Genomic DNA, 70,678 nt, shown 5'->3' on the forward strand with positions numbered 1-70,678 from the left:
GAGGTGATGAGAAAGTTCTCCACAGAGAGAGTTGCTAGCCACTGGAATGTGCTGCCCAGGGAGGTGGTGGAGTCACCATCCCTGGAGGTGTTCAAGAGGGGACTGGATGCGACACTTGAAGCCATGGTTTAGTTAGTCCTGAGGTATTGGGTGATAGGTTGGACTTGATGACCCTTGAGGTCTTTTCCAACCTTATTCATCTAGCCCAACCCCTCCCTGGTAGAGCAGGTTCACCTGGAGCAAGTTACAGAGGAACATGTACAAAAGGGTCTTGAAAGTCTCCAGAGAAGGAGACTCCACAACCTCTCAGAGAAGGCTGGTCCAGTGCTCCAGCAACCTCAAAGGAAAGAATGTTTTCCTTATGTTCAAGTGAAACCTCCTGTGTTCCAGCTTGTACCCACTGCCCCTTGTCCTATCACTGGACACCACTGAAAAAAGACTGGCCCCAGGCTCCTGGTATCCACACTTCAAGTGTTTATAAGCGTTGGTAAGATTCCCCCTCTCAGTCTTCTCTTCTTTAAGCTAAAAAGACTCATGTCCCTCAGCCTTTCTTCAAAAGAGAGATCTTCTAGTCACCTAAACATCTTCATAGCCCTCTGCTGTACCTTCTTAAGCAGTTCACTGTCCTTCAACCAGAGAGCCCAGAAACTGGACTGAGGACTCCAAATGAAGCCTCACCAGAGCAAGAGTAGAGGGGGAGGAGAACCTCCTTTGAGTGGTAGCTGTCAGCTGCCAGTTTGTACTTTTGATAATTTGATTAAACACAGGTCCACTTTTTCTTAGTGTAGGTGTAATCCTTCAGACTGAACCTATCACAGCCTCTGGTTGATGTGCAGCTCTTTTATCTAGGGCAGCCAGAAGCACTGCCCAAGAGTGTGACAGCTGCTTGATAGTCTGCCTGGTACAATGGGGTGGAGATGGCTGGCCTCTGCTCAGGAAGAATTGACCTACTGCTCTGTTCCTCTCAGCAGCACAGCACAACTGCCAAGGTGCCTTGCTGGTACGGGAGAGTGCCTGGGGCAGCCTGAAAGCCGTAACTCAGAAGTGCATTTGGACAGATAGCTCAGAGCAGGGATGTAAATCGCCTGGGCCTGCAGAGCCCCAGGGCAAGAGAAAGTACAAACAGGAAAGGAGCAGCATTCTCCACAAAGCTCCTCCTCCAAGGCTGCCCCCACACAGCCAGACAGGGCTACGTGGCCTGGAGGAGATCATTCAGGTCGTTCCCTGCTTTGAATCTGAGCCCACCACCTCTCTGTACTAACTTGGAAAGATGAAGAGCTCCATGCTGCTCTGCTCTGCAGTCAGACCATGGCTAGGCTGAGTGGTGCTGGGCTGACAGTGCCCAGATAAGCTCCTGTGGGTATATCCTGTGTCCATGCCCATTCAAACCCTTCCTTTGCAGTACATGCTGAAGCTGGCTGAAGTACAAGAGTTTCCACGTTCTTTGGTCTTTACACAGAGTAAGCAGCAACGCAGACACCACTGGCTGGGACTTTGCTCTAATTTTCCTGGGTCTAATGAACTTCACCCACAGTGAAGGAGAAAATGAGTTTATTCAGATTCTTTCTGAAACAGCAGGGGAACTGCATCTTGACCCTCTCCCTATGAGGAGAGGTTGAGGGAGCTGGGGTTGCTTAGCCTGGAGAAGAGGAGGCTCAGAGGAGACCTTCTTGCTCTCTACAACTACCTGAAGGGAGGTTGTAGCCAGGTGGGGGTTGGTCTTTTCTCTCAGGCAACCAGCATCAGAACGAGAGGACGCAGTCTCAAGCTGCACCAGGGGAGGTTTAGGCTGGAGGTGAGAAGAAAGTTCTTCCCAGAAAGAGAGATTTGCCATTGGAATGTGCTGCCCAGGGTGGAGTCACCATCCCTGGAGGTGTTCAAGAGGGGATTGGACGTGGCACTTGGTGCCATGGTCTAGTCATGAGGTCTGTGGTGACAGGTTGGACTTGATGATCTTTGAGGGCTTTGAGGTCTCTTCCAACCTTGGTGATACTGTGATACTGTGAAGCTCATCAGCTGTGCCTGTCACTTGAGTTCTCTCTCACTCATCAATTCTCTTTTTTGTAATTAATTTCCTTGGGTGTTTTTTTTCCCCCCATGGAGTGTGGGTGGGCTTTAAAATCCTGGGAGAGAAAGATGTTCTGCAAACAGAAATTTTTCCTGAATTAAAAGTGTTGCAGATCAGGAAGCCTCATATACTTAAAGCAAATGTCTGCAGCTAGTCAGTGCCTTGCTTGCTCATGCCCTTTGGAGTTGTTCTGGGCAGTGAACACAGGGAATACAACACATCCTTGGGCTACAGCCCATCTGCAGAGAACAATTTTGCTGCTGAATGTGCATTTCTTTGCTAAGTGTAACTGCTCATCTCAAGGCTATAATGATACTGATGCACTCATGCCATGAACTGCAACCCACTGTTCTGGCAGTTCTCTGGCTTTATTTCCCCACCACAAGAGCTGGAATGAATTGTATTTGTTGGTGAAGCTTATTTTTGCTGGCTTTGTATCTCAGGCAGTGGAGGACTTTATGGAGCTATCTTGTCTGTTTCAAAACCCCTTTTTAATCCTCCTTTTTCCCAACAGTTACACTGTCCTGAAATAGCCCTGGATATAAACACCAACGATGCCTATGTGCTTCATGTTTCCCAGGGTACAAAACTTCCCTCACCCCCCTGGTGAGGGGTCTGGTGCATGGCCTTAAAAGGAGAGGCTGAGGGAGCTGGGGTTGTTTAGCCTGGAGAAGAGGAGGCTCAGGGGAGACCTTATTGCTGTCTACAACTACCTGAAGGGAGTTTGTAGCCAGGAGGGGGTTGGTCTCTTCTCCCAGGCAACCAGCAGCAGAACAAGAGGACATAGTCTCAAGCTGTACCAGGGGAGGTTTAGGCTGGATGTTAGGAAGAAGTTCTTCATAGGAAGAGAGATTGGCCATTGGAATGTGCTGCCCAGCGAGGTAGTGGAGTCACCATCACTGGAGGTGTTTAAGAAGAGACTGGATGGGGTGCTTGGTGCCATGGTTTAGTTGATTAGATGGTGTTGGGTGATAGGTTGGACTTGATGATCTCAAAGGCCTTTTCCAACCTGGTTAATTCAATTCAGATCAATTTGATTAAATTCTATTCTATTCTATTCTATTCCATTCCATTCCATTCCATTCCATTCAATGACTGACTCGATTTCAGAGCCAAATATTTTCAACCCATTCTCTATAATTGTGAGGCTGTAGAGAAGTATTTCCCTTGTTCAGAGGCAAGAAAACCCCACCAACATCCCCAAACTGTAGCACTTCTAACCAACAACTAGCTCCTTTCCAAAGCTCATGCATTCCCATGCCCCTCTGATAACTGCCATCTTAAAAAATGGGTCTGGTGGAAGACCCAGAGTGGGAGTGTGGGCCTGGAGAACAGCATCCTCTTCCATCACTTCTTAGTGTGCCCAGCACTTGCCAAAGGAGCCCACACAGTGAGGTAAGGTTGCACCACGCTCTCGCCTTCTTTGACTAAAAAGTGCCTGCTCTAATGAGAAGCAAGTCCCTGATTCAGCAAAAGCCCTTAAGTGTTTTGATGAACCAGGGCCAGAATGAACATCTTGTGCAGAACTCAGTTATCTTAGAGACTAATATCCAATATTTTATTGATGGATGCAGACTTAAATGAAAATTAAAGAGGTGGCTATTTAAGACCACAGGTGCCCAAACTCACATTGTTGATTTGATATTGTATTAAAGTAATCATTTTTCCGGGAACAGAAGCAGCCACCTCCAGAAAATCCATCCCTGACATGCTGGGAAGAATATTCTCAGTCCTCCCCCAGCACCCCTGTCAATTTGATGGCTTATGGAGCTTGCTTAGAAATTCATCACATTCAGGCTATTTCTGATCAACAAGTTTCAGCCATATTCTATCTTTTCCTATCAGGAACACCCAGCTTTAATACCCCTACTAGCTGCATAAGGTATGAGGAAGTAAGGCATGGCCTTGCTTATGCCAGATTAGAATCATAGAATCATAGAATCAATAAGGTTGGAAAAGACCTCAGAGACCACCAAGTCCAACCTGTCACCCAACACCTCTTGACTAACTAAACCATGGCACTAAGCGCCACATCCAATCCCTTTTTGAACACCTCCAGGGATGGTGACTCCACCACCTCCCTGGGCAGCACATTCCAATGGCTAACAAACTCTTCCTGTGAAGAACTTTCTTCCCCACCTCCAGCCTAAACTTCCCCTGGTGCAGTTTGAGACTGTGTCCTCTTGTTCTGGTGCTGGTTGCCTGGGAGAAGAGACCAACCCCCACCTGGCTACAACCTCCCTTCAGGTAGTTGTAGGCAGCAATAAGGTCTCCCCTGAGCCTCCTCTTCTCGCCTTGCTGAAGTCCAGGTAGACTGCATCCACAGCCTGCCCCACATCCACCAGGCTGTCACCTGATCATAGAATGAGATCAGGTTGGTGAGGCAGGACCTTCCCTTCATAACCAGAAGGTATGATCAACACCACTAGACAGGTCTTAACATCCTGCTGTCACCCTTGCTTGGTCATCAGTCAACAAGCAAGGCGCTGAGCTCAGCACTGAGCTCAGTCTCTGAGGCTGCAGCCAGTGAGGGTTCACATCAGCCTGCTCTCCTCTCTAATGCCTCTGGCTGGCCTCATAAAAGGAGCTCTCAAACTCAGAGAACCCAAGCCTTGGGAAATGAAGCAGTATGTCAGGTGAAGATAAACCCCAGCCTGTTAAAGCTGGCTCCTCCTCATTCTCTGAACAGCATTTCACCTGAAATGCTGGATGCAGCAAGGTGTTGTAACTGAGGGCTGCACCACAGCAGACTCTTGGCCAGAGCAGAGGATGGGCTTTGGCATATCCTGACTTTGGGGTGTTTCTCTTTGGAAGCATGGTATTTTGCTAACCAATATTTTAAATGGAAAGTTATCAATGCCTTTCATGTGGTTGAAAACATATCTGTAGCACAGTAAAATGCCAAACAGAGCTGTTTCTAATATGGCAATAAATATATATGTGTTATTATTTCTCCTTGTTCACCCAGGAGCAGCAATCACAGAATCACAGAACTGCCAGGGTCAGAGGGGCATCAAAGATCATCCAGTTCCAACCCCCTTGCCATGGGCAGGGACACACCATGCCAGATCAGGTTGCCCCAGAGTCCCATCCAGCCTGGCCTTAAAAACTTCCACTTCAACTCTCTTTTACCTACCAACAATACACCACCTGCACTCACAGCTAGGTAAAAAACAGACAAAGTATGGATGAAAAAAAACAACAACCCAGAAATCTGTCATTTTTCACCAGCTTAGATGAAATCATCTCCTTGCTAACAAGGAGATGGGGAGGGACTTCTCAGGATGTCAGGTAGTGATAGGACTAGGGGGAATGGAATGAAGCTGGAGGTGGGGAGAGTCAGGCTGGAGGTGAGGAAGTTCTTCCTCATGAGAGTGGTGAAGCCCTGGAATGGGTTGTCCAGGGAGGTGGTTGAGGCCCCGTCTCTGGAGGTGTTTAAAAGCAGGCTGGATGAGGCTCTGGCCAGCCTGATCTAGTGTGGGGTGTCCCTGCCCATGGCAGGGGGGTTGGAACTGGATGATCCTTGTGGTCCCTTCCAACCCTGACTGATTCTATGATTCTAAATACAAGCAGGTGCAAATGGGAAGGAAAAGGGGGAAAACAAAACATACATGGAGACATTTTTGGCTCAACCTTACACTTATTTAGATCTATTCCCATACAGCCACTAGTGCTCAAATGATTTTGCAGAGAAGGTGAAAGTTGCACAGCACTCAGTTTATCTGCTCAGGAATGACAAAGTGCACAGGCACAGATACACACTGTGGTTCCAGGGAGTCTAGGGATTTCAAAGCTGCTTTATCTCTCAGATAACTGACTGGCAAAGAAGGGTGAATTAAAAACAGCATTGGTAACTAAAAATAGAATGATAGATTATGATTATAGGCTTGCAAAAAGAAGTGTCACTTAAATGCATGTTACAGATTTATCCAGAGCAAGAGTTTAACCTTCTACTTGTGTGGATTCCTAAACATTTTTCCTGGAGAAGAACAAACCTTTGAGGAGTGTATTTCAATCTGCTGGCAATGGCTTTGCTTTTCATGCTCTCACAGCTTTCCCCACTCCCACCACCACCCCCCCCCCTCAAATTAGTCTTTGGGGATTTATGAACCACTAGTACAAACCCAACCTCTAGCAGTCGGAGAGGAACCACGCTCTCCCAAAACCCACACATTGATCTGATTCACCGCATGACTCCAGCAAGCCTCCACCTCCTCCCCGGTAAAAGACAAAACATCCACAGTTTTTCAGGTCTTGGGCTGAGGCACTTTGAGCTTGCTATTGAGAAAGGCTGAGCAGCCAACGTTCCCACCTACGGAAGTGCCAAGGGCCCAGGAATTTTGGACGGGCATAGCACTGAGGCACTTGAAATGCCGGGAATGCTGCGCCCCTCGCCTCTGCAGCCCTCGACGCCGTCGCTCTGAAGGAAGGTAAAACTGTTTATATGCATAGGCAAAAGCCAGAGCACAAATTTCCACAGGCCCTTTGAGGAGCCTTTGCCTTGGTTTTGCAACAGTATTTGAATTACTCGGGTGGCTTCAGAAAAATGCAAAAGACTGTCAAAAATGCAAAACGTTCGTGTCCCTCGGCCAAGAGGAGGGGAAAAAAGAGCAGGAAGAAGCTTAGCCAAGCATGGCCAGGTAGAGTGGATCTTGATCTTTGCTCTCCTCATGGTTAGATATTGTTTTCCTCCCCTCATTTAATGGAGTCAGTGCCTTATCCCTTAAAGGGATCTCATTAAAGGCAGAGGAAAAGCCAGCGGGAGGTGTGAGACCTGCAATTACAGAAGGAAGGCTGACAGAAATACAGTTACATACAATCATTTTATCTTCTCTGGGGTGCCCTCTTAAGAGGTTTACCCTCCAAAAGAAAAATCATGAATCCCTGTTGCCCACCTTTCTGAACTGCATTGATAAGAGACCTCATGGTCGAGCACATCTCACTTTATCTGCTCTGCTGCTGCTTCTGTTGCCTGCATTAGTCTGCTGTAGGTAACCCCATCCTCTGGAGACTCTATAGAGATAAGGTACAAGTGGATGAGGGAAAATAGCTTATCTGAGCCCAGCTCTGTTCCTATTTTCCCCCCTTTTTTCTCCTGCCAAGTGGGAGCCACAGGAGTTTTACCTCTGTGCTGGCAAGGGCACTGTACTGTCCATAGGCAACTTACTCCAGCGCTTACATATTAATTGTCACTGAAGGAGTGGCTGTGGTTTCCAAGGAGAAGGCCAAAGTGTGGCTCTTGTTGCAACACATGCAAAGTGCTGCTGAACATGGAAGATAGCACAGAAAGCAAAAAAACAGGTGGGAAATGACATTCTTTCCTAGTCTGGATATTATCTGCTGCTAGAATCCTATTCTTTGCAGCATATGTAGCCCTAGGCTGTCACAGTTGCAAAAATAAAGATCTGCTGCTCTGTGCTGAGCTACATGCAGTCTGTTATTGGAAACAGGAATATGCCTGAGCAGAAGCTGTCATATCCAGCAGCAAGAGCAAAGGGCTTTCAGACTCTTGGACTCTTAAATAGAACCTGCTAAGGCTTTTCTGCACGCCTGCCTTCCCTTTCTCTGACTCTATTTTCCTGTCCCTAAAATGGCCACAATAAAAATCTCTGCTGTAAAACACTCAAAGTAGCTAAAAAAAAACGCAGCAGAAGGGCCATAGGATGTCCACAGCAGAGCCATTCACATGACACCCTGCCCTGTTTACCTATGGCCCACTCCCTTCATTGCTACCCACCCCTGGAATTCAACTGCTGTTCAGAAGCCCACACCGCACCACAAACAGTGAGTGGTCCAAAGGCAAAACCATGATGTATCACTGCAAGTCTGCAAAAGAAAGATTTGTGATTGCTCCCAGGATGAACTGAGAGGGACATACAAGCCACAGAGCAGGAAACTTCAGTTATTAAAACGTGATTTGCATCTGACCCGCTGGCAGGAGTGAAGTTCCTTGTACGTTATCTCGGCTTCTCTCAGTTGCACTGCCAAGGTATCAAAAACAGTTTGTAATTGCTTGTAGATACTGAAAACAGAGCTGTCCTGATTTCTCTTAAGCTAATCTCACTGATACCTATTACTGGAGAAGAACACAAGTACTGTACCCTCCCTGCCTGGTTTGACATAATAGAATTTCTTTTGACCCTTATGGATTTGCTTTCTGTTTAAATCACTGCCAGTAACAAGACTGAGATGGATTTTTCTCCTCAGAGAGACACTTGGTCTGGGCTGACAGCACCAAAGTTGCACTCTACAGTTTCATGTTGTAAAGAAGTGGCAATACATCAACTATCCCAAGGGGAAAGATGGATCAAACTGATAGTGTGCCAAAACAGCTATGCTGGCTACATGGCACTTCAAGGGGTGATATAGCTCAGTTGTCTGGAGGTCCTATTGGTGATGCTTCACTGCCACATGGAAAGAAACCCAAGTTTGGTAAGGTGGATTGCTCTTAAGGAAGTCAAAATGAAATTAATCAGTGATTTCAGGCTCTGACATTTCTATCCAGTTCCTAATTCTAATCCCCTTCTCCCTGCCTGCAGGCAAGAGTCGAGCCTTTCATGGGGAGTCTTAAAAGACAACCTCAAAGATGAGTAATGAGAGCTAACTGAGAACGCTGCCTTAGGGCCAAGACATTGCAGCTTGGGAGGGAGATGGCTGCCCAGGTGCCATGTATTATTTAGGTAAACCCAAGGCTCCAGTCTCCCAGTGTGAACACAGTGCCAGATCCACTAAAGACCATCAGAGGCACAAAATGGAGCTTATCCAGAAGACTTAAAAAGTAACCCTGAAATACTGGCCTGCTGTCTAAAATTGCATCTGATCTCACTGCTGCTAATGTTCACCACGTTCAGCTCCAGAAGCACCTCAGCACGGAGTGGGTGAAGTGGATTCGAAAGGATGGAGCATCCTGCACATCTGCAAGCACCATGTGCATCAGAATCTCTAAAAACAGGCACAGTAACAGAACAATCTCCACCACCTTTAAAAAAACTGTGATGGTTGCAGTGGCATCCCTTCCCTTTACATCCAAGGGTCTGGGGGAAAACAGTTCAATGACCAAGCTCTTGTGCTGGATGTCTAAGGCCTGAATTCAGTTCTCTTCTGCAGAGGGGAGCTTCAAGCCCTGTTGAGCAGGCAAAATGACATAGAATCATAGAATCAATAAGGTTGGAAAAGACCTCAAAGATCAGCAAGTCCAACCTGTCACCCAACACCTCATGACTACTAAACCATGGCACCAAGTGCCACATCCAATCCCCTCTTGAATCCCTCCAGGGATGGTGACTCCACCACCTCCCTGGGCAGCACACTCCAGTGGCTAACAACTCTCTCAGTGAAGAACTTTCTCCTCACCTCAGGCTTAAACTTCCCTTGGCACAATTTGAGACTGTGTCCTCTTATTCCGGTGCTGATTGCCTGGGAGAAAAGACCAACTCCCTCCTGGCTACAACCTCCCTTCAGGCAGTTGTAGACAGCAAGAAGGTCTCCCCTGAGCCTCCTCTTCTCCAGGCTAAACAACCCCAGCTCCCTCAGCCTCTCCTCACAGGGCTGTGCTCAAGACCTCTCCCCAGAGTCGTTGCCCTTCTCTGCACACATTCAAGAGTCTCAATGTCCTTCTTAAATTGAGGGGCCCAGAACTGGACACAGGACTCAAGGTGTGGCCTAACCAGTGCTGAGTACAGGGACAGAATGACTTCCCTGCTCCTGCTGGCCACACTGTTCCTGATGCAGGCCAGGATGCCCTTGGCCTTCTTGGCCACCTGGGCACACTGCTGGCTCATGTTCAGCCTACTATCAAGCATTATCCCCAGGTCCCTTTCTGCCTGGCTGCTCTCCAGCCACTTTGTCCCCAGCCTGTAGCACTGCATGGGGTTGTATAACCACATCCCTCCTCCACAAGAAAGTTCCCAACTTATTTTTGGGGCCCCTCAGCAAGTGAAGCCTCCGCTGCGGAAGAGGCAATAAATATATTCTCATTTCCAAGCTCATGAAGGATGCTGGAGTCTCTACTAAGCTGTCAAGAATGATAAAGAGCAGATGATACTCCTCACCAGAGAATCCAGGCAGAAGGAAAAAGCAAAGTGATCAAACAGAGAGTCACAACTTCTGTGTACATCTTTCCCAGACTTTGAGGCCTGAGGCAGAGTGTCTGGAAAGCTGCCCAGCAGAAAAGGACCTGGGGGTGCTGGTGGACAGATGGCTGAACATGAGCCAGCATGTGCTCAGGTGGCCAAGATGGCCAACAGCATCCTGGCTTGTTTCAGCCATAGTGTGACCAGCAGGACCAGCAAAATGATTGTTCCCCTGTACCCAGCACTGGTGAGGCCTTGACTAGGTTCAGTTTTGGTCCCCTCACTAACAAGGACATTGAGGTGCTGGAGTGGGTCCAGGGAAGGGCTGGTGAAGGTCTGGAGAACAGGGCTGGTGAGGAGCAGCTGAAGGAGCTGGGTTGTTTAGTCTGGGGAAAAGGAGGCTGAGGGCAGGAGACCTTCTCACTCTCTACAAGTGCCTGAAAGGAGGTTGTAGAGATGTGGGTGTCGGTCTCTTCTGCCAAGTATCTAGAGACAGGATGAGAGGAAATGGCCTCAGGTTGTGACAAGGGAGGTTTAGATTGGATTTGATAAAAATTTTCTGTACATAAAGAGTGGTCAGGCATTGGAACATGCTTCCAGGTGCTTAATAAACGTGTAGATGTGGCATGTCAGGACATGGTTTAGGGGGCATGGGTGGTCTTAGGTTGGACTCAGAGATCTTAAAGCTTTGCCTTTTCCAACCAGAACGATTTTATGACTCTATGGCTCCCTGAGCAGCAGAGGGCACTGGAAGATGCCCTGTAACTCTTTGTCAAGTCCCTGATCACCAGCTGCGGCGATGGCCACGCTTTAAAGCCGTTTCTGGCAAACACACACAAGCATCTTCCACCGCCGCGGACACTTTGAAGCCTCGTGGGCGCCATGCCACCCGTGCCTGCACTTCACGGCTCACCCTCGCAGCAGGGTACATGCTCAGGACTGGGTGGCAAGGGACCTCCGGAGGTCCTGTGCCCTTCCGTGAGGCAAGAGCCGCGGGAAATCCAGCGGGCACCCTGTGGCAGCGGTGGGAAGGGAGGGCAGCGAGGCGCCCAGGCTGGCGACCGCCCCGGGGCCTGGCCCAGCGCCCCCTCCGGCGGCGGCCTCGCGCCCCGGGAAGGCGGGAGGAGCTTTCCCCGTCCAGAGAGGAGCCGCCGCGCTCCGGCCCGCCCCCCCTAGCACGGCAAGGCGCGGCCGGGGCAGCCGAGGTGAGCCCCAAAGTGCACCCGGGGCCAGGCCCGCGGGCACCGCTGCCGCTCGCAAGTCCCCCCGCCCCAACTCCGCGGTGCCGTTCCGACCCCGCCTGCCCGCTGCCTCGGAGGGGGCGGGACGGCGCGGCGGGACGGGGCGGGGCAGTGTTGCGAGGGCTCTTTATGCGGCGGGAAGCCGGCGGTTCTCGGAGCTGCGGGCGGCTGCGGCTACAGTGAGGAGCGTCCCGGACTCGGGGCGCAAAAGCGGGGGCTGAGGCGAAGGAGAGGAGCCGCGGAGCTAGGCGAGCAGCGGCGGGGGCGCTGCTATTGTTCCGCACCTGCCGCCGATCGGACACGTGGCGCCGACTGAGCGCCGCTCTTCGCTCTCAGCCGACTGACCCGCGCCCGGTCGCCCGCCACCATGGGCAAGGGGGTGAGCGGCGGGGCCCCGGCGGGCGGGCTGGGGCGGAGCGGATGGCCGGGGCGTGGGTGTGCGGCCGGGAGTGGGAAATTCAAGGAGCCGGACCGTGGCCGGTTACCCTTTTACTCTCCGGCTGGAGCGGGCGGGGCTGCGCTTTGTCTGTGCAGGGCTGAGGCGACGGAGCGGCCACGTCGTGTGCGAGGGTGGTGGGACCGGGGAGCGCGGCAATAGCCGTTAAGAGGGCGGCGCCGGTGCCGCCTGCCCCCGAGCAGCGTGCTCCAGCGAGCGGCCGCCCGCCCGCCTTCCCTCGCTGGCGAGAGAGGAAGTAACGGGCGGACGGGAGGGAGGCGCACAGGGTGAAGCGAGGCGCCGGCGGCCTCTCCCCGCGGGCCCGCTCGCAGACATGGCCGCGGAGAGGGCCATGTGCCGGTGAGCCGGGCGCCGGGCTGAGGGCCCGAACGCTGCCGCCTTCCTCTTCACGTCGAGTCCACTTCCCGAAAAAGGCCTCCCTCCTCACCGCCCCCCGTGCGTGTGGGGCCCGCCGCACACGGGGCTGATGTTATCTGATGCCCTTTTGGAGGCCGGCTGTGGAGCGGGGCTGCTCCCCAGTCTCCTCAGAGTACTTTAGACCTCTTGAGACACGAGGGCCCAGGGGGGTGGTGCGTGTGGGGAGGTGTGGGTTGGGGAAGAGGAGTTGTTAGGATTATTTGGGCTGATTTTCTTCTTAGTAGCAGTGAGGGCGGGATGGGAATTGGTGGCAGGAGAGAGGTGATCGCCCCCTCGCTTTATTGCGGTGTCTGTCCTGGCAGTCGGGGCAATAGGAGCCTCCCAGAACGCCCTGCAGCGGTTTCTGCCCAAAAGGAGGCGAAGCCCTCAGGTCGAATCAATCCTCTTAACTAAAGGAAAGTGTGTGTAAAGGGTCCTTGCAGACAGGAGTGAGGACGTTGTGTGGTTGGACGTTGTGAACAAACACCCGTGTGTGGAGCAGAAATACCTCTGGGGCTGCTCCGATTTTATTTTGGAAAAGTAATGACTAGCTTCTGGTGTTTTATTGTTTGGATGTTTGTTTTTTATCCTTCAAATACTTCCCTGTGTATCTCGTAGAATTAGAGGTGTGTGGACTCTATTGACTTCTGGTTCAGCCTCGTTCCTGGAAAATCCCCCAGTTTCTCCACTTGTTGAGGGAGAGAGCAACCGCACAGGGCATGGAGACACTGGCAAAAGTGGTGGTGTTGTCCCTGCCTCCAGGTGTTCTGTCTTCCCCAGGCACTCTTCAAACATTGACTTTGCATTGTCCTCATTATATCAACAGCAGCAGGGTTGATATAACCGAGTGAATCGTAGGAGAGCTGCGGGAACATGGCTGAACAGTTACTTGGAAAAGTCGAATGTGCGGGGTGGAGTCTTCAAAACAATTGTGTGGTGGGTTTTTTCCACCCCCTACACTGAAGTCCTTTTGATGCTTGGCAAGCCCATCGTGATGTATTTCGGTCTGGTGGGCAACAGGTAGTGTGCACACCCTTAGAGATAAAACATTAAGCGGGGAGGGAGGGCTTCTGCTTTAAATATTGAAGAAGCATCAGTTGGGTGTATATGTTTGTAGTGCAAACAACAAAAAAGGGACTTTGAGGTCTTAGGCTGCCTTGGTCAGGCTACTGGGAGGTACAAAAGCTTTCTAATGTGCAAGGCTGTTAGCTGTTTCATTTCCATTTCAAATTTTGTAGGTTGTATGGCTAATAAAGCAATTATCCTGAAACTCGAGGTGCCAACACGAGGAATCATTCAGCACTGCATGGCCGCCTCAGGCTTTCTGGTAGCAAGTCATACGATCTGGTCATTTAGCAGTGAGAATGCATGTAGCCGATTGGGGACCCTCTGAAACGTGGGCATGGGAGAGAGCAAGGCTGGAAATAAACAAACAAACAAAAAAAGCCAGTGCGTGGATGCAACACTGAACTGCTCCAAGTAAGGGTGCCCAAAAAGGAAAACTCCTTCCCATGAGAGCATGGGATGGAAGAGAAAGTAAGAGCATTAAGTGCGAGGGCACAAGTTCCTTGCCACTGCAGCTGTGAGAAGCCGAGCAGTGTCTGTTTTACTTTAAATGGTAACGGGATGAAGAAAAGGCCGTGGACTGCTGGAGTATGTTGTTCAGCCCCAGAAGCTGATTATCCGAGGGGGTGTGTGTAGTGGAGAAAAGCAGACAGGATTTCATTTCTGTGCAGAGCTGCCTGGAAGCTGTCTGCAGGCAGCAGGGTTTCTCACTTCATCTCCCTCGCTGCGCAGGCACAGCACACAGCCCTTAGTGCATGTTTTGAGTTGCTTCTGGAGGTTAGGGCTAATGCCTGAGCCTCACTTGAGGATATTGTTTTTTTTTCTTTTCCTGTTAGAAACTAGGAAGGCTTATTGCACAATGGACCAAGTGAGGGAAAATTATGCAAATCCAAGCAATCCTTATCAGGTGTGATTAAGAAATCTTAATGTATTACTCTCCACCCCCGTCTTTTCGTTCCTACTTTTTATTGCTGTAGCTAGAGGATACTCCTTTTGCAAAAAACCCAAACCCCAGCCCTCTAAGCCTAGCCAACACGTGTTTCTGCAGCAGCAGTGTAACCAGGTAATGTGTCTCTGCCAAGTGGTCTGTCCCTGCAGGCTGCCATCCCACAATCTAGTGGGGTCCTGAAAACTGCAGGAGGTCATGCTTCACACAGTCCTTTTCAAGGGGCAGCTGAAGTCCCCAGCTCCTCTGGGGGAGGACAATGTCCAGTCAGCTCACCTTCACGCATTTAACAGCTACCAGAGATGATGGTATTGATGATAGATACACTAATATTCTGGGCAAAGAAGTGTGGGAGATGACACTCCATAATTGGCACAGCACCAAAAAAAAACCCCAGGAAGGGCTGTGCAGTGGTGGCATTTGGAAAGCCGGCTCTGCATTTGGGCCTTGGAGCAGCTCCATGAGAAATCCAGAGAAGGCTTAAGGTGTGTGTAGACCTGTTTTTGCCCTGATGATGAAAACTTGCAAGGCTTAGATCCTGCTTTAAGAAAGGAGAGCATGTCCTTTCATGATTTGGGGAAGCAGCAGTCTGCTCACAATGAACAATTACTTGCTGCTGAGTAAAAAAACAACTTTGTGCTGTCCTAGATGCTGAGATTCTGTTCAGTTGATTAGACTTTTGATTAAAGATGGGAGATTGAAAACAGCTCTTAGGAGGGAGTGAGAGGGATCCAGAGAGGACATTTGCTAGCATTACATAGGGTCCTGGGGTGGTGTTTCCAGTCCGAATGGCATAGTCTGTGTCATGACTCATCTGGTTAATATATTTACTGAAAACTGTCTCATGAGGCAGCAGGACAGTAACTCTTCTGTTTTCTCTGCACACTTGATTATAATGACATAAGTACTAGAACAGACCAGGCCTCCAGAGACGGTAATTTATTTTGGCTCTTACTTGACATTTCTTGTTCCATTAGGTGATGGTAGCATAGAGTACTTCTGAGCTTGTCTGCTGATTTGCACCCCTCCCGTTTCCTGGGCAGTCCTGGCTTGTGTGGAGAGCATCAAGCCATGAATGGCTCAATTAATGCAGAGCGGAAAAGCCTAACCTGCGTCTGAAAGACAATAGGGTTTCCAGGGGGCTGCATACAACTTCTTACACTGATGTGTACAAATGTTGTGCTTAAGCCAATGGAAAAAAAAAAATCTTGCATGGAAAAAAAACAAACTGCCCTTTTTTTTCCCCCCTCTAGCAGTTTTGATGAGTCAGAGTTCCTAGGCTAAGTCAAGGAACAGAAGTGACATTTCTGATGAGACAGGCCTTCCTTTGTGTGCAGACCATGTGATTAATTCTCGGATCTGGAGCTCCATGGGCCTTCTTCTCATTGTACAGCAGGAAAAGGAGGGGAGAGCAGGGAAATCCTACAGCCTAGAGGAGTGGGGTGAACCCATTGTAGTAGCCCAACCAGTGCAAGCCTTTGTTGAACTGATTGGGTTCAACAGGCAGTGGCCCTGAAGGCACAGCACAGGGGCTAAACGTTGACTTTGATCTATGTCAAGTTCAGAGTTGAATGATGGAGCAGGAAGCTCATGCTCTGCATGAACTGATCCTGCAGCAAGAGCTGGAAGTAATGGTTACTGACTTACCTTCCTTGTAAGGGTGAGATGCAATGCTAAAGCAGCAGAAACAAAGGGGTTTGGTTGGTTTGGGGTTTTTTGGTGGTGGTTTGGTTGGGTGTTTTTTTAAACAGAAGATGCCTTTCCTTAGAACCTCTCTCTGCGTTTTGTCCTGACAGCAGCTGATTACTGGGGGGTTTGTTGGGTTTTGGGTTTTTAAGCTAATCGCTCTTGAACAAGGGCGGTGAGCCTTTTCATGTTTGCCCACTTAGGTTGTCTCTGCTGCTGAAAGCACTAAATAGTCTAATATTCATGGGTCGTTCACCGCTGCCCCTGATAAGCTGAGTAGCTACTTCTCGCGGAAGGCTTCAAAGAACCAGGACTTCTTTCTTTAGATCACCTGCAAGAGCTGGTCGAGGTTTTCGGGGGAGAAGTGGTGAGGCTGGAGGTCATTGACTGCTAGCCAAGGCATTAGCCCCTTCACCTTCGTTAGAAATCATTTCTCATCTTAAGCAATCATCAAGAAGCATGTGTTTTGTGCAAGACTCTGTTTGGACTTGTCTGTTAAAGCTCAAGCAGAATTAAAAGTTGTTTCCTTCAGAGACCTCCGAGAGAGAGACTCTTCCTGGTGACTTTTTGCGAACTGCCTCATGGCAAATTCCTGCGATGCTGGAATGTGAGGACTGGTTGAAGTTCTGCGGCTTTTGCTTTTTTTTCAGAAGTGAAACAGGAGTTGAGGTGCAAGGAAGAGAATGTCAGGAATGCTGACAGCCTGTAGTTCTCGTGTCTTTCTCCTGGAGGAGAGGAGGCAAACAGCTCCGCTCCCCTCCACTTACTGAAAACTCTTTCCATTGCACAGCCCTGTAGCTACACTCAAGGATGTGGGGGATGCCAAGCCACAGGGCAAGAGAGGGTTTTTGTGCATGTGAAATGTTTGACTGGTTGCCAGGGGTGTGCACAGAGCTTGCTCAGAACAATAAAAATCCTTGTCTAGATGTGACTGATGGGTTGGTTTAGAAAAGCTGGGGTTTGGTCCCCCCCCCCCCCCCTGTTTTTTCATGTAGTTTCACTTTTGGTTTTGGTTTCTACTCTTAGAGTAAATAAAATAAAACTTAGCTGTGCTTGCTGCTCAACAGGACAGTTCTTGAATCCCAACAATATGTCTCTGTGTCTGGTTTGCTTTCAGGGATCCAGTTTCTGATCTGAGGAGCTCATGCAAAGATCAAGCAAGGCGATGCCTTTGAAACTGTTTCTTAATCTTGTTAACAGTTTGACTCTGGTGCCCCTAACTGCTGTTTCATCTCAAAATACTTCCAGGGGATCTTATTGGGTGAAAAATCTCATTGCATAGAACTTGGCAGTGGTTTAATAGGTCCCATGTGTAGCAGGGGAGGAAAGGCTTCAAGAGCCTGGAAATGTATGGAGTACTTTAAGAAGGATCAGTGATGTTTTTTGGTATCTTGCAGTGCCCAAACTTCATGCAGTTCAGGATTATTTCTGCCTGCAACTTCTGTAGGGCTTGTTGTGTGTCTTTGTTTAGATGCTGTAAGTCATGATTTGCTTGTCCTTGGATGCTGGTTTACCCTGTCATGGCAGGATCGAAATCCCTGCATGATGTCATGTAGAATTAGCCATGACGAAGGGGAAGGAAAATCCACCTGAACAAAGAGGCTTGAAGTGAATCATTTGCTCTGTGAAGTGTATGCAGGACTGAGCACAGATTTAAGTCTGCAAAAAAAGTACTACTTTGTGTACCTTCTTACTAGTCAAACTGCCATAAATTGAAAGCAGATTTCTGTTGTGTAACCAGGCAGCTAGAGTGCCAAACTGAGAATGAAAGTGTACAAACTTATCCCCCAGACTCCACCAGTCAGAGATAGCACCTCTTATTTATCTTCAGTTGTTAGGCTGCTCCTTGCCAGAGGATGTGGAAGACTTGAGGGGGGGGGAGGAGGAGGAGTTAAGGCCTTGAAGGGAGCATAACGTATGCACTCAGGAATTGGTTTCTTCTGCTCTTCATCACTTCTTCAGCTTGAGCTGGGGCTCACAAATCAAGACTGACTGAATTCCATGTAGCTTGCTTTTCACCTGGCTGGGCTTGCACAAAGTCTATCTGTAACCTGTATGTTGGCAGTACTGTTGAGTAGACTTGTCTGCTTACTAGCTCATTTTATTTGTTGCAATGGCACAACTTTAATAAACCTTCATTTTTGTCTTTGAAGGTTTTGATTTCTGTCTGCCTGGTGGTCCATGTCTACCACTGCAGAAGTTGCCTGTAAGGTGTTTCTCATGGTACTGTGTCTTCTCTTGCAGGCTGGAAGAGACAAGTATGAGCCCACTGCTACGTCAGAGCATGGCGCCAAGAAAAAGGGGAAGAAAGAGAGGGACATGGATGAGCTTAAAAAGGAAGTTCAAATGGTAAGAGTGTAGAGCACAGAGAGCAGCTTTGAGTGTTCACTGCCTCTAAACCCCCTGTGCCTTATGTGACTAAAACAGAGAAAAGCTGGTGGGCTGACAGTGTGATGTGACTGAAGGCATTGATCTGCCTTCTGGTCCCCTCTGTCTCCAAGCCAGAAATGCTGCAAGTGTTTCAGAGTCAAAATGGCTGTGTAGTAGGCCTTGACAACTTCACTTTTCAGAATGGAGTTGACACAGAACCCAAGTGTCTGCTTACCTGTGTAACCCATAGCACGGTGTAGCTGTGTTTCCTCACCCAGGCAAGCACTGGCATTATTGTGTCATGAGTGAGACTGCTGCTTTCACTCCAGCTGAAGACTTGAGTCTTTACCCATTTACTGATGGCCTCCTGCTCAGACTGACCTCAGTATTATTTCTTCTAATCATATTTGAGGCTCTGAAGGATGTCTCCCATCTGCATCTGTGAATATTGGATGATGCTATACATCTGTCTATAGGCATCTTAGATTTCCTTTCCTTGAAGATGATGCTGATTGTTGTGGAATTGAGCTTTCACATTTCTGGCCCCTCTTTTAGGGAGAGGAAATGCTTCAGCTTGCTCCAAGATGAGATTTTGTGTTCAGTAGTGATGCTAACTTAAAGCATCTGCTGCCTCCAGTACAACCTTTTTTGAGTGAGGCACTGCTGTGCTGCAGCATGATCCAACTATAAAATAGCCTGGCTATGAAAAGGAGCCTCCTTGGGGGAAGAAACACTCCTTAAACTGGCAGCATTGCTTAAAAATGTGTGAGGGGTTAATCTTCTGTATGTTCCTACCTTTCTGGCTCCTTTCCTCCCTCGCCTTCAAACAAAACCCCAAAACAGAAAAACACCAACCAACCCAAAAAATGTAAAACCATCAATCACTGAGACTTCACAGAACAGGTTGTAAGTGTGAAGATTGCACTGAGATACCAGTTTGCTTTAAAAAGTTGTGGTGATGTACCCAAATAGCCACAGGAACACTGAAGAGGAGACCACTTTGAGCTGTGGAAGGAGATTCAAGTTCTCTTCACAGAGAAGATGAGCTGGATTCTTCCTGTCTCCCCAGACTGTTACAGATGGGGAAACCTGGGGTGGGGGCAGGAGTTGCTCAGCTCTTGCTGATCAATCTGCCAAGCTTTGGAGAAGGGAAGGGAAGAAAAAGCTGCTGTTGGAAGCTTCAAGAGTCTGGAAATGTATGGAGTACTTTCAGAAGGAACAGCAATGTCTTTTGGTGTCTTGCAGTGCCCAAACTTCTTGCAGTTCAGGATTATTTCTGCCTTTAACTTCTACAGGGTTATAACTTTCTATAGGGTTTTTCTGTGTGTATGACTGTTACAGATGGGAAACCTGGGGTGGAGGCAGGAATTGCTGAGCTCTTGCTGGTCAGTCTGCAGGGAATGTGATCTTTCCCAACCCCCCAAAACATTTCTTGTCTTTCAGGATGACCATAAACTGAGCCTTGATGAACTTCATCGTAAATATGGAACAGACTTGAGTCGGGTAGGTAGACCTTGTTTTTACTCCATCCTTGCCCTGATCTGAAAAGGAACAGTCTTGACTGAGAGCATTTCACAGAGGGAGGTCTGGGTGGTCTGATAGTTCTTGGGTTTTAGTTGTGTTTTTTTTTCTTAACTGGAGGAGGGGAGATTAAACAGTAAAGTTTCCCAGGCTTTAGGAGGACTGTTGAGCTCACAAATACTTCTCTCCGTCCTCCTGCTGTACAGCCTGGCTGCAGTACTTCAGTGACTTTGTTTCTAACACAGTGACTGTTATCTGCCTCTGAATTGTTCCAAGGTCAAGTTGATTCTTAAATTTATTTCTTTTTTCTTCCCCCCCAAGGAGCTTGTAATAAAGGCAAATGTTTGTCTCACACATGTAGTCTAGTGAGCTAGCACATGCCCAGAGACTTAATGATGGCTAGTAGTAGTTAAAATTTTACCCTTTTATAGTAAGAGGTGTGCAAATGTCCTAGCTAACCTCAAAGTCCAGTGCAAAAGTACTGCAGTGGTTTTGCACCTTTGCTCTTGCTTGCTTAGTGCTTTTTTTTTTTCCCCTCATGATTGCATATAGCAGCAAGTTTGCTCTATAACAGCACGGACTTGCATATGTCTGTCAAGAGACCTTGGCTTCTGAAAGCTGAACTCATGGAAGGCAAATCCGACGTGTCATGATCTTTATGGCCTCCAGCTTTCACTTCTTTTATAATTTGATGCGATGGATTGCACTGGGCTCTTCCTCAGAGCTCAAAGTCTGCTGCTGTGGTTTTCTCATCCTCCCCTCCTTCAGTTTTTGTAGCTGTGTGGTCTGCAGGCTTCTCAGATAGCATCCAACAGCCTGCAGCTCCTCTCCTGGCATTCAGCTTTTGCATCATGTGCTTGTGTCGGAGACCCTTGCAACTGTGAACGCCTCCATTACCTGTTAGCGTCCCCTCGTTGCTGTGATAGGAGAGGAACAAATTCAGGGCTCCCCTCCCCACACTGTCTTGCCACAATGCCTGTAAAAGGATCTTCTCTTGTAGGGTTTGACTCCTGCCCGTGCAGCTGAGATTTTGGCTCGTGATGGCCCAAATGCCCTCACACCTCCGCCCACCACCCCTGAATGGGTCAAGTTCTGTCGGCAGCTCTTTGGAGGCTTCTCGCTCCTGCTGTGGATCGGTGCTATTCTGTGTTTTCTGGCTTACGCCATACAGAGCCTGACAGAGGAGGAGCCCACCAATGATAATGTAAGTGAAAAAGAGTGTCTGGTTCACCTCAAAAGGCAGGCTGAGCAGCCTGCTTGGCTCAAAGCAGGCTGACTTCCTCTAATGTGCAGTCCAGAAGCTTTTCCCATAAGCACGGGAAATTCAGCGTGTAAGTTTAACATGTCTTGGAGTGCTTCCACGTAATGAAATGAACAGCCGACTTCCTTTGTGTTATGCTAAGAACATGAGCTTTGTGGATGGCCTCTGTGCACAAAATGTACAGAGACTGCAAGTGCCTCCATGCTTTGTAATGGGGCACTTAAATGCCAAGTAATTTAGCTGTGCAAACTGGAAGCCTTTCGAGCAGATTACTCTCTGACTCACTTTTTCTGCTCCTTGTAGCTGTACCTGGGTGTCGTGTTGGCGGCTGTGGTTATCATTACTGGCTGCTTCTCTTATTACCAAGAAGCAAAAAGTTCCAAAATCATGGAGTCCTTCAAGAACCTGGTGCCTCAGGTATGGAATACCTCATTTCCTTGAGATCTGCCAAGCTGTAGCTCGCTTGAGGTTAACTGTTTTAAGCATTGGCATCAGTTGCAAAAGGCCTGGCTGTTAGTATGGATTACCAGCCCTTCATTTCAAGGTGTCTGTGAAACTCCTTTCTCTTTATGTTCCTACTAACTATTCCAATAGGCTAGGGCAGTTTCTGGCACCTTGTGAGTTCCAATAGTCTGGGGAGTTTAGTAACTGTTGTGACAAGCCCTAAGCCTCAGATTCCTTCACGGACAGTCTGCATCATACTTAACTATCCTATGGTCATCTTGGCAACAAAGACTTCTAATGTCAAGAAAAACAAACCCAGCTTTTTTTTTCCCCCCTTAAATGGCATACATATTGGAGACAAACATTTTTCTAGTAAAAGTAGAAACCTTGTGGAAACATAGCACAGCTATCTTAAGATACTTTGGTCTTTTGAGCCCCTCCTTAAGAGCTGCTTTTGACATAGTCTGTTTCTTTACTGACTTTCAGCAAGCTCTTGTAGTCAGAAATGGTGAGAAGATCAGCATAAATGCAGAAGGTGTTGTGGTTGGAGATCTAGTGGAGGTGAAAGGAGGAGACAGAATTCCAGCTGACCTTCGGATCATCTCTGCACATGGCTGCAAGGTACAGCGGTGACAGGCCGTCTGAAAACTTCATTCTGAAGGATGATGGATTAGTCTGCTTTCAAAGAATGTCTTTTATGCTGTGAATGGGTGGTAGACTGGAAGAGAAGGGTGGGGGGAGTGCCTAGGGTTTTATCTGTTTGCATTGCTGAGGGCATCTGCCTGCTGTGTATGACAAAGTCCTCTCTTCCATGTAGGTGGATAACTCCTCACTTACTGGTGAATCAGAGCCTCAGACCAGGTCTCCAGACTTCTCCCATGAGAACCCACTGGAGACCAGGAACATTGCCTTCTTTTCCACCAACTGTGTGGAAGGTGTGTGACCCTCCTACTTCCCTGAAGTACTGTCAATGCTAGGGACTGAACTGCATAGATAAGCGATGCAGACACTTGAGTTCACTGTATTAGCTGGTAGCCTGCTCCCACCATGCAAGAGCAGGCTGGAAATTCCCAGCAAAGGCTTTGCTCATTCCAGCTGCAGTGCTGTACAATGGGCTAAGAAAACTCCACCACACTACTGTTTGATCTGTGTTTTCTTTCTTGCTCCCGCTAGAGGAGCAGCTATGTGATGTGCCATAGAGCATGCCTGCCTTATTACAGCAGTGCTGAGTTGCAGGTAACATAAGTGTGAACCAAGGTGGTTAGGCAGAGCTGTAAGAAATGCTACAGCTTCTGCAGAAAGCAAGAGTTTCCATTATCTCTGGCAGAACTTCTGTTGCAACTCTGAGCATGGTGTAGGTACTCTGTGCTGAAGTCCAGAGCATCTTTTACACACCCAAAGGATGTCAAGGTGTGACTGTGAAGTGATTGTGTAGAGTGTTGCCTGACTTCTGTTGTGTCTTCTCCTGCACAGGAGAGAACCTCTTAACACTAAACTGTCCCCTGCTCCTTCCACCTCCACCCGCTCCTCCCCCCCAAAAAAGGTCAAGCAAAACTGAATCATATTCTTGGTCTTTCTCAAGAATCTCTGGGAGAGAAAAGGAGGGAAGAGGACATTGCTTCTTGAAGGTGGCTCCTCACTCCCTGGGGTAGAAGTGAGGGGGCACACAACTTGACCAGTTAAATAAGAATCCCATGCACCACCTATCTCCTTTTTTCATGCTGCTAGGGAGTTTAAAAACGCTGTGGTGGGAAACTTCAGCTAGTGGAATACCTACCTGCATTATCTTGGGCAAAGCTTGCTAAACTAGGGACAGGCTGAACAAACTCAGTGTGCTTTGGGAAGAGTTTTTGTTTTCTAAACCCTTTCTCTCTCTCTCTCTCTCCTCTAGGCACTGCCCGTGGCATTGTCATTAGCACTGGGGATCGCACTGTGATGGGTCGGATTGCCAGTCTGGCTTCTGGACTGGAAGGGGGAAAAACTCCAATTGCCATGGAGATTGAGCACTTTATTCACCTCATCACTGGAGTGGCTGTATTTTTGGGTGTCTCCTTCTTCATCCTTTCACTCATCCTTGAATACACATGGCTGGAGGCTGTCATCTTCCTCATCGGGATCATTGTTGCCAATGTCCCTGAGGGGCTGCTTGCAACTGTCACGGTGAGTGAAGCTGGAAAAGCAGGAACCAGACAGTAACTCATTCAGTCTTTAAGTGGAGTGCCTCATGCTCAGTGTCCATTTCCAGAGGTAAACACCAAAGTAATGTGAGGTACTCTGTCATGTGTAGGGCTAGGTTTTAGAAATTTGGTGGGTTCAGGCTAGTTGCCTGAATCTGTCAAGTGCTGCAGATGTTTTTTCTGAAGACATTGAGTCCCTAAGCTAGGCCTGCACAGAGGCTTGACATCAGAACTGAAGAGGGCAAGACCAGGAGTTCTGGGCATTGTCTTGCCTTGCATTTTCTGGGACAAGGAGGAGCCTTCCTCCACAGCTGTTGAGGTTTTCTACACTCAGATGCACACCAGCCTTTGCAACCCTGAAGGGCTGGCAGAACATCTAGCAAACTTCACTCCAGTCCCAGCTCCAGATCTGGGACCCATCAGAGGTTCTCATGTAAGTTTGGTTTCCCAATAGTGGCAGTATGTAGGCATGTAGAGTGCAGTGGTGGACACAGCTAGAGGCTTCCATGCAGCCTTAGGAAGCAGAGTAGCAAGTGATCTGGAAACAGGTAGGAGTCTCTGGTGAGAAAGGGTCGCTGGGGCTGCTCACTTCCAACACCAGTAAGTTGCACCCTATTACCAAAACTACTTTGGGCTTTTTCATGTGCAGCCTGCCTTCACCTATTCTGAGAGGTCAAATGATTAGGGAAGTCCAACTTTAGCTAAAATACTAGTCCAGGGCATGTTATTTTTCTTCCTGGTGTACTTAAAAGCAGGAGACTGAAGCTTTCAGAGTTCTGGTCTGGAGATTTTGTGATGAGGAAAATGTATCATTTACACTTAACAGCTGGGCCTAAGTGTTGCTCTTTTGTGCTGACAGAGTGAGCATGGATTTAGGGAGTCACTTCAGGGCAGTGAAGCTGGTTGCCGTTCTGTGCCTACGGTGACTTGGGTGGCAGCGTGTTAGTGTATGAGCACATCTAACCTGTGGTGTTCCTTGTCTCCAGGTATGTCTGACACTAACAGCCAAGCGTATGGCTCGTAAGAACTGCTTGGTGAAGAACCTGGAGGCTGTGGAAACCCTGGGTTCCACCTCCACCATCTGCTCTGACAAAACAGGCACCCTGACACAGAATCGCATGACGGTCGCACACATGTGGTTTGACAATCAGATTCATGAGGCTGATACTACAGAGAACCAGAGTGGTAAGACCATCTTTGGGCACTTGAGGCATTTTGTTGACAAGTGGCTTCTGCATTCCTGTACTTCTAAGAACCTGTGTCTCCAGCTCTCTAGTCCAAGTGAAGCTCACAATACAGGGTCTTCTTACGTGATCTGCAGTGAGCATTAAAAGACTTGAGGTGACACAAAGCTTTGCACTGTCCCACTGTATAATCCTTAGACTCTGTGTAGGCTGCTCTTGCACAGAATTAACTCCACTGGAATTTGAGCCTCTTGAGTGCTCAGCCCCTTACACTTGTCCTCTATGTAGAAGCACTTGCTGTTCTGTACTCCAGAGTACTTGGTTATTTTTGCCAAAATAGACCTGATGAAATTGCCCCAGTGTAAGTCAGACAGTTGACCCTGATAATAAACTACTTCAGAATGGATATAGATGGGAATTTCCTGCATGGCAGCCCTTGAAGGGTTTTCCCAGAACCCCCCAGTTGTGTTTGCAGAGCAGTAGCAATGCACGAAGTTACTATAAGATTTCAGTGTGAAGTTTCTTCTAGCTATTGATAAGAATCCAAAATCTCTGTGCTGTGCAACTGGGAGGTACTTACCTCCTCAGAACTGCTCAGTACAACCAAATCCAGGAGTTTTCCTGTCCTCTACCTTGTGAACTGCTGTGCTTGCAGCACATTACTAGCACAGACTCTTTGCAGTGGTACTGCTGTGCCCTGCCCTCAGCTACTCCAAAACGTTGCTTGTCTGAAGCACTTAAAGCTGCTTTACTGTTCTTGATCTTTAACACTAGTGCAAAGTAACAAGCTATAAATAAAGTGTTATTTAGAAGCATTTGGGTTTGGCTTGGCAAGGGCTGACTTGGCTGCAGCAGAAATAAGCCTGCAAGATTTCACTTCATGGAAAGTACGTTAGCTTATCAATTAACTGTCTGAATTCATCTCCCATGAAAGCAACTTGTAAGCCAGCATGAGAGAAGCAGTAGCTTTATTTAAGCAGTGTTCCTTTGGAAACTATTTCATCCAATTCTGGGGTGATAAAAGTTAGAATGCAATAGAATTAACCAGGTTGGAAAAGACCTTCAAGATCATCAAGTCCAACCTATCACCCAACACCATCTAATCAACGGAACTGAGACAACCCAGAGGTGGAACCTAACATCCATTACTCAGACCCTTCTATAAGAATGATAATCTGTGCAGAGTTCTTTGGCTTTGTCAACATGGCCTTTACTGTAGTCTGGAAAGCAAAGGTGTTTCTTGCACTGTTGCTGTTACACCCTTGAGTCTTAAAATCATCTGATCATCAAGAACATGGGAAGGGAAGAGGATTAAGAGAGATTCCTTGTGCTAACAGGCTCTATTTGTTTCCTGTTCTTGAGTTAAAGGCTTCTTGCTCCTAAGCCTGTAGAGTTTTGGACTTATGGGAGGCTTATGACTTTATTGCTCTGCTTTCAGGTGCCTCCTTTGACAAGAGCTCAGCTACTTGGAGTGCTTTGTCCAGAATTGCAGGTCTCTGCAACCGTGCTGTGTTTCAGGCCAACCAGGAAAATGTACCAATTCTCAAGGTGTGTTCTTCAAAGAAACATTCATCCTGTTCCTCACCACTGTCCTCCCATAATGGTAGTGAGATTGGAAGTTCTTGTGGCCCATAGGACAAAGTATCTGCCACTCTTACCTCTTTTCTGTAGTCTAGCACTCTCAGAGGTGTTGTGCTATGGGCAGAGGAGATGAGACTGGGAAACATTTCCCACAGCAGAGTCCTGCCACCCACTAGCATCTACAGTTAGTTTGAGAGGTCAGATATTTCAGACAGGGCTAGGAAAGACCAGAAAGCTTTCCTAAGCATTTCCCAATGTCTGGCTGTTCCAAGAATCACTGTCTTGGCATTTGTACACTTAAAAGCTGGGAGCTGGAAGTAGTCACCAGAGCAGGGGGAGCAGCAGTCATGGGAGGAGACTGTTTGTCGTTTACCATTCTGTTCTCACTGGCAAGTCTTGGCTTCTGAAGCCTTTACTGGTTTAGTGCTGGTGCAAATGCCAGCATAACATCAATTCAGATTCCTGCTCCTGAACTGTGACCCAGCCAGGGCTGAAATTAACTGCACAGTGCTTATAATCTGTCAAATCATGTTGCTTAGTAAACTTTCTCCCAAGGGTGTTCTGATGCTGCAGTAACAGAAATGATAGAATAAAAGTGTTTTTCCCTAGCACTCCTCTGACTGTAACTTCAGGTCATGTTTTTAGACCTAAGATAAAGAACTGGAGTTCTTCCCATCTAGGGAAGATTTGGGAGGGAGAAGTTGTTTAAAAGTCCTTGATACAAAAAAAAAAAAGGCAGTGTAAAAATAATTCTTGTGGACAAAGACCAGAAGGACAAGAAATGCTTGCTTTAAATCCCAGCACAGGAAGCTTGAGCAGCACACTGAGTGCACACACATCTCTGGGGCTGAGAACCCTCATCTAGCAGTGCTAACCTTGCAGGGGAGAGGAGGCATGGGCAGATTCTGCCTCCTGTGCCAGAGAGTTGATAAGCTGATCTTGTATTAGGGTGGGAGAGCACGTGCAAGGGTTTCTGTGTGCCTGTCATCAGGTTTTATCTCGCATTTGCTGTTCTTCATGGCAAGCAGTTCTCAAAGTTTACCCTCCAGCCTCTCTCTCACTGCACCTGGTTATCTGACTTTCTCTGCCCTTCAAAAGGGCTTCTTGACTTTGGCACCAGAAGGCTGCTGCTCTGTCAATCTAGAGCGCCTGGCATTCTGAACTGCACTGTTTGTCAGTGCTAGATAGTAGAATTTTTTTTTGCTTTCATAGCATGTTATGTAGAAGCTGAGAGAGGGCTGAGATGAATACTTTTGTTTGTCACCAAATATCTGGTCTTTTGTGGTGAGTCCACTGGGATGTATGCTATGATACTTTTGTCTCTTTCCTTAGAGAGCGGTGGCAGGAGACGCCTCTGAGTCTGCCCTCCTGAAATGCATTGAGTTGTGCTGTGGTTCTGTCAAGGAGATGAGAGACAGGTATCCCAAAGTGGTGGAAATACCCTTTAACTCTACCAACAAGTACCAGGTAAGCATGTGCCCATGTGTGAAGCACTTGCATAAATTTGTGTGCACCAAAATCTTGCCTGTAGGCTGCTCCAGATTATTAGCTTAAGGCACCACACTTAGACTGTGCAAGAGCTTTTGGAGTTGCCTTGACAGTAAGGTGTCAGTTGCTGAGAAAAGACTGAACATACTTCCTGCCTGTGTGGCAGTAGCATGCAAGAGAGTGGAAGAACCCCAGCTGGGGATAGCAATGAACTGCTGAGAAATGACCTGAACAGATAGAACTTGGATACCCAAAGGCCCTCCCAACCACCTGTGGTTGTAGTATTGTTAAAGAATACATAGTAATTACTCAGTTTGTGGCCCTCATTAAAGTGTGAGCAAATGAAAGCTAGAGGAGAGTATCACAAACTGTCCTGAGCTGCTGTAGTCCCAAAACATAAAGGTGATAGTGATTTATTTGTGGTGTTCACAGTACATGGCTATAAACTGGTTTACTTGATTCCACCCCAGCTGTCCATCCACAAAAATGCCAATCCATCAGAATCCCGTTACTTGCTGGTGATGAAGGGAGCTCCAGAGAGGATCTTGGATCGCTGCAGCACCATTCTTATCCATGGCAAAGAGCAACCACTGGATGAGGAGATGAAGGATGCTTTTCAGAATGCCTACCTTGAGTTGGGAGGCCTTGGCGAGAGAGTATTAGGTAAGGAAAAGCAGCCTTAATACTCTGGAAGAGATTGTCCCTTGCTCTCCTCTGCAAGGTGTCCCTACAGGCAAAGTGGAGGGTTGTACTCTGTTCCTGCAGTGTAACCATAGTGTTGAGTCAAGGTCACTTCAATTTGTACAGGAACAGTCCTGCCTTTTAGCCTTTCATCTAAAAGGCAGCCTGCAGGGTCTTGTCTTGCCCAGCAGCTGGGCTGTCTAGATCAAAATGAAGAAAAGCCTTTGGGACCTTCAGTCTCCATGGAGCTGTGTGGTATTAGATTTGCTTCACTGCATGTGAACCAAGCTGTGTCTAATAGCAACAGCCATTAGTTATCAGAGTATGAGCACGACTCCTGCCTCAATAGCCCTGGCTAAACCTCTGCCACTGCCCTGTGATTCTTGTGGAGCTGTTTACAGAAGCAATAAGCCTTCGTGTTCTCTGCCCTCTGATACGTGGGAACAGAACAAATGTGGGTTTGATGTGTTGCAGGTTTCTGTCACTTGGCTCTGCCTGATGACCAGTTCCCTGAAGGCTTCCAGTTTGATACAGATGACTTGAACTTCCCTGTAGACAAACTCTGCTTCGTAGGACTGATGTCTATGATTGACCCTCCTCGTGCTGCTGTGCCAGATGCTGTTGGCAAATGCAGAAGTGCTGGGATCAAGGTATAGAATCAATAAGGCTGGAAAAGACCTCAAAAGTAGTTTATTCCTGGATTGGAAACTGCCTTGCTCTATGCCTATTGATGTAAAGGGCTTCCCTTACTCTGTGCTGCTAGAATGTGAGTGCAGTATTGATCAGGATTTAACCGGTGCTCCTTCAGGCTTCATTGCCGAGTTAAATACAAACGATTGTGTGTTAATGGACTGCAAAATGAGTTAAGCCTTCCCAACTGCTGGGGCACTGGCAGGTGCTGACAGCGTGGTGTCCCAAAGCCTGTGAGCTGGCTCAGGTGCGTTCTGCATGCCCCACAGGGCTGACAGATGAGAGAGCAAAGCGCAGCCTGGAAACGGAACTAGATCCGTTGACTGAGGATTAACCATTCTTTGTCTTCCATCCACCTCCAATCCCTTGCCTTCTGGTAACAGGTTCCTGCCTGTTCCTCGGGCTCGCTCTGTGCCAGGGCTTGCTAGCAGAACAAAAGCCACGTGGCCTTCTGGGTCTCAGGAGACGCTGCCTTTTGGGCAGCGTCGCTGTGCAGTACAGACAAGGCTTTGACGGCGGTCTGCTTGCCTTCCAGGTTATCATGGTTACCGGAGACCATCCCATCACCGCCAAAGCCATCGCCAAGGGGGTTGGCATCATCTCCGAGGGCAACGAAACGGTGGAGGACATTGCCGCTCGGCTCAACATTCCTGTCAGCCAGGTCAACCCTAGGTACTGACTAGTCAAGGCCGGAGCTATTCAAAGAACTAAGCCTTTGCCTCTCTCTCCTTGTCTCAGATAATCCCCTCTGCATCTCTCCCACCCATGCAAAGCTTGGCATGTGCTTAGCTCAGCATGCTGTGGCTTTTCAAAGTGTGTCACAAGTTATGTGGAGAATGCACAAGGCTGTCTTGAACGTGCATGTCACTCACGCATGGGAAGTAATTGGGAGTAAGCCCTGCACAGAGAGCTTGGCCACTTTCTTCTGTCCTTTTGCTGCCCAGTAGATGCTTGTCCTGTTGGTCTGTCCCCACACTGGGGGAGGGGAGGGGGTAAAAAAAACCACCCAGCTGGCTTAGTGGAGTCTTGTGGGAAACTAACATTTTTCCCTGAGCTGAGCATTTGCCATGCCCGGTTCATTCCCTTGCACAAGCAGCGTGACCTGGCCCCACGTAGCAGGCAGGAAAATGTATTTGAAGTGGTGTGGGTGCAGGAGGTGGCTGGCTGGGAGCTGCTTGGAGCAGTGCTGCTGCTAAGCCTGAAACTCTGCTCCTGTAATTCTAGGTCTATTAAGTAGAGGCCAGGTGTCCTTTTGCCCTCAAACACATTCTTAGTTGGGCTTATTTGGTAAGACAAGGTACACCTCCATGGGAAAGCTCTGGTGAAAAGAGAACACTTAGTTTGTTAGTCACAATGCAGACTGAATGGGCTACTGAAAGCAAACTCTTAAAGCAGTTTATGATGCTTAGAGAAAAGAGCTGAATCATGCCTGTAAACCTGATCACTTAAAACCCTGTTCTCTCCCTCCTCAAACTGGTTTCCAGGTTGTGATTGCAGGTGAGAGAAGGGAGCAGGACTTTGGCAGTGTATAGAAATTGACACACTTCAGTACCTACAAGCAGAATACATAGGGAAGTGTAACTCCTTCCTCTGAGGGGTTAATGCTTGTCTTCATAGCCTGGTGCAGAACTGAGGCATCCTCAGAAAATGTGCTTTGGCATTGAGCAGGCTGTTTGCAGAATGGCTGGGCTGTCTGCACTGCTTAGTTTGACCCAGCCTGTGTTTGGGCTGGAGGGTAGCCATGTAGCTTATGAGCTGTGAATAGAGACACCCTGTGGAATGAAATTGCTTGGGGAAGACAAGCATTGTGGCTGAATTCTATTCTTTTTCTTTTTAATGTTATCTTTTTGAGGGTAACTTCCCAACCTAGCAGTGCAGGCTGGGGATCACTGGGCTGTGTGAGTGAGCAGGTCAGCAGCTGGCTGTAAGGGTGGGGAAGGGAATTTCCCTGTCTAAACTGGGTGATGTCATGAGCTGCATGGACAGTCTCCTAGACCTATAAGGGATGGTATGCTGGGTTAGAGAGGTGGTATTCTGTTGTAGCATGCAGGGTACCAAACCAGTCTAAATATAACATTGCATGCTTTTGTGGCTGAAGAAAGTAAAATGGCCTGAGCTGGCATAGTGTGAGCTTTCTCAAGAAACTCTTGTACATCATCAGTGTGTTGTAAAAAGAATTGCTTGTAGAAGCCTACTGCACTCTTGTGATGTTGGAAGCTAACTGCCTGAGCCAAGAGTTCCTTTCTTGCAGAGGGGCCAGAGGCTGTGGAAGCAGCTGGTCTTTGCCATGGTGCTTTTTAAAAGATGTAGAATTCCTCTGCTCACAGGGATTTTTGTCTGTTGCTTGGTGCTGTCCTCTTCTGTTTTCCTTTGTGTTCCACATCTATTCTTTTTTTTTTAACTCTGACCATCACACTTCTGTACAGAGGCTGTCTGGATCAGCATTCAGGCACAGCAGGAGCTGATCTTTCCCTAGAGCACTAAAGAGCCATAGCTTTATGGGGCAAATACAGCTAATGAGAAGCTTAGTTTAACTTGAAGTAAAACATGGTGTTGTCTCTTGCAGGGATGCCAAAGCTTGTGTTGTTCATGGCACAGATTTGAAGGACATGACTAGTGAGCAACTGGATGACATCCTGATGCATCACACAGAAATTGTCTTTGCCAGGACATCTCCTCAGCAGAAGCTTATCATTGTGGAGGGCTGTCAGCGACAGGTAAAGGGAGAAAACCCCAGACATGTCTATACCAGCACCAGAACAAGAGGACACAGTCTCAAGCTGTGCCAGGGGAAGTTTAGGCTGGATGTTAGGAAGAAATTCTAACCAGAAAGAGAGAGTGGCCATTGGAATGTGTTGCCCAGAGGTGGTGGAGTCACCATCACTGGAGGTGTTTAGGAGGAGACTGGATGGGGTGCTTGGTGCCATGGTTTAGTTGATTAGATGGTGTTGGGTGATAGGTTGGACTCGATGATCTCAAAGGTCTTTATCAACCTGGTTTATTCTATTCTATATAAAATTACATAAGCTACCAACCAGTGCTGCCATCTGAAGTGGCAGAACTTGGTCTTCTCAGTGCTCAGGTAAAAGGCCAGACTAGACCTCAGTCTGTCAGCAGCCTTCAGCTGCTGATGTCAGATTGCTCCACAATACATAAAGTTTCTTGCAGAAAAGCATCTTTAGTTGGTACTGAAGCTTTCATCTGACCCTAGGATGTTTGTTAACACACTCAATTCCTGAATGTTCTGGAGGTGCTTGGGAGAGAAGGATTCAACCTATTTAGCCAGGTGGGGGTTGGTCTCTTCTCCCAAGCAACCACCAACAGAACAAGAGGACACAGTCTCAAGCTGTGCCAGGGGAGGTTTAGGCTGGAGGTTAGGAAGAAATTCTTCATAGGAAGAGAGGTTGGCCATTAGAATGTGCTGCCCAGGGAGGTGGTGCAGTCACCATCACTGGAGGTGTTTAAGAGGGGACTGGATGAGGCCCTTGGTGCCATGGTTTAGTTGATTAGATGGTGTTGGGTGATAGGTTGGACTCGATCTCAAAGGTCTTTTCCAACCTGGTTAAGTCTATTCCATATTTACATAGTCTTAACTTTGGAGAGAACAACATGATTCTCTGATCAGAATGGGGAAAGGAATGAGAGGAGAACAAGGAGAAACTGAAGTCTCTTTACAGCAGAGTGAAAGTAGCTTTTTGTATTCCTTCTCTTGGAAGACAGGAGAAAGTGCTTTGTTTTTTTGCCCCAAATGTTACATGATCATTTCAGTCTTTCTATCCCTCCCTTTGCCTAGGGTGCCATTGTGGCTGTCACAGGTGATGGTGTCAACGATTCCCCAGCCCTGAAGAAGGCTGACATTGGTGTTGCTATGGGTATTGCTGGCTCAGATGTCTCCAAGCAGGCAGCTGACATGATTTTGCTGGATGATAACTTTGCCTCCATTGTCACTGGTGTTGAAGAAGGTGAGCTTTTAACTTCTGCACCATGGTGAACAAGCAGCATGCTTCAGCAGTGCTGCTTGCTGGTTGCCTCTGAAATAGAGGCATCTGGAAAGCTTTGTTTTATTTGAGCTTGTCTCCATGCTGTGTTTTCAAGGAGGGGGACAGCATTTTGCTCATCACTTCCCTCTCCATGGGACCAGCATAACCCTTTGGGGATGGGTAACAGTAGGAAGCAGCTGAGTAACAAAAGCTACTTTGTCCTTTTGGCTAACACTGACCCTACAGTCATCCTTGCCAGCTGAGTCTGACACATTTTCCTCCCTGATGGAGCAGTAGCTCTCAAACAGGAGCAGAACAGAGGGTACCTCCAGGGGCTCTTGATGATTTTTCAGGAACCAGGGCTTAGTATCCTAATAGTGTATGCAGTGACCCCCTAATTGCTGTGACCAAGAAGACAACTCTGCATGGGTGATGCCTTGCATGGCACAGTCTCACCCTTACATGTGAGACAACTCTTGGCTTTGCTGCACCAGAATTTTGCCTTTTGGTGTTACTGCTGAGGCTGCCTAGGAGCAACTTGGATGCCTTCTGCTGCTGAGTTATATTGTTCTCTCTTCTTTGCCCCAGGGCGTCTGATCTTTGATAACCTGAAGAAGTCTATTGCTTACACCTTGACCAGTAACATTCCTGAAATCACACCCTTCCTGATCTTCATCATTGCAAACATCCCCCTTCCACTGGGAACAGTCACCATCCTCTGCATTGACTTGGGCACTGACATGGTAAATGTCTCTCTTATTTTGTCTCAAGAAGAGATGTGGAACAGTTTGTAGATACCCTAAAGAAAGGACAGCTGGAAAGGAAATGCTCAAATACAGTAGTAGTGTTCTGGTTTAAAATCACTCACCATTTGATATGCCCTTGGTTCACACTCCCTGTTTCATGGCTTCCTGAGTCTGAGGGGCCTTCAGTTCCATGTAGAGACAGAGTGGGGATGGGGAGTGGGTAAGGTCCTTCTGAGGAGCCTTCAGTTCCATGTAGAGACAGAGTGGGGATGGGGAGTGGGTAAGGTCCTTCAGTTCCACGTAGAGGCAAAGGGGGTTGGGGAGTGGGTAAGGTCCTTCTGAGGAGCCTCCAGTTCCACGTAGAGACAGAGTGGGGATGGGGAGTGGGTAAGGTCCTTCTGAGGAGCCTCCAGTTCCACGTAGAGGCAAAGTGGGGGTGGGGAGTGGGTAAGGTCCTTCTGAGGAGCCTCCAGTTCCACGTAGAGACAGAGTGGGGATGGGGAGTGGGTAAGGTCCTTCTGAGGAGCCTCCAGTTCCACGTAGAGGCAAAGTGGGGGTGGGGAGTGGGTAAGGTCCTTCTGAGGAGCCTTCAGTTCCATGTAGAGGTAAAGTGGGGGTGGGCAGTGGGTAAGGTCCTTCTGAGGAGCCTCCAGTTCCACGTAGAGGCAAAGTGGGGGTGGGGAGTGGGTAAGGTCCTTCTGAGGAGCCTTCAGTTCCATGTAGAGGCAAAGTGGGGGTGGGCAGTGGGTAAGGTCCTTCTGAGGAGCCTCCAGTTCCACGTAGAGGCAAAGTGGGGATGTGGAGTGGGTAAGGTCCTTCTGAGGAGCCTTCAGTTCCATGTAGAGGCAAAGTGGGGGTGGGCAGTGGGTAAGGTCCTTCTGAGGAGCCTTCAGTTCCACGTAGAGGCAAAGTGGGGGTGGGGAGTGGGTAAGGTCCTTCAGTTCCACGTAGAGGCAAAGTGGGGGTGGGGAGTGGGTAAGGTCCTCCCCACATACCATACCTAGAGCTCTTGGGCAGTGCCGTTTCTCAGGCTAAGGCACAGGCAGGGAATGTTACATGTAGTAGAATACTGAAAGAGTTCTAACAGCAGTGCTACCACCTCCAAAGGTCCCTGCTATCTCCCTGGCTTATGAGCAAGCAGAGAGTGACATCATGAAAAGGCAGCCCAGAAACCCCAGAACAGACAAGCTGGTGAATGAACGGCTGATCAGCATGGCCTATGGGCAGATTGGTAAGCTGCTCTGTGTTCTCTTGGCACCCATCTGATGAACTTGGTGGCAGTGGGAGTTTGTGCACCCTTCTGAGTCACTGACTGCCCTGCTTATTTTGGTAGGGTTTGAGGTTTGGGATGTGCAAACCAGAGCCTCAGGCTGTTAAGGCCTTGCCACGGTTCTGCCCCTGTGGCACATAGCGGTGGCTTGTGCAGCTTGATCCATTGAATTGCTTGCACAGTCATTTTGTTTAATTGCACAGCACTGTAAAGGAACTGGCTGGCAACCAGCTCTCCTCTGGTTCAGACTTGTTCAGCAAGAACATAGATCCCATTGTTAGTTTAATTAGAAGTAAAGGATTCTCTCCAGTGTATCCCTAAACACACGCAGCGTTGGGAGCCTCGATTAAAGGCAGCTCCAGAGACATGCCTGGTTCACAGGACACAAGCTCATGCTTAATTGCAGCAGACCTTGGGAACCTTCTTGGTTGTGCTTTACAAGGGTTGTGGGTGGACAAGGCTTAATGAGAGTACAAAGGGAGTTTTATTTGGTGTCCTTGAGTACCATGTCAGCACAAGGCAGAGCTGAAGTAACTCTGTACAAAGCTGGGAGTAGAAGGTGCTGAGCAAAAGAGCGGTGGCTGAGTTGGATGATGGTGTGAACTGCTTCTGTAGATGCTGCTTGGAAGACTGAGCCCCACAAGGAGTATTTTTCTGTTGTGGTTGAGGTCTCCTGCAAAGGGCTTTGTTAATTGCACTTCATTTTTATCACAGAGAAATTCTTCCCAGAAAGAGAGATTGGCCATTGGAATGTGCTGCCCAGGGAGGTGGTGGAGTCACCATCACTGGAGGTGTCTAGGAAGAGCCTGGCTGAGGCACTTGGTGCCATGGTTTAGTTGATTAGATGGTGTTGGGTGATAGGCTGAGCTCTGATCTGAAGGTCTTTTCCAACCTGGTTAATTCTATTCTATTCTATCATCCTTTCTTATCTTTTTAGGTATGATTCAGGCCCTTGGAGGTTTCTTCACCTACTTTGTAATCATGGCAGAGAATGGATTCTGGCCTTCTGGCTTGCTAGGAATCAGAGTTCAGTGGGATGACCGATGGATTAATGATGTGGAAGACAGCTATGGGCAGCAGTGGGTAAGTTTTGAGTCACAGCTTAGAGGCTGCCACCCAGAGTGCTTATGCCTGCTGAACTTGGTGTGGACACCAGAGAGCCAAGGCAGCATGGCTGAACAAAGGTTCTCTGCTCTGTCTGCTTCCTAGACCTACGAACAGAGGAAGATAGTGGAGTTCACTTGCCATACAGCCTTCTTTGTCAGCATTGTGGTTGTGCAGTGGGCAGACTTGATCATCTGTAAGACCCGAAGAAACTCTGTCTTCCAGCAGGGAATGAAGTAAGTCAGGCTGCCCATGGAGGATTTGGGCATGGACTCTCTATTCTCCAGCACCTGCCATTCTAGTTCTTTGTCCCAGCAGTGTCTAGGCATTTTGGTGTAAACTTGGAACAGTCTGGTACCTTAGTAGTGGATAAAAGAGGGAGCAGGTGCTCTTTCTTGTAGTACCTGCTATTGTCATCAGGCTGAGGCAATGCAAATGCTGACTTCACTGCCCTTGTCTGTGTGGAGCACATACACCTCAGAGGACAAAGGCATACAGAAGAGCTGCTGAATCAGAAGATCTGAGGGCATGAACCCCAGACCCCTTTTGAATTTGTGATGAATGCAGCTTCTGGTTGCCTTAGTTTGAACTGGAGTATCTGTCTGGGGGCCATAGTGACAGCTGTGCCATCAGCCTGAATGGCCTTGACAGTTCCCACCTGATGGGACTGGACCTGAAAGTCTGTTGCCATTCACTATCAAGTAGTAACTGTTTGTAGGATGTCACCTGTGAAAGTACTCTGTCCCTGACTGCTTTCCTCTCTCTGCCAGGAACAAGATCTTAATATTTGGTCTTTTTGAGGAAACTGCTCTGGCTGCCTTCCTCTCCTACTGCCCTGGGATGGATGTTGCTCTAAGGATGTACCCTCTCAAGTAAGTTGCATCATGTTTTTTGTGCAGCAGAACAGTGGTGCTTGGGTGGGGAGAAGCGGGTGTGAATTTTGGGAGCATGAAACTGATACCCTCCCCCACAAACAAACTCCTGACCAAGCTGTCAAACCCTGGCTTGGACAGCAGCACTCTGAGCTAGGTTAGGAACTGGCTGGAGGCTGAGCCCAGAGAGTGGTGGTGAATGGTGCCACATCCAGCTGGCAGCCAGGCACCAGTGGTGTGCCCCAGGGATCAGTGCTGGGCCCCATCCTGTTTAATATCTTTGTTGATGGTCTGGCTGAGGGCATTGAGTCCATCATCAGTAAATTTGCAGATGACACCAAGCTGGGGGCAGGAGTTGACCTGTTAGAGGGTAAGAGCTCTGCAGAGGGACCTTGCCAGGCTGGACAAATGGGCAGAGGCCAAGGGCAGGAGATTGAACACATCCAAGTGCCAGGTTCTACACATTGGCCACAGCAACCCCATGCAGTGCTACAGGCTGGGGTCAGAGTGGCTGGAGAGCAGCCAGGCAGAAAGGGACCTGGGGGTACTGGTTGATAGTAGGCTGAACATGAGCCTGCAGTGTGCCCAGGCAGCCAAGAAGGCCAATGGCATCCTGGCCTGCATCAGGAACAGTGTGGCCAGCAGGAGCAGGGAGGTCATTCTGCCCTGGACTCAGAACTGGTTAAGCCACACTTTGAGTCCTGTGTCCAGTTCTGGGCCCCTTAGTTTAGGAAAGATGTTGAGTTGCTGGAAGGTGTCCAGAGAAGGGCAACAAAGCTGGGGAGGGGTTTGGAGCACAGCCCTGTGAGGAGAGGCTGAGGGAGCTGGGGTTGCTTAGCCTAGAGAGGAGGAGGCTCAGGGGAGACCTTATTGCTCTCTGCAGCTACCTGAAAGGAGGTTGTAGCCAGGTGGGGGTTGGTCTCTTCTCCCAGGCAACCAGCACCAGAACAAGAGGACACAGTCTCAAACTGCACCAGGGGAAGTTTAGGCTGGAGGTGGGGAAGAAAGCTCTTCACAGGAAGAGTTTGTTAGCCATTGGGATGTGCTGCCCAGGGAGGTGGTGCAGTCACCATCACTGGAGGTGTTCAAGAGGGGATTGGATGTGGCACTTGGTGCCATGGTTTAGTAGTCATGAGGTGTTGGGTGACAGGTTGGACTTGATGATCCTTGAGGTCTTTTCCAACCTTATTGATTCTATGATTCTACTCTTACCCCAGAAGAGCTCAGGCTGGAGGCTGAGAGTGATCCATTGCGATGTGGTGCCTGAGGGGTTTGCTTTTCATTACTGCTTATGAGGAGCCTGCAGTTCAAGGCCCTGCTGAAAATTAGCAATAGAACTTTGGTTGTGCCAGTGGGCTGTGGTGCAGCTGCCCTTGTACTTGCATGGGGCCTGCACCTCCAAGGAAAGTCACCTGAATTATTCTAAGATGGTCCAGGTGACTTCTTTACTCCTGGTGATGATGTCTTGTGCTCTTTTGCTACCTTCCACAGAAACAGTGCAGGTAGCAAAGTCTTTTGACAGCTGGATAGATGCAGATGACCACTTGGTGTGCAGTACACTTCCTGACTGGGAAAGGTGCCAACATCCTCAGCATTGCTCAACAGCCTTGCAACATTTCATGGCAGGCTTTAGTCCCAAACTTCAAACAGGCCTCTGGCTTATGTACCAAGATGCTTTTCATGGGAAAGAAGAAATCCTGGTACCTCTTGTGTTCCATTCAGAAGCCTTCTCTAGAGTTTGGTGCTGGAGTGTGAGCATTTCCTAACAAGAAAGCTGGCCTCTGCCCAATGCCTGCAGCAGCTACATGCAGCTTGGGTAAATCACAAGGGAAGCCAGGGAAGCTCAAGTGGGCAAGGCCATGGGCACAGTGGAGGAGGAAGACTTAGAGGAAGTATTTCTTGATTAATGGGTGGGGAGGTACTGGTGCAGAGGTGTTGTGACACAACCTTGCTTGGAGTTAATAGCCAAAGGTGGATTAACCTATTGTGGAAGAAAACTTGATGATGGCTCTTGGCTTGGAGGGCTCTCAGTTGAACCATAGATGGTGTGCTGGCAAGCTGGGGCGTGCCAGCCTTTCTGTACTCCTCTGTGCCATCAAGTCAGCACACTGCTAGGCACAGAGCATCTCTGCTGCCAGTGTTCTCACTGTCTTCTCTCCCATACAGGCCAACCTGGTGGTTCTGTGCTTTCCCTTACTCCCTCCTCATCTTTGTGTATGATGAAGTCAGGAAGCTCATTATCAGACGCAACCCTGGTGGTAAGAATACGCTGCTGGTCTGTTTCTGTCCCCTCCTCTTTGTGCTGCTGAGCTCTGTAGAAGCTCTGCCAATGCTCAAGGACCCCCAGTGCTGAGGACTCTCTGCACTGTAGTATTTTGCTGTCTTCCCTTCCTCAGCAGTAGTAGTGCAGTTTAAATTTAAGGACTGTCTCTCCCAGTCCCTGCATCCCTCTGCAGTATGGGACAGTACCAGTGCACTACGAGTAAATGGGAAAGGCTGATTAATTCCTGGGCAGTTCCAGGCAGCCTGGAACAGGGCCTGAAAGCTCCTGCACAGCAACAGCTTGGCAAGAGGTTTCCCATTGTGATGGGCTGCTTACTAGGCTCAGGTGCTACAGGGCAAGTGTTCAGAGCCTGAAAGGAGCTCTCTGAGCCTCATACTTGATCTGCTTTAAGACTAATTCTTCTTGCTTTCTCCTTTTTTCTTCAGGTTGGGTGGAAAAAGAGACCTACTACTAAAAAGTGTCTGTAAAACATTCCATGCACAGCCCATACCACCTCTCCACCATCTCCCCTGTGTGCATACTTCATCATTGCAAGTGCAGAACTGTGCCTGGGCAGGAGTGAGCTGAAACTAAAGGAAACAATGAAGAAACATGGACTGGAAGAGAAAGCAAGGGGGAGGTTGGGGTGGGAGGAGTGTGTTGGACCATCAGTCCATGGGGAAGAGAGTTTGAGTAGTTTTATTGTGCCTTTGTTTTTCTAAAAGGAAACTGAAGATTTTATATGTGGATTTTTACAAATAAAGATGGATTATAAGAGGATGCCCCCACATGGTCTTAGGTGGATGTTTTTCTGAAGGCAAGAGCTGGTTCAAGGCAGGCTCCCCTCCCTGCTTAAGGTGTGATGGTGACCACAGGGGTTAGCCCCTGACTCCCCAGTTCAGGAGCAGGAAAGCAGGAGGCAGCAGCATGTGCAGTAAGAGCCCTGGTATCACAGAATCACCAAGGTTGGAAAAGACCTCAAAGATCATCAAGTCCAACCTCTCACCCAAGACCTCATGACTAGACCATGGCACCAAGTGCCACATCCAATCCCCTCTTGAACACCTCCAGGGATAGTGACTCTACCACCTCCCTGGGCAGCACATTCCAATGGCTAACAACTCTCTCTGGGAAGAACTTTCTCCTCACCTCCAGCCTAAATCTCCCCTGGCACAGCTTGAGACTGCGTCCTCTTGTTCTGGTGCTGGTTGCCTGGGAGAAGAGACCAACCCCCTCCTGGCTACAACCTCCCTTCAGGTAGTTGCAGACAGCAATCAGGTCTCCCCTGAGCCTCCTCTTCTCCAGGCTAAACACCCTCAGCCTCTCCTCACAGGGCTGTGCTCAAGGCCTCTTCTCAGCCTCTGGACACGTTCAAGTGTCTCAATGTCCTTCCTAAACTGAGGGGCCCAGAACTGGACACAGGACTCAAGCTGTGGCCTAACCAGTGCAGAGTACAGGGGCACAATGACTTACCTGCTCCTGCTGGCCACACTATTCCTGATGTCCCACTCTCAGTGCCTTGCATGACCAAGTGCTTTGCAGAAGTACTTGTATTTCCAAGCCTGAAGCTCGGGGAGCTTGCTGGCCTCTATGCATCTTGGCTGCTTCCACTCACTGCCACAGGGATCCAAGTAGCCTTGTTCTCAGAATTCTGACACTGATTTTCCTGCTTGCTCTGCCAAGCAATGGATTGTGTTTCCTGGTGTCCTCTCTGCATGCACATGCTTGTTCCAGCATGACAGTTGCCCCATCTTGATACTGGCTTGTGCCAGCAGGGGAGTGAGGGCAGAGACTAAGCATGGGTACAGGGTCGCCCGTTCTGCACTCCTGAGCCCTGCTGTTGGAGGGGCTGCAGCTGGGCTTTGTGGGCTGAAGTGGGTGATGCTGCTTCCCTCTGAATATCTGCAACATGCAAAGCATCTGTATGTTCTGATTTACTGCTGAACTCCTGTATGGCTCACTTCCACACATCGGCCACAGCAACCCCCTGCAGTGCTACAGGCTGGGGTCAGAGTGGCTGGAGAGCAGCCAGGCAGAGAGGAACCTGAGGGTGCTGGTTGATAGTAGGCTGAACAGGAGCCAGCAGGATGCCCAGGTGGCCAACAAGGCCAATGGCATCCTGGCCTGCATCAGGAAGTGTGGCCAGCAGGAGCAGGGAGGTCATTGTGCTCAGCAATGGTTAGGCCACAGCTTGAGTCCTGTGTCCAGTTCTGGGCCCCTCAGTTTAGGAAAGATGTTGAGTTGCTGGAAGGTGTCCAGAGAAGGGCAACAAAGCTGGGGAGGGGTTTGGAGCACAGCCCTGTGAGGAGAGGCTGAGGGAGCTGGGGTTGCTTAGCCTGGAGAAGAGGAGGCTCAGGGGAGACCTTCTTGCTGTCTACAACTACCTGAAGGGAGGTTGTAGCCAGGTGGGGGTTGGTCTCTTCTCCCAGGCAACCAGCACCAGAACAAGAGGACACAGTCTCAAGCTGCACCAGGGGAGGCTTAGGCTGGATGTTAGGAAGAAGTTCTTCCCAGAAAGAGTGATTTGCCATTGGAATGTGCTGCTTGGGGAGGTGGTGGAGTCACCATCACTGGAGGTGTTTAGGAAGAGCCTGGATGGGGTGCTTGGTGCCATGGTTTAGTTGATTAGATGGTGTTGGGTGATAGGTTGGGCTCGATGATCTCAAAGGTCTTTTCCAACCTGGTTAATTCTATTCTATTCAGAGAACTCAGGGGGCCTTTGTGTGTGGACAGTCACCATCATTCCTAACTTTGTGTTCCTAATGCTGTTGTGCTAAAGCCAGCTGGAGATGCTTCTGGCCCTTGGTCCTAGTCCTGAAGTGCTGGCCCGTGCCTCTCTAGATGTGTATCTTTACCTCTGCAAAGGATCATTGAACCACTGCACTGGAAGGATCTGCAGTTAAAACTCCATGTTGTCATCCTTCCTCATTATGAGTTTGGGGATTTTTGAGGTGTTAAAGGCAGGTCACTTCTCACATACTGACCAATGGCAATAGCAAAGAGGCTGAGGGGAGCAGCTGTCAGAACTTTCCTTAGGCACTGCTGTGGAACCCCCACTTGGAGATAAAATCTTCCAGTTGTTGGAGTCTGCCACTGTGCAAGGGCTGCATTGATACAGCTGTGATTGAGGTGATCCTGAGGGGGGGAAGGGTAGGTGAGTTGCACTCAGGGAGGAAAGGATGAGGTGGGATGAATTTTGGTGGTGGTGATGATGATGCAGTGATGTAGAAATCACGCTTGTTCCATTCAAGCATGACACTTGCTTGAACTTTCTGATTGCTGCCTGAGACTTCCTCCCACTGCAATGAAGTTGTGAAATCTGGAACATGTTCTTTCCCCTTCTATTTAAGCTTTAACCAGCCTTAGCAGTGGGGGTGTTGCTAAAACAAAAGACTTGAGGGGGGATTCCTGAAGGTCCAGCTGCCTGCTCAAAGCAAAGCCAATTTCAGAGTGTGGTCAGGTTGCTGTTGGCCTTGGTGAACCACGATCTCAACAGTGGCAGGGAGGATGGGAGTCTTGTAACAGCTCTTGGGCCAGAGCTGAGCCTGCTCCCTGCAAGCTCTCAGTTCCTCACTAGGCTGTCCTGCTGTAGAGGAGCTGAGGCCCTTCTGCAGACGGGTCTAAGCAGCCTCTTGCAGAGCACTGCTTGGCTGTGCTTGCTCTTCAGGAGCAACACTTTACCTGGACATCTCACACCAGTCCAGGGACAGCACTTGCTGTCGCTTGCCACTATACCTGCTATTACCCAAGAGAAAATTAACACTGGCTAAAGCAAACCTTCATCCTGCTGTGGCTGCTTTAACTTCCTTGCCTGGATAAGAAGTTGAAGGAGCTGTGATTGGGGCAAGAAGGGCTCTGATGCTTGAGGAAGGTAGCGGGTGATGAGGGCTGGGATGGTGGCGAAGGCAACACAAGATGTTTTACATAGGCCCTAGCTGCTGGTCTGTGTTTACAAGCAAAGCAATGCATAGTTACTGGAGGCAGCATTTACAGCAGCTTCCCCTTAGTGCAGTGGACTCTTGCCACGTGAGTGAGCTCATCCTCCTGACTCTTTTTTCCACTCTCAGAGGACTACATGTGCTCCCGGTGGCACCAGCATCTCCTTTCACCTAAAGCGACAAGGAAGACTTTTCCATGAGATGCCCATGACTCACCCCCTCCTGGCCAGTAAATGGACCCAAAATAGCAACAGTGCCTGAGCAGATGGGCACAGAAGGGCTCCCAGAAGAAAAAGATCACAGGGGACAGAGGGACAGCAAAGGAGTGTGCCCAGCTTGCTCAAAGTAGGGACCTGAGGCAGAAGGGTGAGCACAGAGCCTGGGGCCAGCTGGGGATATGTCCACCTGAATTCAGGAGCCTTGGCCGAGCCCCACACAGCAGTTCCTTCACCCAGTGGCAGGCTCCTGCCGAGGTGTTTTTATTCCCCAGCAATCATTTTCACAAGACCTGCTAATTAATGAGAAGAAAGGCACTAGTCCCTCCAGGGGACCTCCCCCCCAGTGCCCCCCTCAAGGGGCAAATTGCTTTTCCGCCAGAGCTGACAGCAGGCAGCTCTGAGCCCCTCCACAGTGGTGACTCTGCTCTGACTCCATGGACTGCGTGCAAACAGAAGGGCAAAACACTTCCCTCCCCCCCAAAACCAATTAGGCCTCTGAACCAGCTGATTAGCCCAAGCACAAAGCAGATTAACCCCAGTTAGGTGGAACCCTGAAAACAAACACATTCACTAAAAGCCTTTTGGATAAGGTCCCCAGGAGCCTGGCTTTGAAAACACCTCCCAGGGCTCTCCCATAGCTCTCAAACAGTAGGAATGTTTGGGGCCTTTTCTGTGCTCTTGCCTAGCCTCCCCCCACAAGCTTGCTCACACCCTACCTGCAGCTGATTCAGATGTTGCCCTCCCCACTCTCCTTTTCTCCCCTCCTACTCTCCCCTCTTTGCTCCACACTCCACCCCAAGAGCCTCTGGACTCCTGGACCTCTGCTGATGAAGCATGTAGCAGGTGGCCTGTATCTATGGAAAGCTTTACTTCCCATGGGGAAGGACCAGACAGAGAGATTGGCCATTGGAATGTGCTGCCCAGGGAGGTGGTGGAGTCACCATCACTGGAGGTGTTTAGGAGGAGACTGGATGGGGTGCTTGGTGCCATGGTTTAGTTGATTGCCCAGCCAGCACCCCGATGTGCCCAGACTTGCCAGTCTGGATTCCCCAACGTTCAGAAACAAGCCAGAAAGCCAGGGATGGCTTGAAAACCATCAGCTGTGAGGAATGGAAAACCTCTCCACACAGAGAGCAGCTCAGCTTCTTCCAGTACTGCTGCAGAGGTTGAACAGCCAGAAGGGGTAAAAACCCAACAAAGAACCAAACAAAAATCCCCAATGGAGTAGTTTTCAAATGTGAAGGAAAAAAAAAGATGCTTGACAGTGTTTCATGTGCAGGGACTGGGACCCACAGCTGACTGGAATCAGAGTTAAAAATAGACACCAGCACTAATGGCCTCAGAGCAGCCTTTGGTGAATGAATCCCAAGGTGAATTATGAAAGCCAGCTTGTGTTCGCTCCGTAACAAGTGTGGTTTCCACTGAGGGTTGTTTACTTGGTCTTCATACCTGCCAGACTCAGGATACTGCTCTCAGGTTTCACAATTAAACAGGCCTGGGCCTGACAGGGAGGCAGCCAAGAAGTCAACAGAAACACTGTTATGAAGGATGCAGCTCCACACAACTCCCCAGCAACAGAGCTGGCCGAGGACCATAGAATCAATAAGGTTGGAAAAGACCTCAGAGGTCATCAAGTCCAACCTGTCACCCAACAAAAACCATGGCTTCAAGTGCCACATCCAATCCATTTTTGAACACCTCCAGGGACAGTGACTCCACCACCTCCCTGGGCAGCACATTCCAAGGGCCAATTACTCTCTCTGGGAAGAACTTTCTCCTCACCTCCAGCCTAAACTTCCCCTGGCACAGCTTGAGCATCTGGTTGCAGACCTTTGCCCAGACTGACTCAGCTAAGTGGTGATGCCACTTGGTGAACCTGGCTTTCAAATAGCTTCCTGAAACCCTTCATTTGTGCAACATCTACCTATCTACCCACAGATAACTTTGGTCATATAAGGTGGTAAGGATCTGGCCATTTACAGCTAACCACTTCCCAACTGTGTTGTCTATCCCTGGGTTATACCTGGTCTGGTGTGGTAATGAGGCTGTTTTACTGTCAGATGGGCCAGAGCATCTCATGATGCTCATGAGAATACAATGGAATGGAATGGAATGGAATGGAATGGAATGGAATGGAATGGAATGGAATAGAATATAGAATAGAATATAGAATGGAATGGAATGGAATGGAATGGAATGGAATGGAATGGAATGGAATGGAATGGAATGGAATGGAATGGAATGGAATATAGAATAGAATATGGAATGGAATGGAATGGAATGGAATGGAATGGAATGGAATGGAATGGAATGGAATGGAATGGAATAGAATAGAATAGAATAGAATAGAATAGAATAGAATAGAATAGAATAGAATAGAATAGAATAGAATGGAGTCACCATCACTGGAGGTGTTTAGAAAGAGACTGGATGAGGCACGTGGTGCCATGGTTTAGTTGATTAGATGGTGTTGGGTGAGAGGTTGGACTCAATGAACTTGAAGGTTTCTTCCAACCTGGTCTATTCTATTCTATTCTATTCTATTCTAAACTACAACCTCTTATCTAGATGCTTTTTTCCTGTTCCTTGGGGTTTGGTTCTTGCCTTTTCCTCTTTTAAAAAGCAAATCAGTGAGACAGCCAGTCTGAAACCAAGTTGTCCCCAGCCTCCTCTTCCTCATGCATGCTTGCCCTTACTGCCCTTGCTCTCCTAGTGCTTTTAGGAGTCAGCCTATCCCCAGAGGGCTTAAAATAAAAATGAAGAGTTTTTCTTTGGAGAGAGGAATATTTCTGAGTGACCTTCTTTCTCCTCCTTGGTTGAACTGCTCCCAAAGCAACAAATACTTGCAGTCTCCAAGCAAAGTCTTCTCATTGCTGTAGACCAGGGGTCAGGAAGGGCTCAGCTGTGCTACTGGCATCCGGCACAAGCTATTGGAAACAGCATGATCACTTGGCAATATGAAGGTGTTATAGGAAAGAAAACTTAATACTGGAATGAGCACCATTGGGATCTGCTGGGGAAGATCTATTTTGGTCACGGACACAGCAGTCAAGGTGAGCTCCTCACTGCATTCTGGAAGCAGTCAGATGGCTGCAGTTTGTCTGAGTCTTCCTCTTCTTTGCTCTGGATTTCAGCGTGGCTTTGTAATCAGCTGTTTGATTACAGCACCAGAACAAGAGGACACAGTCTCAAGCTGCACCAGGGGAGGTTTAGGCTGGATGTTAGGAAGAAATTCTTCATAGAAAAAGAGATTGGCCATTGGAATGTGCTGCCCAGGGAGGCAGTGGAGTCACCATCACTGGAGGTGTTTAGGAAGAGACTGGATGGGGTGCTTGGTGCCGTGGTTGAGTTGATTAGATGGTGTTGGATGATAGGTTGGACTTGATGATCTCAAAGGTCTCTTTCAACCTGGTTTATTCCATTCCACTCCATTGCATTCTATTCCATGTAACAACCATGCTGTAAGAGGACTTTGCTGCTTTTACCATCCTTAAGGATTGCCCTGGCTTCACTCACACCAGGGAAATATTAACACCTGAACACTCATGCAGGATCTAGCTGGTTAAATACATGACCAGAGACACCTTACAGCTACATGAAGCCTCTTTTGTCTGACAACTCTTGAGGCTTCAGTAGGCTTTTCCTGCTACCTAGAGAGAGCACAGCAATGCCATTGCTCCTAGGGTATCAGTGAGGCTTTGTCACCAGCAGCTCGAGATCTCAGACATGCCCTAAATGAGAGCAGAAAGCAGCAGCAACTCTAAAGGCACAGGGCTTGCACCCTCTACTCATAAAAAGGTATTTTGCCTACGCCCCCCTTGGCTCAGGAGTGCCTAGAGCTATCCAGATTTGAGGTATTCAGCATTCCCAGCTCCTCAGACTTCCCATCACCAGGCAAAGCTACACCTTAGGAAACACGGAGAGGTGGTGAGGAGAAGGGGTTCTTAAGGAAGAGATCAAATCTCAGAACATCATATTTGCACTCATTAGGAGGCAGTAAAGAAGCTAGGCAGGCAGGACAATTAGAGATAAGGGCCAACAACATGCTGTTCCCAGCCCAGTGTCCTGCCTGCTGGTAAAAGTGGGGGTGCAGCCTGATGCATTCTTGACATTTTGTTCTCCCAGCTGATGCCAGCTCAGTTCTTATCAGATATCTCCACGGCCAATGATTTTTAACTGTGGATAACACTGCTTTACTACAGAGGAAAAAAATCATAAACCTCTGGCCCAGGCAACTAAGCAGAATGTTCCCTTTCTGGCTTTCTTATGGGGGCATTTGTGGCTTTAACTGTTCCACTCTTCTTCCCTTAATCTCTTTAATACCCTGAACATTTATGACTCTGACCTACACTGACTTGCATGAAGGTGAGGAACCTTCAGACCAGATCCTTCCTCCCTTCTCCTGGTCCAGTCTGACCTCCACTTCCACAAAAATCCCAGACTCATTCCCCCTCTTAAGAGGGAAGACACTCTCTGATGTTTCCCCTAAACTGCAGGTCCAGCACAGCCAGCATGCAGGCTCAGAGTTAGAATACATAGAATAAACCAGGTTGGAAGAGACCTTCAAGATCATCGCGTCCAACCCATCGACCAATCCAACACCACCTAAACAACTAACCCATGGCACCAAGCACCCTATCAAGTCTCCTCCTGAACACCTCCAATGATGGTGACTCCACCACCTCCCCAGGCAGCACATTCCAGTTGGGGCAGGAGGGCACAGCCAGAGCAGGTCTATCATTAGGGACTGGCACAGCAGCAGGGAGAAGCTGTCCCTTGCTCCAGACCCCCCAGATCTCCATAGCAGAATACCCCTGTCTGCCCTTCTCACTGTCAAAAGCTGTCCCCATGCTACATGTTGTTCCCAGCACTATAGTTCCCATGAAGGTGCTGACAGTGGCCTTGGCAGTGCCACCCTAGGTGGAGGTACACCAGCTGTCCACCACCATTTCAGGCTCAACATGGGGATTGTCTTGCAGCCAACAGAGCCACCTCTAGCAAGAATCTGACCTTGCACACACCAACCAGCAGAAGTGGCACCTGAAGCTCCCTCCCAAGCAGACTCTGGCCAAATCTCAAAGATGGTTTTGCTGCTGTTCTTCTTTTATGCTGAACTACATGGAACTGGGCTTGGTGTCACTGCACTGTGCAAGAGGGACACCCTCCTTGTTATGCTCTCTGTCCACCTCTCTGCTAAAACAATGTTTAGGGAGCTCAGTTATGTGTGCCAGAGCCAGGGGATGCAATCCAACTGCTTCCCTTCAGATTTTGTGCTCCAGGATAAGAAAGCTTTCCAGTAAGTGAGCACACCCTGGTGATAACAGTGACAAAAGCACACCCTTGCCTAGGGCAACACGTGATGCTACTGTTAACACACGCAAGGTGCTGCCCTAACCTCCTTCCATGTGTGCCACAGCTTGAGAGCTGCTCAGGGCTGGATCCTCACATCACAGAGTCACTGAAAGGCAGGGATTGGAAGGGACTTCTGAAGATCATCTAATCCAACCTCCCTGCTAATGCAGGTAAACCCAGATCAGGTTGCACAGGAACATGTCCAGGTGGGTTTTTAAAGTGTCCAGAGATGGAGACACCACAACCTGCCTGGGCAGCCTGGTCCCATGTTCTGTCATCCTCATGGCAAAGAAGTTTTACCTCAAGTTTAAGTGAAACCTTCTGTGTTCTAGTTTTGCCTGTTGTTCCTTGTCCCATCACTGGGCACCACTGAAAAGAGCCCAGCCCCACCCTCATGACCTCCACCCTTTAGATATGATAAGCATTGATGAGATCCCCTCTCAGCCTTCTCCAGACTAACAGCTCCAGGTCTTTCAGTCTCTCCTTGTAAGAGAGACTGTCAGTATTCAGTATTCAGTATCACCAAGGTTGGAAGAGACCTCAAAGATCATCGAGTCCAACCTGTCACCACAGACCTCACGACTAGAGTAGGGAGGCCACTACTGCCCACTGCAGGCTTGAACTCACAACCTTCCCTTTAAGGGTCTTATGTGCTACCCAATCCCCTCAGCATCTTTATAGCCCTCCATTGGACTCTCTCCAGTAGTTGCCTGTCTCTCTTGAATGGGGGACCCCAGAACTGGACACAATACTCCAGGTGCAGCCTCACCAGGGCAGAATAGAGGTGGCCCCCTCAGCCTGCTGGCCACACTCTTCTTGATGCACCCCAGAAATGGCCACGAGGGCACATTGCTGGCTTATGGCACACCTGATGTTCACCAGCACTCCCAAGTCCTTCTCTGCAGAGCTAATGGTTAATGTTAATTTTGACCCTGCAGCACTGGCTTCAACCTACCCCAGGCTGCTCTGCCCTCAGCTATGCACATGCCACGCGCTCCCCTTTTGCAGTGCTCTCACCAAGGGGCACTGAGCATGGTCCTCTGGGGATGTCAGTAGCCCTTGTGCTGCTCAGAGGCTCGGGGTCTTGACAAGAGAACTGCCTTTTGCTGTGCAGCACAACGAGCACTGCAGCTTGCCTGGACCCTCAAGGCCATATCTGGCATGCATCATGTGCAGTCCCACAACTTCTTTTCAGACCAAAATGGGAGGACAACAGCAAAGCTCTTTAGTGCAGGGCACCACCATGACCCACTTGGTTAGCAACCCCCTTGGTGAGCAGTGCCTGAGAGATGCTCCTTGTTCAGACAGCTGCCACCAGGAGTAAGAAGAATTCCTCATCTGGGTGTTTTGTAGTCCCTGTAGGTCTTAGGGATCTCATTCTGCTATAGCACTGTCCTGGTGGTGGAGTCACCATCCCTGGAGGTGTTCAAGGGGAGATTGGACGTGGCACTTGGTGCCATGGTTTAGTCATGAGGTCTGTGGTGACAGGTTGGACTTGATGATCTTTGAGGTCTCTTCCAACCTTGATGATACTGTGATACTGCTCCATAACTTTAGATCCTGGCTGGAGGGAAATTGTTGCTATGTCTTGCTTCTCTTTCTCTACAGAACCCTTTGGGTTCTGTTGAAGGTGATGTCAGCAGGCAGGAATGTGCTCTTCATTAAGTGCTCTGAGTCTATATAATAACACATATAACAGATATCCTGTGTGTGCACAGCCTGTGAGCCTGTGTACCTACCCATACATACACAAACATGCACAAGCACATGCACAAGATGTGTGCACAGGCACACATCTATCTCTGTAGGCCATGTATTCACACATGTGACACAATATTCACAGAACCACAGAATGTTAGGGGCTGGAAGGGACCTCAAAAGATCATCCAGAGCAGGATCACCTACACCAGGTCACACAGGAATGCATCCAGGCTGGTCTTGAATATGTCCAGAGAGGGAGACTCCACAACCCACCCTGGGCAGGCTGTTCCAGTGTTCCATCACCCTCACAGGGAAAAAATTCTTCTTCATGTTCACATGGAACTTCCTATGCCTCAACTTAGACCCATTGCCCCTTGTCCTGTCATTGGGCATCACCAAGAAGAGCCTGGCTCCATCCTCTTGTAACTCATCCTTTACATAGTCACCCCCCAGTCCCCTCTTCTCCAAGCTAAACAGCCCCAGCTCCCTCAGTCTCTCCTCTTAAGGAAGATGTTCCACTCCCTTAATCATTTTTGTAGCTCTGTGATGAACTCTTTCAAGCAGTTCCTTGAGGTCCTTCTTGAACTGAGGGGCCCAGAACTGGACACATTACTAGTTACTCTGCAGTGCTTTGCAGTACAGGTGTCTGTAGTTAGGGGCAAAAGGAAATGGCCTCAGGTATGAAAGTTTAGACTGGATACTAGAAGACATTTCTTCACTGGAAGGGTTCTCACACACTGCAGTAGGCTCCTCAGGGAGGAGGTGGAATCCCCATCCCTGGAGGTGTTTCAAAGATGCAGAGATGCAGTGCTGGGTGAAACAGTGTAGCAGTAGCTTTGTTAGGGATAGGTAATGGTTGGACTTGATATCAAAGGTCTTTTCCAAGCCCAAATGATTCCATGGCTCTTGAAACCGGGACAGCAGGTTACCTGGGAGATGGACTCCATGGAAAGTTTCAGAGCCAGTTTAGGCCATGGTTTGGGTCTTTTCCAATATTAACAGGATTACTTTCCATTCTGTCCATTCCTCCATGGTACTGGTCATTACCAATGCAATGATAGACATCAGCAGCCACCAGTCTGAATATCTGCTCTGCCACAGACCCACTGAACTGGAGCCAGGCTCACACATTATCATCTTACAGCATCAGATAGCAGCTATATCCAGCCATACTCATATTTTTTTGTGGCTTGAACGGCTTGCCTAGGGCCTGGAAGTCTGTGTGCAACCATCCTTGACCCACACACCTTGCTCTGCAGGTCCTAACTTGCTTGCTTGCAGTACTGTGAATTTCTAGCTCTACAAACAGCTTCAGGACCCTATTTGCCTGGCCATAGTTATGCTTCTGGAGGGGATGTGCTGTGTTGCTTGGCGTAGCTGGGGTTAGTTCTGGCTCTACAGTGTACTCCTTCTTGTTTTTGGTTCCAGCCATGGGCTGGTCTCCTCTGAAGGAGTTGGCTGTCCTCTTCTTTTCCTTTCTCCTCCCCTAAGACCTATCAAGCACATTAGAGCCAGACAGTGTAAGAACCAGGACTATTTCTCAAGGCCTTTGTATTGTGCAGACAAAGACTACCAAACCTATCAAGCACATTAGAGCCAGACAGTGTAAGAACCAGGTCTATTTCTCAAGGCCTTTTTATTTCTTTGCACCTTGTGCAGACACAGAGGGAAACAGTCTTTCAGAACTCAGTGAGCATGAAATGCTCCATCTTTCTGCTGTGTCTGGCACTGTGTGATCATCAGAGATTACTCAGTAATTCAGAAATTAGTTTGCAGGGCAGGGGTCTGCCTGTGGTCTATAGGGAGGTGTCTTTCTCTTTATTACATGCAAACTCTGCCCCCTCATTTCTGTTGTCCCAAGAAATGCTTCCCAGCACCTGTAACTGATGGAAACCCTGCAACACAAAAGCCTGAGAGCCACAGTCCTGCCAGCTCCCAGCTCCTTGCAATAGAAGGACTAGATCTGGTAGGTGAAATCCACTGGGATCAAATCACATCCTCACAATTCTATCCCACCTGGCCTGCCTTAGATCTGGACACCGGTTCGACCTTGAATACATGACCAAGATGCATCAGGGAGATCCTCACGAGATTGCTCAGCTCACCTGAGCACATATCAGCTGGTCTCTCTTATCTGTGGCCAATCTCTAGCATTTCAGATAGTCAGCCAGAGCTGTCCTGATTTTACAGGAATATGTAGCAAGAGGGAGGAGTTAAGCATGTGGCTTGCAGAGACAAAATCTAGCCAGACTGCATGCCTTCCTCCTGACCAGGCAGTCAGTGAGCCCATCTGTGATAGAGAAGGGAGCTTTAGAGAGCTCATTGCCTCTGGATAACACCTCAAGAGAAAAGGGAAGCTGTAGCTCAGCAGCTGCTTCTGGGCACCAAGTGTGAACTACAGGTGCCAAAAGGTGTGAGGACACCAGCGATCTGTGGACCCTGCAAACCCAACCCCTCTCTTCTTCACCCCATCAGGGTGCTGTGCGTGCCTGGTGGGAGCCTCATGATCAGGGCTGCCATCTCAGCAGATGCTGAAGTCACCCTTTCACCAAAGGTGGATGGGTGGGAAGGGCAGGGACAGCTCACCTGAGCCAGCTGTTGCACCCAGAGCTCCTGGCTGGCTCTTGTTCCAGGGGTTATCTAATGACAACACAAGGCCAGCAGCCAGCAGCCAAGCTGCGTCGATCACAACCCATTCAGTGTCTGTACATTCAGCACCCAACGTCACAGCCTTGCTTCCTTGCCAGTGTGCCCTGCCTGCAGACCAGCTGCCAGCAGGGACCAGCTGTAGCTTCTCTCTCTTAGAGGAAACTCTCTGGAAGACCCTGGTCCAGTGCCTACCCAAGACACCTGTAAAGGCAACCTGAAAGAGCAAGGAGCACTGTCCCACTGATTTGGGAGAACATGACACCTTGAGTCCTGCGTCCAGTTCTGGGCCCCTCAGTTTAAGAAGGATATTGAGATGCTTGAAGGTGTCCAGGGAAGGGCAACGAGGCTGGGGAGAGCACAAGCCCTATGAGGAGAGGCTGAGGGAGCTGGGGTTGCTTAGCCTGGAGAAGAGGAGGCTCAGGGGAGACCTTACTGCTCTCTACAACTACCTGAAGAGAGGTTGTAGCCAGGTGGGGGTTGGTCTCTTCTCCCAGGCAACCAGCACCAGAACAAGAGGACACAGTCTCAAGCTGTGCCAGGGGAAGTTTAGGCTGGAGGTGAGGAGAAAGTTCTTCCCAGAAAGAGTAACTGGCCATTGGAATGTGCTGCCCAGGGAGGTGGTGGAGTCACCATCCCTGGAGGTGTTCAAGAGGGGACTGGATGTGGCACTTGAAGCCAGGGTTCAGTTAGCCATGAAGTGTTGGGTGACAGGTTGGACTTGATGATCTCTGAGGTCTTTTCCAACCTTATTGATTCTATGATTCTATGACACCACTGGTGCACACCAGTGCTGATCTCAAAGACTGCTCCTCTGAAGGCTGTGTTGGCAACAACATTTGCTCTCCTTAGAGATACAAAGGCACAGCTGCTTCCTTCAAGCTAGGAGGTAAATGGAAGCAGGAGGAGCAAAGGCTGCAGGCGTTTGTGGTGCTGGTGCTGCAGAGAAAGAGAGAGGAAGTGAGCCTCCGAGCAAAATAAAGGAAGTGGGAGAAAAACAACACAAAGCAAAGGCTGCATCCATTGAACCGGGCTTGAATTGGGATCTTGGCTCCTGTTTGACTAACTTATGGTATCACTAAATCCCATTATCCTCCCAGGGAAAGAAACCCTGCAACTGTGCATTGTCAGTGTGACGGAAGAAACAGCGGCAGCTGATGCTGGCTGGGGCAGTATTGCTCCCGGTCTCACAGACCAGCCTTTGTTCCCAGAGCGGTGACAAAGGGCTCCCTTCTTCCCTTCACCTCCCTCGAGCTGTTCATAGGCATGCTGGAACAGTGTGTGTTTTAAGACTATATGGGCAGCATGTCTTGGCCAGCTCCCAGTTAGGACCTCTGCCACCTGTACCCCTGGGGAAGGTGCTGCTCTGGTTCACCAGTGCCCTCTGTAGAGGGCACAGGCGAAGGCTCGTCTCCTTATCACTTGGCTGAGCTGCATTCTCCAAGGAGCCCCTTGCTACTGAGCAGGACCATAGGCAGGATAGAATAGCATAGGATAGGATAGGGTAGAGTAGGGTAGAGTAGAGTAGAGTAGAGTAGAGTAGAGTGGAAGAGGATAGGATAGGATAGGATAGGATAGAGTAGAGTAGAGTAGAGTAGAGTAGAGTAGAGTAGAGTAGAGTAGAGTAGAATGGAATGGAACGGAATAGAATAGAATAGAATAGAATAGAATAGAATAGAATAGAATAGAATAGAATAGAATAGAATTAACCAGGTTGGAAAAGACCTTTGAGATCATCAAGCCCAACCTATTACCCAACACCATTTAATCAACTAAACCATGGCACCAAGTGCCTCATCCAGTCCCCTCTTAAACACTTCCAGTGATGGTGACTCCATCACCTCCCTGGGCAGCACAATCCAATGGCCAATCTCTCTTTCTGTGAAGAATTTCTTCCTAATCTCCAGCCTAAACCTCCCCTGGCACAGCTTGAGACTGTGTCCTCTTGTTCTGGTGCTGGTTGCCTGGGAGAAGAGACCAACCCCCACCTGGCTACAACCTCCCTTCAGATAATTGTAGACAGCAGGTCACAAGCCTTGAGCCAGCAGATACCAAGAGCATGCACAGTGCTCTTGTTCCTGTTTTATCTCTCCAGTTCCCCTCAGCACCTCCTAAACTCATCACTTGGGCATTCTGCTCTCCCTCCTCCCCTGACAGGTGAGTGCAAGGGAAAGGGGTGTAGTGTTCCTGAGTCTCAGCTGGTGCTCATTAGGGTGAGCTCATTCTCTCACATTGTTTAAGACAAGACAGTGCCTGAAAAGGGGCAAGTTACCACTGCTGGTGTAATCCCAGCCCATGGGACATGCTTACCCAAGAAAAGGTAGCCTCTCCTGCAGTGATCCTTGGCAAGCAGTTGTGCCCAGCACCTAGCAGAGGGAGAGAGTCAGCAGGTCATCGTGGTGAGTGGCAGAGCTCTTTCAGAAGAGACTTGGGTAGAAGAGACAATTCCCATGTTTGGTTGGTAGCCCTCTCCACCACACTACCAGGTAGTGAATGCTGCAAATGGAGAGCCCTCACAGTGGGGCAACACCTGAAGACCTCCAAATGCATCTGCAAGGATATTTGATGTTGTGGTGGTTTGAGCCTTAACTGGGACTTAAGAGCTCAGATGGGGGCAAGGCTGAGAATCCTTCCCCTGCTCCCCACTCCTCTTTCCCAATAGAGAGGTAAAGAAAGGGAAGGAGCAAGTCCACCAAGAAATAATTTGGAGTCAGCTTGGAAGCAGATAGGCAAAGAATTTTCTTTAAACAATATATATATATGTAACAATGACAGGTAGGGTTCACAAGGGTAAGGAACAAGGATGGATGGGGAAAAAATATGAAACACAAAACCAGTCCTTTGGAGAGGCATGGATGTAGCAGGGAGTACCACACGGCAGAGAAGCAGAAAGGCAGCAGCAGTCCTTGTCCAGGCAAAGGCAGAGGCCAAGAGAGCAAATGGCTTCAGTGTCCTCCTTTTTATAGGCTTGCTGGACAGGGAGGAGGAGTGGAACAGACTAACTCAGTTTCCCAGGGGGTAAACACCCTCCAGGGAAGGCAAAGCTGTCACAAGCCCTCCCCCCCCCTGCTTTCAGGATGGGCATAACCCATCACAGATGTGATCCTTGTTGTCCCCATCTGTGCACTCTGCACAGCTCCAGTTTGAGCTATCAGAGTGGCAGGATCATTTCAGCCATGCTTCTAGTGCTCTTCATCTTGGCAACATAAGGATTTCACCTTCATTTCTGATGTTCTTGGAACAGAGTGATGAACCTGAAGAGACAGAGAGACACAAAATAAGGCCCACGCCTGGACACACACAGGCCCTAACATAAAAGAAGACAACATTTGGAGGCCCATACAGAGACCCACTTGCAAAAAGAAGGCTCTTACATGAGCAAGGAGAACAGTACACAGAGACAATGACAGACAGGTATCTTCCAGGGCCATACAAGCTATCCCAAATGCCATTGTCTCCCAGAGGCATCTGACAAAAGCAGCATGGTACATCAGATTTGAAGTTGATATTTCAGTCTGTTCCTTTCAAATAACAGGGAAATAATTCTTTAACCTCTGAGAGGGGTGCAAGCAGCAGGGCATGGAGGAGCCAACACAGGTGCCATGGCCTCTGCTAGGGTTTTGATGTGTGGAAAGACCTCGGGAGGGACATCTATTGCTGGCCACAATGTCTGCACAGAGGTGTGGGATAACTGCCTGGCTTGCCATGGGACAGGAATGCAAGTTAATTAAATGTGCTTCAGGAGCAAGGTCAAGATGCTGACAACAAAGAGATTTTTATGTTATCTCTGGGAATGAAGACCTGTGAAGCTGGCCCAGCCAAAAGAAGGAGGGAGTCTTGTGAAGATAAGACAGCCCTGTTTCAGCTGAAACTAATAAAGCAAAGCTAATCCAACAAAAACATGCAGCTTCAAAGCAGATTTTGATGGCTACAGTGCTTGAGTGAAGAGCCAAGTGGGGGCTGGTCTCTTCTCCCAGGCAACCAGCACCAGAACAAGAGGACACAGTCTCAAGATGTTCCAGGGGAAGTTTAGACTGGAGGTGAGGAGAAAGTTCTTCCCAGAGAGAGCTGTTAGCCATTGGAATGTGCTGCCCAGGGAGGTGGTGGAGTCACCATCCATGGAGGTGTTCAAAAAGGGATTGGAGGTGGCACTTGAAGCCATGGTTTAGTTAGTCATGAGGTGTTGGGTGACAGGTTGGACTTGATGATCTCTGAGGTCTTTTCCAACCTTATTGATTCTATGATTAATTGCAAAATTAACATGAAGTTAGCACTCCTCACTAGGCTATTGAGCTAAACTGAGTACACACTAAACAGAGATAACTGCCTTGCTCAACCCTCCACCCAAATCATGCTCAGTGTCACCTAGAAGGCACAGACAGCTGGGGTTAGGGTATAAGAAACCACAAGGGGAACAGCTGTCTAGAGGGAAAGACTGTGGACTCAGCAGAGATGATGACAGTCAATGGGCTCTGCTCCTTTTTCTCCACCCAAGACAGAGTGGCCTTGCTGGTAAGAACTGCACCTTTAATAGACAGCTGAACTTCTGCTGCATCACTACCACCCTTACATATTAGTGCTACTGCAAAGCTTTGCATGCCCAGCTGTCTCAGATGTTACTCAGAATTTATTAACTCAAGCTCCATCCCTTGCAGTTAGTGCATTTATCACCAGCAATCCTGACTCAATCCTGAATCTGCTGTCTCTGCCAGTTTAAAAATGAAACCTACCTATTATTTTAACTACCTGAACCTGTATTACAGAATGCAGAATTAACCAGGTTGGAAAAGACCTTTGAGATCATCAAGTCCAACCTATCACCCAGCACCATCTAATCAACTAAACCATGGCACCAAGCACCCCATCCAGTCTCCTCCTAAACACCTCCAGTGATGGTGACTCCACCACCTCCCTGGGCAGCACATTCCAATGGCAAATCACTCTCTCTGTGAAGAATTTCTTCCTAACATCCACTCTATACATCCCCTGGCACATCTTGAGGCTGTGTCCTCTTGTTCTGGTGCTGGCTGTCTGGGAGAAGAGACCAACCCCCTCCTGCCTACAACCTCCCTTCAGGTACTTGTAGAGAGCAATAAAGTCTCCCCTGAGCCTCCTCTTCTCCAGGCTAAGCAACCCCAGCTCCCTCAGCCTCTCCTCACAGGGCTGTGCTCCAAACCCCTCCCCAGCTTTGCTGCCCTTCTCTGGACACCTTCCAGCAACTCAACATCTTTCCTAAACTGAGGGGCCCAGAACTGGACACAGGACCCAAGGTGTGGCCTAAGCAGTGCTGAGTACAGGGCAGAATGACTTCCCTGAGGCCATCACAGGCAGCCCAGGACCACAGCTCCAATACTCCTCTGGTCTTTGGGTCCTGGATTGTTGTTTTTTTAGAGTGGGGATGAGCCAGATGCCTCCACATGCATGTATGATAAGCCAGGAGAAAGATACCACGAGAAGAAGAAAGCTGTTTGGTGGTGCAAGACATCTTGCTTAACTTACATGTCTTTGTTTCCCTCAGCTCAAGGGCTGCTGTCCAGAGCACCCTGAGGAGCTGTGGTAACGTGCCCACTGGTATCAGAGAGTGCACAGCCAGTAAGGGCTGTGCCAGATATGCTCATTTTGGGGAGGCCAACAAAGAAGCTGCTTCTTTTTGCTAGTGTCAGCCACCTATGCATCCAGATCCCAGGAGCAATGAGACGAGGGACTGTACTTCACAGCTCATGGGAAGCTGGGCAGAAAGATATGCCCTTCAATCTATGACATTTAGGAGGACTGACCTTCTGCAGCAGGACTTAGGAGTTGCTTATGGCATAGCTTAGCTAACATTTGCCACAGCAGATCAGGGGGAAGGGCTTAGGCTTATTTGGGACCGGTCAAGGAAGGGAGAGAGTTTGTCTTCAGAGCTGTTTTGTACAGCACACATCTGAAACCGGCTTACACGTGGCTAGGAGGAAGCCTCTAGGTCATTGTGGTTAAAATGACCTCTTAGAATCTAGCCTCTATTTTAAGCAGGTGATGCATTTATGTTCTCATGCCAGTACTCTCCAGTCTTTTAGCTGAAATAGCAGTTCTCTTTTACTGGGATTTACCCATCTGATGTATTAATAGGCAGCAATCATATGCCCTCTTAACATTCCTTTTGCTAGGCTAAAAAAAGCAAAGACTGTCTAGACACCCACCATTATCCCTCTCTTTCCCCCCCACATCACTCTAATGCCATTCTTTCCACTTCATACAATTTTCCCTCTCCTTTTCTAGCTCTTCAGGAAGGCACTTTTCTCCTCAGTGCTGGCAATGCCTCTTTGTTTTGTCTCCTCAGCTAACATTCACGTGTTTTTTTCCTCCAAGGGCATCAGTAAAGATAGGAAATTAACCAATGCCAAAGCCATTCCCTGAGGAATTTCATTAGCAGTTGCCTATTACTTTATGATTCAGTGTCTCTCCATCAGGCAGCTCGTCACACACTTCTCAGTTCAAGTGCAAATCCCTGCACTCCCCTGCTTTCACAACCACCTGCTGTACGAGCTAGATACTCTCATGTACCACATAGCTGACTGTTTAAAAACTACCTGCAATTCCACTCAAGTGGCAAAAGAATCTAAAATGCTCTACCTTGCACAGAGTTGCAGAGAGGTAGGGGTTGGAAGGAACCTCTGAAAATCATCTAGTCCAACCCCCCCTGCTCGAGCAGGGTCCCCTACAGTAAATCACACAGGAACACATCCAGGCAGGTTTGGAAAGCTTCCAGAGGCAGAGACTCCACAACCTCACTGAGCAGCCTGTTCCAGCACTCTGCCACCCTCAAAGGGAAGATTTTTTTTTGCCCTATGTATATGTGGAACCTCCTGGGTTCCAGTTTGTGTCCATTGCCCCTTGTGCTGTCACTGGACACCACTGAGAAGAGCCTTGCTCCATCCTCCTGACACTTACCCTTTAGATATTGATAAGCATTAATGAGATTAAGCCCTCAGTCTCCTCTTCTCCAGGCTAAACAGCACCAGGTCTCTCCACCTTTCCTCTCAGCCTTTTCTCTCAGCACCCTCATCATCTTAGTGTCTCTCTGCTAGATCCTCCTCTGTTGTTCTTTGTCTTTCCTAAACTGGGAAGCCCAGAACTGGATACAGTATTCCAGATGAGGCCTCAAATTCCTGCAGACATGTTGCACTTCAGTATCTGTATTGTATTTTGTTCTAGGATAAAAAGAAAGCTTTTTCCAGTCCCTTGGGTCTGTAAGTGACTACCTCCCTTTTCTGCTCCTTAATTAAATGTACATTAAAATGTTGATACTGTGCAACTGTGTGGTCTCCATCCAACCTTCAGTTGAAGAGGCTGATTGTCCATCAGTGCTATTGGTTTTGCTACTTGATGTGCCTCCAAGAACCTTCTGATCTGAACAAATCTTCTGAGTTTTGCCTTCCCCTTCAATGGGATTGTTTCTGTTTCCAGACACTTTCAATCATTAACCTGAAATCCCCCTCTTCTACACAGCCTTTCCTGCAAAAGGAGGCAAAACTATTGGTTTCTGAGGCATCCCTTTATCTTAGAATAAAATAGAATAGAATAGAATAGCATAGAATTAACCAGGTTGGAAAAGACCTTCCAGATCATCAAGACCAACCTATCACCCAACACCATCTAATCAGATAAACCATGGCACCAAGCACCCCATCCAGTCCCCTCTTAAACACCTCCAGTGATGGTGACTCCACCACCTCCCTGGGCAGCACATTCCAATGGCCAATCTCTCTTTCTGAGAAGAACTTCTTCCTAACATCCAGCCTAAACCTCCCCTGGCACAGCTTGAGACTGTGTCCTCTTGTTCTGGTGCTGGTAGCCTGGGAGAAGAGACCAACCCCCACCTGGCTACAACCTCCCTTCAGGTAGTTGTACACAGCAATGAGGTCTCCCCTGAGCCTCCTCCTCTCCAGGCTAAGCAACCCCAGCTCCCTCAGCCTCTCCTCACAGGGCTGTGCTCCAAGCCCCTCCCCAGCTTTGTTGCCCTTCTCTGGACACCTTCCAGCAACTCAACATCTTTCCTAAACTGAGGAGCCCAGAACTGGACACAGGACTCAAGGTGTGGCCTAACCAGTGCTGAGTACAGGGGCAGAATGACCTCCCTGCTCCTGCTGGCCACACTGTTCCTGATGCAGGCCAGGATGCCATTGGCCTTCTTGGCCACCTGGGCACACTGCTGGCTCATGTTCAGGCTGCTATCAACCACTGCCCTCAGGTCCCTTTCTGTCTGGCTGCTCTCCAACCACCCTGACCCCAGCCTGTAGCACTGCATGGGGTTGCTGTGGCCATGGTGCAGAACCCTGCACTTAGATGTGTCCAGTCTCATGGAGCTGGACTCTGCCCATCTGCCCAGCCACATTTTGCAGAGGTCTGATCTCCTGTCTTGTTCTTTTTACCAGTACAAAGAACCTTGTTCAGCAACCCTGCCAGGTCTATCTCACCTTGATTTCTGCCAGCAGACCTATCTGGTTCTCTAAACTTGGTGACCTCTGCAGTGTACATTTCTTTGCTGACCACTCCCATCACTCACCCAGGAAACTTTTGTACCCGAGTGCCACACTTTCTGTTCTCCCTCCACTCTCTTGCTCAGAAAAGCAAGGTAACTTTTGCCATGGGTCTGAATGCCTTCCCCACGAGCACTTGAGACTTTTGACTGGAATTCCTTCACCACTTCAGTCTGTACCTTCTTTGACCATTCCTTGTTTGGGGCTGCAAAATCTTAGCTGTGGCCCCGTGGTATTTGTGCTTCCAACTGATTGAAACAGAAAGGCTCTGTGCACAGCCAAGGTTAAAAGTTATCTTCTGCCACACATTTCTGCAATGTCTCACTGGTTACCAAGATAAGCACAACAGCAGCTCTGCCTCTTCAGTGAAGACATGTGTCAGCCAGTGCATAAAGGAATATACCTGGGCCCAGCCTGTGCTAGCAGCAATTTTTCTCCCTGCAAGAAGTTGAAATCTCTATTAATGATGATCTCTGGTACAGCAGAATGGAATGGAATGGAATGGAATGGAATGGAATGGAATGGAATGGAATGGAATGGAATGGAATGGAATGGAATTAACCAGGTGGCAGGAAGCATGCATGGACTGAGACCCCAAAGAGCTCCAGCATGCCCCCAGGGTGAAGGAGGGTCCTGGCTGAGGGGTGGGCAGCTGAGATGCTGGCAGTGAGGTGGGTCAAACCAAAGGACTCAGACATTTGCTTAGATGTTTGGCTCACATCCATAGAATAGAATAGAATAGAATAGAATAGAATAGAATAGAATTTCATTGAATTGAATTAACCAGGTTGGAAAAGACCTTTGAGATCATCAAGTCCAACCTATCACCCAACACCATCTAATAAACTAAACCATGGCACCAAGCACCCCATCCAGTCTCTTCTTAAACACCTCCAGTGATGGTGACTCCACCACCTCCCTGGGCTGCACATTCCAATGGCCAATCTCTCTTTCATTGCCCTCTACAACTACCTGAAGGGAGGTTGTAGCCAGGAGGGGGTTGGTCTCTTCTCCCAGGCAACCAGCACCAGAACAAAAGGACACAGTCTCAAGCTGTGCCAGGGGAGGTTTAGGCTGGAGGTGAGGAGAAAGTTCTTCACAGAGAGAGTTGTTAGACCTTGGAATGTGCTGCCCAGGGAGGTGGTGGAGTCACCGTCCCTGGAGCTGTTCAAAAGAGGATTGGACGTGGCACTTGGTGCCATGGTCTAGTCATGAGGTCTGTGGTGACAGGTTGGACTTGATGATCTTTGAGGTCCCTTCCAGCCTTGGTGATTCTGTGATCAGTTCCCTCCTCGGTTAGTGCTCTTTCTTCCAATAAACATTAAATGCCAGCATAGAAACCATACAAGTCTCAGCTGAAAAGCCCCCACACAAATCCCAAAGTCTGCTAGCCTGTGTCTTAGTCTGGAGCCTGTCTTGGCCATCTCACTCTCAGCAGGCTACATTCCTCCACATGGAAACTCAAGCTGCCAAGGAGAACCTTCTCTCTATGGATGCTGTCAAAGAGAGAGCACATTGCTGGCAGCAGGTCCCGAAGTAGCTTTAATGTCTGTGCCAGGGATTTGCCCTTCTTCTCTTAGGACATATTTCTCTGAAGTGTGTGAAGTGCCTTAAACAGTATCTGCAGTCATGCCTCTCCCATTTCAGTGGGAATCGAGCTCCCTCACTTGTCTGAACATGAAAGGAACTGCTGGATTATTCTCTCTTCCTGTCAAGCTCATTTTAGTTCCAGATCCCCTGCGTAAAATAATTTGTTTCAAAGCATCCCCACTCACACAGGCCTATCTTTTCTGCTGCTCCTGGGGCTTTTCAGCTTCATTTTGTCCCTTGCCCTTAGTGACTCCTCCTGCAGCCTGTCCTCTGCAGGTTCCTGGACTCATGCTTCCCTGGCCTTTTACCTCAAGCCATTCCCATCTCCTCTTTTTATTCACCACCTAGTTTAGTTTTGCCTTTCTCCTTTTTCACTTTTCCTCCCCATTCCCAGTCCACAAGCTTTTTCTTCAACTTCAAATTGTGCAGCAGAGGGAGGAACATGCTAACAGGCCTGGTAAGCTCTGCTCTGGTGTTGGAATAGCATAGCAGAGCAGAGCAGAGCAGAGCATAGAATAGAATAGAATACAATAGAATAGAATACAATAGAATACAATGCAATGGAATACAATACAATGAAATACAATAGAATTAGCCAGGTTGGAAAAGACCTTTGATCATCAAGTCCAACCTATCACCCAACACCATCTAATCAACTAAACCATGGCACCAAGCACCCCATCCAGTCTCTTCCTAAACACCTCCAGTGATGGTGACTCCACCATCTCCCTGGGCAGCACATTCCAATGGCCAACCTCTCTTTCTGTGAAGAACTTCTTCCTAACATCCAGCCTGAACTTCCCCTGGTGCAGCTTGAGACTGTGTCCTCTTGTTCTGGTTGCCTGGGGGATGTTCCTGCTTACTGCAGGGGTGTTGAACTAAATGAACTTTAAAGGTCCCTTCCAACTCAGTGCATTCCATGGTTCTGTGACCTTCAGCACCCTAGTACAAGCAACCTGATCTAGTGTGAGATGTCCTTGCCCATGACAGGGGTGTTGGAACTAGATGATGCTTGAAGTCCCTTCCAACCCTGACCATTCTGTGATTCTAGTGTCATACCTCCCACTCCCCTCTGCCAAGCCCTGAGCCACAGTCCTTCCCACAGCTCCCCTGCCTCTTTCACTTGGGTACCGCACTGCTCAGCACAGCACCACCGGGAAGCAGCTCTCAGGTGGGGCACATGTATTTCCTCCATTTCCATCCCAGACAGGTTTGTGCTGCCCAGGGTGAGTGATGTGATGCTCCTGCCTGCTGGGCTGAGGAGCAAACTGCCACAGCACGGCAAAAGACGGTGGCAGTGTCACAGGACCATCTCCCCTCACCTCTCATCAGGCTTGCTCAAGGTCACGCCGCGTGGCAGCGACAGGAATAGAGCTAACGAATGCCACCTCCTTATCCCACTTGTCCCAGAGCCAGGCCCTGCTGGGAAAAAGCAATATCCATCCAAGCTCGGCAGCAGCGCCCGGGTGTTGTCGTGAAGCTCAAGAACAGGTTAACACTCGTGCTGAAACCCCGACTGTGCACACAATAGGCAGCGAGAGGTGCCAGCTCTGGAGGCTGGAGGCCTGGGGACACGTTGTACTGGAAATGCTGGGGCCCCATCCAGCTGCTCCAGCACTCCCTTGCCCGTGGGACCTTGAGTTCCTCCTCGGGAAAGCAGCAACGCCCAGCTGACTGCGCTCCAGCCCTGGCAGGAAAACGCCGGTTTAGGCTTTCGGGACAATGCCCATCGCGGGGCGGGGGGGAGGGGGGAGGCGGAATCAAGCGGCACCAGCCAGCGCTGCGAGCTGCGTGCGCCCCATGGAGCACACCTGCACGCCGGGATGGGGTTTGTGCTGCTTTATTTGCAAAGGTCTCTGTGTTATGGATGCTTTTCCCCCAGAGAGACAGGGAGGAGCAGGGTATTTCCCCACCACAGTATCACAGTATCACAGTATAACCAAGGTTGGAAGAGACCCCAAGGATCATCAAGTCCAACCTGTCCCAACAGACCTCACAACTAGACCATGGCACCAAGTGCCACGTCCAATCTCCTCTTGAACACCTCCAGGGACGGTGACTCCACCACCTCCCCAGGCAGCACATTCCAATGACGAATGACTCGCTCAGTGAAGAACTTCTTCCTCACCTCGAGTCTAAACCTCCCCTGGCACAGCTTGAGACTGTGTCCTCTTGTTCTGGTGCTGGTTGCCTGGGAGAAGAGACCAACCCCTTCCTGTCTACAACAACCTTTCAGGCAGTTGTAGAGGACAAGCAGCTTCATCTCTTCACCAAGCAGCATCCTGGAGGAGACTGAGGGGTTGTTTACCCTCCCCGAGACAGCTATCGAAACGGTTAGCATGGCTCACATTTAGTGGAAGGTGTCCCTACCCATGGCTAGGGGGTTGGTAATACATGAAGGGAGGTTGTGGCCAGGTGGGGGTTGGGCTCTTCTCCAAGGCAACCAGCACCAGAACAAGAGGACACAGTCTCAAGCTGCGCCAGGGGAGGTTTAGGCTGGAGGTGAGGAGAAAGTTCTTCCCAGAAAGAGTAACTGGCCATTGGAATGTGCTGCCCAGGGAGGTGGTGGAGTCACCATCCCTGGAGGTGTTCAAGAGGGGACTGGCCATTGCACTTGAAGCCATGGTTCAGTTAGTCATGAGGTGTTGGGTGACAGGTTGGACTTGATGATCTTGATCAGCCTGATCTAGTGTGGGGTGTCCCTGCCCATGGCAGAGGGGTTGGAACTAGATGATCCTTGTGGTCCCTTCCAACCCTGACTGATACTGCTGCTACTATGATCTTTGAGGTCTTTTCCAACCTTATTGATTCCATGATTCTAGGTTTTGGGGTCCCTTGCAACCCAAATGCTTCTGTGGCCCTCAAATGATCTGGACACTCAACCAAGAGGAAGTAAACCTGTGCTGCTTTGACTTGAGTGGAAAAGGTTTACTCATCACAGGCTGCTGCCAGCTAATGAGAAATGAGCCTGGACAACTAATCAATATACAATCTCCTTCACTAATCATATTGATGGAAGATGAGCTCCAGCCCCCAGGAAGGGCAAAGGCCACTGAGCTAAGCCATTTAGTGGCATTTATTTATATCCTTTGGTGGCTCAATAATTTGAGCTGACTGACAGCATGAGGCCCCCGGGGGCTAGGCAGTATTGTCCAGCTGGAAAGAAAACACAACAGGTATTATTTAAGGGTGAAAAAAAAAGAACATAATTAGGCTTTTCATGGAAATGAGTACTTTAAAAACCTTCTTTCTCTCCAAATTTTCATGCACAGAGGATTTCTGAAATATTGTGTGCAAATGCTCCAAAAAATGTCATTTTCTGAGGGGAAAGCTCAGAGAAACCCCCACCACTGTCACAGTCTTGAGTTCTATATGGCTCTCAGCTGCACCAGAACAGGACAAGAGGAAATGGCTTCAAGTTGTGCCAGGGAAGGTTCAGATTGGGTATCAGGAAAAATGTCCCTAGTGAAAGGGTGGTCAGGCATTGGAAAGGGCTGCCCAGGGAGGTGGTGGAGTCACCATCCCTGGAAGTGTTTGAGAAACGTGCAGGCTCCACAACATGGTTTAGTGAGCTGAGTGGTGTTGGGTTGATGGTTGGACTTGATGATCTTGGAAGCCTTTTCCAGCCTTAATGATTCTCTGATTCTGTGAGAATGCCCTGCTCTAGGAGTCTACCATGAAGCATTAGGTCCTCACAGGACCTGTTCTTCAGGCCCATCATCAGCTTCACTGCCCTTCTCGGGATACACTTCAGCCCCTCAATGTCCTCCTCACAGTGTAGCTCCCTGGAGGTGTTCAAGAGGGGATTGGACGTGGCCCTTGGTGCCATGGTCTAGTAGTCCTGAGGTGTTGGGTGACAGGATGGACTTGATGATCCTTGAGGTCTTTTCCAACCTTATTGATTCTATGATTCTATCATTAAAAGATAATTTTTCTCTCCTTCATTCATCCTGAACTCCAGCAGGCACGAAGGGCTTCGTACGAGACCTGGCCCTGTGGGCAAGGTGAGTTCATGCTTGTGTAAGTAAGTAAAGCCTATGTTGAAACACACAGGGACAAAGATGATGTCATGGCACAGCTGTTTCTGCAACACAGCTGGCTTCCTGGCACCCTGATGCAGATTCTGCTCTGGCTGAGCTGCAGTGAGGCGAGGGGTGGGCACACTGTCGATTGGTAGCTGCAGATTGTCCCTGCCTGTGGTGTGCGGTGCTGAGGCAGTCCCTGCAGAAGCTAGCAGAGCAGATTAGGGACCTGCAGAGAAAGGCACTGGTGCTCGCAAAGGAGCTGTTTACTTACACAGTTGCCTGCTGGGATTTATTTACAGAGCACTACTGAGAGCCACCAAATCTGCTTGTATAGCTCTGGAGATGGTTCAAATCCTCTGTTCCCAGAGCAGTGATTAATGCTGTATGGAGAGAAGTTAGGACTGAGGATGAAACCGAGCTTTCAAAACAAGAGCCTCTGATCTCAAACTGAGCAAACATTTCCCTTTGCCTGTGTCAGCTGGTTTGATTTCCAATAAAAGGGCATATTGCTTTGGAAGCCACAGCCATGTTGGGGAATTACCTTCTTGCTAGCCAGAGAGAGCTCTCTCAAGCACCCTGTCCTGCTCTCTCAGTCAGTTTGCAGGCAGAAATCCCTCTGTGAGCAGGTATGCAAAGCTCAGAGGCAAGCCTCCCAGCTCAGACCTTGGCAGGAACAAGACTGCACTCTTTAGAGCCCCACCTCCTCATTAACCTTTACTTATAAACAGCCCCAGGGCCAGTGTGTGCTCAGAAGTTGCACTTGAGCCTGCAAAGGCACCGATGCAACAGCTAAATCCACCCTTTGAATGGGCTGCAGAAGGCAGAAAAGGATTTTCTCACACTCTGAAAGCATCTCTGGACAGGAAAGAGTTGTGGGGGTGCAGATGTGCTCCATGAAAACAGAGTCTGTGGCACCAACACACAGAGTGCTGTGACAGCAGCAGCCCAAGGCTGGTCCTCTGTAAGACTGGACCAGCCTCCCTCACTGCCCTCTCCCTGATCCATGGAATATATGGAATGTGGTGCATGGTTATCCACAGCTCTTAAAGTCTGTGGCTTTTAGTATACATGAAGAGAATAGCATAGCATAGCATAGCATAGCATAGCATAGCATAGAATAACATAGAATAACATAGCATAGAATAGCATAGAATAGCATAGAATAGCATAGCATAGCATAGCATAGAATAACATAGAATAACATAGCATAGCATAGCATAGCATAGCATAGCATAGCATAGCATAGCATAGCATAGCATAGAATAGAATAGAATAGAATAGAATAGAATAGAATAGAATTAACCAGGTTAGAAAAGACCTTTGAGGTCATCAAGTCCAACCTATCACCCAACACCATCTAATCAACTAAACCATGGCACCAAGCACCCCATCCAGGCTCTTCTTAAACACCTCCAGGGATGGTGACTCCACCACCTCCCTGGGCAGCACATTCAAATGGCCAATCTCTCTTTCTGGGAAGAACTTCTTCCTAACATCCAGCCTAAACCTCCCCTGGTGCAGCTTGAGACTGTGTCCTCTTGTTCTGGTGCTGGTTGCCTGGGAGAAGAGACCAACTCCCTCCTGGCTACAACCACCCTTCAGGTAGTTGTAGAGAGCAATAAGGTCTCCCCTGAGCCTCCTCTTCTCCAGGCTAAGCAACCCCAGCTCCCTCAGCCTCTCCTGACAGAAAAAGCATGCATGTACAGCCATACATATGTGCATGCACACACCACCACCCATGGTGCAGCAAGCCCACCCAACCTGCAGCCACTGCCTCGGGGTACTGCCAATAGCTGATGAGATCTTGCTGAAAAGTGCTCCGAGGCTGCCTGTGCTCAAGTTTAACTTCGTGCTAGCCTTTCCCAGCTGAGCCCACAGAGAAGGCTGCTATTGTGAGGGCCAGAGCCTTTCTGCCATGCCAGCACACGCAAAGGCTGACGTTTCATAAGCTGCCTGCCATCAGGAGGACAAAGTCCCGTTGAGTGGGCATTGGCTCTGCCTTCCCTCGCAGATAGCAAGGGATCAGCTGAATGCAAGCTTGGCAGCCTCCCAGGGCATGGCACAAGGCTAGCCAAGCACGTGAGGCAGACTCATTATCAGTGCCCTGTTCCTAACAAAGTGAAGACATTCACTTTCATCTCAAACTAATATTTGTCCCTACTTCTTTTTGCAAGCAGAGGAAGAAAGAGGCACGCTGTGCCAGATCCCCTGCTGTGATACTTATCTCCTCATCTGCAGCTCCTGCAATTACAGCCAGGCTGCAGGCATGGGAAAAGACTTCAACATCCGAATTCAGGAATGACATCCACTCAAGGTGCAAAGAAGAAACAATAAATAGAACTCTTTAGGAAGGGGGAAAGGCAAAATTAGTTAATTCAGTGTGTTTTCCCACCAAAACAGCTAAGGAAACTAAAGTTTGCGTGGGACAAGTGAAGGAGGCTTGTTCATTCCCCTTTAGGAGGAAGAAGGGCTTGGCTCTCCAGAGCCCTGGTATCTGCTCAGTCACCTTTAACACCAGAAGCAAGAAAGATGAAGGTCTAGATCCTCTGGCATTGAGTGCAGCCTCAGCAAGTTTGCTGATGACACCAAGCTGTGTGGTGCAGCAGACAGCTGAAGGGAAGGGATTCATCCAGAGGGACCTGGACAGGCTGGAGAGGTGGGCACAAGCCAACCTCATGAGCTTCAACAAGACCAAGGGCAGGGTCCTGCATCTGGGTCGAGGCAATCCCAGGCACAAATCCAGGCTGGGCAGGGACTGGCTGGAAAGCAGCCCTGAGGAGAGAGACTTGGGGGTGCTGGTGGAGGAGAAGCTCAACAGGAGCTCTCAGTGTGCACTTGCAGCCCAGAAAGCCAATCAGCTCCTGGGCTGCAGCAAGAGAAGTGTGGCCAGCAGGGCAAGGGAGGTGATTCTCCCCCTCTGCTCAGCTCTGCTGAGACCCCACCTGGAGTACTGCCTCCAGTTCTGGAGCCCCTATGACAAGAGGGATCTGGAGGTGCTGGAAGGTGTCCACAGAAGGGCCATGAGGATGAGCAGAGGGCTGGAGCACCTCTCCTGTGAGGACAGACTGAAGGAGTTGGGGCTGTTCAGTCTGGAGAAGAGAAGGCTCTGAGGTGACCTAATTCCAG

The 70,678-nt window shown here is 49.0% G+C and overlaps 1 protein-coding gene across 1 annotated transcript; it reads left to right on the forward strand.

Annotated features, from left to right (window-relative positions):
- The first annotated feature begins 11,542 nt into the window (after nucleotides 1-11,542).
- ATP1A1 (ATPase Na+/K+ transporting subunit alpha 1) lies at nucleotides 11,543-40,351 on the forward strand. The gene is made up of 23 exons (XM_054163976.1): nucleotides 11,543-11,760; nucleotides 18,176-18,280; nucleotides 19,745-19,804; nucleotides 20,823-21,026; nucleotides 21,387-21,500; nucleotides 22,014-22,148; nucleotides 22,345-22,462; nucleotides 23,419-23,687; nucleotides 24,691-24,889; nucleotides 26,327-26,436; nucleotides 27,802-27,936; nucleotides 28,428-28,620; nucleotides 29,113-29,288; nucleotides 29,864-30,000; nucleotides 31,895-32,045; nucleotides 33,122-33,290; nucleotides 33,897-34,051; nucleotides 35,162-35,285; nucleotides 36,262-36,407; nucleotides 36,534-36,664; nucleotides 37,199-37,300; nucleotides 39,467-39,558; nucleotides 40,010-40,351. The coding sequence occupies exons 1-23, from the start codon at nucleotides 11,749-11,751 to the stop codon at nucleotides 40,036-40,038; spliced, it is 3,066 nt and encodes a 1,021-aa protein (XP_054019951.1). The 5' UTR covers nucleotides 11,543-11,748; the 3' UTR covers nucleotides 40,039-40,351.
- Nucleotides 40,352-70,678: the final 30,327 nt, after the last annotated feature.

Source organism: Dryobates pubescens, chromosome 8 (genome assembly GCF_014839835.1).
Source record: "Dryobates pubescens isolate bDryPub1 chromosome 8, bDryPub1.pri, whole genome shotgun sequence".
Lineage (NCBI taxonomy): Eukaryota > Metazoa > Chordata > Aves > Piciformes > Picidae > Dryobates > Dryobates pubescens.

Bases quoted from the DNA above. Each gene is read 5' to 3' on its own strand.
- ATP1A1 (XM_054163976.1), top strand. The intron at 26,437-27,801 runs GTGTGTTCTTCA...CTCTTTCCTTAG, and splicing joins AAAATGTACCAATTCTCAAG to AGAGCGGTGGCAGGAGACGC. The intron at 36,408-36,533 runs GTAAGTTTTGAG...TCTGCTTCCTAG, and splicing joins ACAGCTATGGGCAGCAGTGG to ACCTACGAACAGAGGAAGAT.